Raw genomic sequence first — 72,089 nt, forward strand, 5'->3', positions numbered from 1 at the left:
CTTGATTTTGGCTGCCCATGACCTTGAAAGAAGCATTCCAAACTTAGGTGGGATGTCTGCAACAACAATGTCCATGACAGTGGTTTATACTGGAATTTGTGTAAGACCCACAACAACATCTTTTATCAAACCAATGCAATGAACTCTCTTGGAATCAAAGGAGAATAAATCCTTATAATGCCTAGTAATCTCCAACCCCAATCTTTCCATAATTACCTTAGGCATAAGATTATGTGATGCCCCTGAATCTAACATAGCATTATGTAGAGTCATGTCATGGATAGTAATGCTTATGTAGAAAGGAGGACTTCATTTTGTTCGTCCTCAAGCCTTGGACCCAAGCATATAATAGGACTATCTTCTTGTACATTTAGGATATCAGCCACTCCTGGTTGTGAATTCAGCATTTCAACAATTTTGCTTATGTACTTATCTACCTTGAGAATTTCATTAAAAGGGACTGATATTTTAATTTTTGCAATCTCATTCTCAATATTAAAAACAGAGGTAGACTTGTCGCTTTCTTTGGGAGGAGAAGAAATTTGAATGTCTTTTTTGTCAAGAGGAGGATCATCTTTACTTTCACCTACCTTTGCTTTTCCCTTTTTATCATCAGCTGTCCTTGAGGTATTCTTCTTGAACTGTGCTTTGTTTGCTGTAATAGGAACCTCTCTATTCCTGAGATTATACTGCTTTTGCATCTCAAAAATAGCATGCTGATAACCTTTTAAAAAATCTGAAGCTTCTTCTTTTGACTTTATCATGCTGGATTCATCATGTTCTTCTTTGGTCAAGAAGATTCCCGACCCTTCTTCATCAAAACAATGAATTGATTCCTCAGGAACTTCAGGTTCATCCTCTTCATCTACCAAATTTTGCTGGAAAGGAGGTCTCACTGGAGGATCTACCTGCTGGTCTCGGTTATCTCTTGGCCTTTGCTGATTTTGAGGTCTCCTGAACTGTGGGTTTCTAAACCGAGGTTCTTGCTATGCTTGAGGAGCGGAAGCATTCCCAAGGGCTAATCTGTCCATCAATTTCTCCATGGTTTTCATCATTGTTTCAAACTTGTCTTCTTGAGCAGATGTAGAAGGCTTCTCTTCCTCTTTTAATTTATATTTTGCCATTTTTGATTTCTTAGCAGCAAGCATATTCACCTCTACTTTAATTGCATCATTTTGCATGTCAGCAAGAGAGGCTGATTCCCTTTCTCTGAGTAAAAGGGAAAAATCTGAATCAAATGATTCAGCATATCTCAACTGTGCCAGAGCTCCAGGAGGCTTCAAATGAGCTGGAATAGAATTATAAACTTTGTTAAACCTATTAGAGAAACTTTGAACAGTTTCCTCTGGAGCTCTCCTAAGACTGTTATACTCAGTAAGGGCTTGGACAGGGTTAGTTCTGCTTCCCCATTTTCTTAGAAAGCTGTCTTCAAATTCTACCCAACTATGAATGCTTCCAGCTCCAAGGGCTTTAAACCATTTTCTGACTTCCCCAATGAAAGTCTGAGCAAACAATCTTAGTTTTACATCTTCATCATCCACTTCTTCTCTATCAAAAAAATCATTAAACCTATCCACATGTTCTTCTGCTGTAATATCTTCATCACCTCCCCATGTTGGAATCCTAGCAGCATATTTACTAGGCAAATCATGTAAAACAGCAGGGAGAGCCAGAGGAGCATACCTAGCAGGTATGGCCATAATGAATGGAGGAGCAGTGACAACAGGTATGGTATGACCAGAGGGAGCAACTTTAGTGTGAGACAATGCCTGAGGACTATTTGGACTAACAGAGGTAGAAGATAAAGTACTAGTACGAAAAGGGCTGTTTGGACTTTGCAAACCACTGACAAAAGAACTCCAATTGGGGAGAGGTAAACCAGTTTTAGATTTGAGCAAAACTTCAAAAGGATCAAGTTCTTTGAGCTGATTTAAGTCCTATTCCTCTAATAGCAATTCTGAAGTAACAACCTCCCAAAACTCTACCTTATCTTTTTGTGACACTAGAGATGAAGTATCAATGCCTCTCCTTTGTAAATCTAAAATAATTCCAATGAGCTCTTCTTCGTTTTCAGACCTCGACAATAACTCTTGAATTTTATCATCAACTATTTTATCTTCAGGACTTCTAGAAAATTCAGGAAACAAAGATTTTGAAATGTTTGATGTACCTGGTATATCAGAAAATCTTTGTCTACTCCTTGAAATAATGTTGGGATTATCCACAGGACTAGGTGGGTTTGGGTCGGGATTACTCCTTGTATATCTTCCTCTCGAAGCCACCTTTTTAACTTTAAGATTGAATGGAGTCACCAAGGTAGAATGCAGCCTCAAAAACCTTTCTGAGCTCCTGCTACCTTCAAAAGTTCAGTCTCATAATTTCGGGAATGAGTAATCTTCAGGCTCCCGGCAGACGCACCAAAATGTTATCTCAAAATCAGGCCCTGGAAGGCTGCAACCCAGGAAGACTTCAAGTAACTATTTCACACCAATCTTTTGACTAAGGCTTAGCCTCCTTAGCCTGAGAGGGCTCTCTCAAAGGGTTATTGATTTTAACTATAAAAAAGATGGCTAACTCTCTTGAAATAACATTAACAAATATGAAGGCTGGACAAACATTGCATAGATTTCCATTGGGCTCATGGAGTCAATCATACTTTCAGTAAACAATGACACTGCTTTTACATAGAAGTCAGAGCATGTGGCATTTAGATGCTCAAAACACAACTCATAGAAAGCCACAGTTTACAAATACACACAGGAAATCAGAGCAGCATAAGTGAATTCTGAGTGATTGTGTATTTATACAACTGTAAAAACATCAAGGACAAAGTAAAACCACACATCTTGAACATAGAAATATTGTATGAATCCTGAGAAGAAAAGCAACAAATTATATTACTGAAACTGAGTTTTTACACAAGACAAAACAATACTCTCTTTTTTCAAATATCCAACCCTCATTACATAGATGTTCCAACTATATATAGAAAACCCTTATTCTAACTACTTCGAGCTTCCTCCTCCAACATGAGGGGAACTCGATTTCTGCCTATGATGACACCTATCTGCTTTACAACAAACTATTAAATACAATTAATGCTAACTGGAGTTCTAAAGAGTTCTACTTTGATTATAACTCTAACACTATCTTCTTCGTAGAATGATTCCTTCTTGTTCTTTGACACCTGGACTCTTTGCAGTTTGGCTGAGATGGATGAGATGAGCATTTAAAGCTCCATATTGGCCTCGGATGCTGAATACTTTAATCTGCTCAGTGATGCTAGGTGATATCCCCTGTTTTTCGGTTCCAGTCCTCCATAACTTCGAATATACAGCAGCACGTTTTTAGCCCTTTTAATAACCCCAAAATATAGGAGACCACCATGTTTCTGATGTGTTGGAGACTTCATCGATGGCCAAGTGTGCAAGCCAAAATTCCTCGTATGCAACTTATTCCATACCTTATGACCGGTAATAAAGTGGCTTTATAACAAAAACTTCAAATTTGAGTTAAAGCATTCCACCTTTTAAAGGTACAACTGTCTTGATCTGAATGGTTGTGATGGCTTCATCTGGTCCCTTTGATGTCCTTTAGGTGTCTCCTTTAGAAAATTCCCGCACATATCACCAAACTGTCTTTTTGCGTTGAAAACACCACCTACAACAGTTTCGTAGCGCGCTACGAAATGTTGGCATTATGATTCAAGTGTTGTCCTTGATGGCAACTCACTCAGAGGATGGTACAAGTGCTCAGAGGTTGGTACAAGTGATGGCATCTTAATCAGAAGACAGATCTCAGTACAGCATGCCAAGGAAGCTCATACACGCCGTTTCGTTAAGCCCAAGTCGCGTGTACACGCTAGTTCGATTCATAAAAAGCGCGTGTATGTGGAAAGGTTCCTTTGGTCCATGGTGGTTAGTCCTTGGAAGTTGTGCTTATGATTTCGGACCATTGTGTCTCGACGGGCGTGTCGATCCCTAGTTTTGAAGTTGATGGTATTGTGTTACTATGGTTTTGGCTCTTGGTATTGAGCTAGGCCTAAGACTATATAAGGAGAAGAAGATCATTAGGCAAAATCATCTTTCGACAAGGGCTTGAATATCTAAGAGTGAAAGAGATCTGATTTGCAGGTGCTGGGTTGCTTGATCTAAGCCAAGGAGAGATCACATTGGTTGATGGAAGACTAGATCTAAGGATAGATCGGGATCTAATGGTTTGAAATGCACTATCATGATATGGTTGATTATGCTTATTTCTAGATCTGCATATTGTCGCAATGCTATGTTCTGGGTCTAACTAATGTCTGGTACAGCTGCAAATTGAGAAAGTTTATTTTTAGATCTGTACGCAGGTTGGCTTCGGTAAAAGAGCGTGTATACGCGGGTTTGGCTCCTTGAAGTAGCGTATATCTTTTGAAGCTTGTTTTTGGGTTTACAGTGGGGTCTGACAGTTATTGCAGAGTTCTGTAGTCTGCTCTGTGTTCTGATAACTGGTGATTGACAGGGTTCAGTGGTTCAGTGATTCAGAGTTTGGTTGTTTTATGCTTCAATGATCTGTTGTGGAAATTGAATGAATTGTGGTCTTCAGATTGTAATGTTGTGCTTCAGGAATATTCAAGTCTGAAAATGTATGAAAGGTGATACCTGAAGAAAAGAAGATTGTAGGTCAGCACCTACGTACTAGTATCTTGGCTAGTACAAGAACAAAGGGGGTTGGAGCTCCCTTCCAAGGAAGTTTGGAGAACGAGAGAAGGTTGTAGCCTTCTGCAGGTTGTAGCCTGCGTACTGGTATAAGGCTGCACCAGTACAAAAGATTGTAAACTGAAGTTTCTTAAAGAAAGATAGAGATAACTTGCAGCAGGTGGTTTTCACCCACATTGGGTTTCCACCTTATATCTTGGTGTTCATGTGTGTGACTTTTGATCCGTTCTGTTATACTGCATCTGCTTACTGTTAATGTGCTGAATAATGTCCTGATGAACTTAACTGAAGAATAAGCTAACTAAGTTATGAGTTTTCTGCTTATACGCTGTTTTATTTAGTCACAGTAGCGTGTACACGCTGTTTTACTTAACTGAAGTAGCGTATATGTTTCTGAGCATTGAAAAGGTTTGATTGATCTGATAATACTGATTCACCCCCCCTCTCAGTATTATTTCCAACAATTGGTATCAGAGCCGGTCCTTCAGGGAAGCTTGATCGCTTGAAGGTAGATCATTCATCATGAGCAACTACGAGAAAGAAGCATCAATCAGGCCACCGGTTTTTGATGGAACAAATTTCAATTATTGGAAGGTAAGAGTTACTGCATATCTTCAATCTCTTGGTACAGAAGTTTGGAACATTGTAGAAACAGGCTATGCTTTTCCTTCAGTTACTCCTACAGATCCAGCTGAGAAAAAGACATATGAAACAAATGCAAAAGCAGTCAGTACTCTATTAGGAAGTATATCCCAAACAGAATTCATGAAGGTCATGCACTTCAAATCAGCAAAAGAGATATGGGACAAAATGATCACTAGCTATGAAGGAGATGAACAGGTAAAGGAAGCTAAACTTCAAACTCTCAGGATTCAATATGAGACTCTCAAGATGTATAATGATGAAAGTGTGGCAAATTATTTTCTTCGGGTAGATGAGATTGTTAATTGTATGAAAAATTTGGGTGAAGAAATAAAAGAGACTATAGTAGTTTCAAAGATTCTAAGATCATTATCCCCCAAGTTTGAATCTAAAGTATCTGCAATAGAAGAAAAGGAAAATCTCAAAGTTCTCACTATGTCTCAGTTACATGGAATTCTAACTGCTTATGAAATGAGAAAGGGAGGTCCATCAGACAGAAGGGAAGCTGCTTTTAAGGCATCAGGAAAAGAAGATTACTATGAGCAAGCCATGTTCCAGAAGAAGAGGAAGAAGAATCAAATTTTGTCAGAAATCTTCAAAGGGGTGCTGGAAGGTTCAGAGGTAAGCTACCTTTCAAATGCTTTGCTTGTGGAAGAGTAGGTCATTATGCTGCAAAATGTCCTAATAAAGATAAAGGAAAAGAACCTGCTAGATGGAATAAGAAACAAAGTGCAAATAAGAAAAGCTACTACACCCATGAAGATAGTGATGGCTTATCAAACAGTGATGAAGATGAACAAGGTAATAAATATAAGCTATTAATGGCATTTGAAGATGATGATTATGAGGATGCTGTAGATGTGGATAATCTCTATAATGAAATTACTAGACTCAAGAGATGCATAGAAGAAAAGAGTGTGATCATTGATACTTTGCAATTTCAAATTGATGAAAAGGAAAAACATCTTGAAAAACTAGAAGGTGAAATTGTTGGTCTCAGAAAAGAAATTGAGAAAACAAAAGCTATTAATCTTAAGTTTGTCAAAGGATCTGAAACTTTGGATGAGATTATCAATGTGCAGCGGTCTCCTCTAAACAAGACAGGTTTGGGCTATAATGGAGAAACCTCTAAAGCATCCACCTCAAAGAATTATCTTGATGCAGCAAGAAGAAATGAGCAGAAGAACAATGAAGATAATCAGGTAAAGCAGGGACGAATTACAAACAGAAACTATCAGGGACAATCCTTCTTAAGGGTGAACAAAAGCTACAACCAACCACAGGTAAAATCTTCTCAGTTTGGCACAAGAATAGATGAAAATAGAAATTACAATCAGTTGGCTGGTAGATTCAATAACCGCAGAAGCTTCTTCAATGGACAATGCTTTTCTTGCCATAACTTTGGTCACAAAGCAGCTCAATGTGTTGCATATAAAACAATCATGACTAGGGAAGCTCAAAAACAAAGAAGTATGACAGGGATTACAAAGAGGACCTATAACAACTTTTCGGTTCTTGAAAATGAAGTTGAATGTTCTATTTGCAATAATTTTGGTCATAAAGAATCTGAATGCAGGAGCAGGTTTCAGGAGAAAAAGGAACAAGCCACGAGCACCAAAAAATGGAGAATAAAAGAACCTCAGACAGAAAGATGTGGGATAGCGTTTTATGCAGAAGGACAGGAAAATCTATGGTACATTGACAGTGGATGTTCGAAACATATGACAGGTGATAAAGAAAAACTTGAATCTTATTCTACTTTAGAAAAGGGAAAGAAAGTTTCTTTTGGAAATGATACTCCTGCAACTATAAAAGGAAAAGGTATTGCTCCTTTGAAAGAAAAGGTCAAGGCTGGAAATGTTTTGTATGTTGATGGATTGAAGCATAATCTTCTAAGTGTCAGTCAGATGTGTGATCAAAAAACCGAGGTTATTTTCAGATCGAATGGATGTCTTGTTCGTGATCTTGATACAGGTAAAACAGTTCTCAAAGGCAAAAGAACTCCAAATAATCTGTACATATTTGAAGAAGGACAACAACAATGCTATCTTAGCAAGGATGAAGAGCACTGGCTATGGCATCGAAGGTTGGGACATCTAAGCTTCTCACAAATAAGAAAAGCATGCAAATATCAGGCAGTTCGCGATCTTCCAGATATCAAAATTCCAGACAACACTATATGCAAATCTTGTCAGTTTGGAAAGCAAACCAGAACTAACTTTCCAGAAAAGGAAGGATCAGCTAGCTTGCCTCTTGAGCTAGTCCATACAGATGTATGTGGTCCATTTAGGAAAAGGACACCTCGAGGAGAAGAATATCTGATATTATTCATTGATGATTTCTCAAGGTTTGTTTGGTTAGGGCTTATGAAGCACAAAGATGAAGCATTCGAAAAATTCAAATCCTTCAAAGCATTGGCTGAAAATGAATCAGGACACAAAATTAAGTGCCTCAGATCTGACAGAGGTGGGGAGTTCACATCAAATGAATTTTTCGATTTCTGCGATGAACATGGGATAAGAAGAGAATTCTCTACAGCTAGAACTCCTCAGCAAAATGGGGTTGTGGAAAGAATGAACAGAACTATCCAACAAATGGCTCGTGCTATGCTCGATGAATCAGGTACTCCTGCAACCTTCTGGGGTGAAGCTGCACATGCTGCTGTTATCATTCTTAACAAAACAAATGTCCGAGTAAACAGCACTCAAACACCTCATGAGCTTTGGAGTGGTAAAACTCCTTCCGTGAAGCATTTCAAAATCTTTGGGAGCAAATGTTATATTAAGAATACTGATGAGCAACTTGGCAAACTTGAACCTAGAGCAGATGAGGGCATTCTTCTTGGTTATTCTCCACATAGCAAAGCATACAAGTGCTACAATAAAAGACTTGGCAGAATTGTTGACAGTATTGATATAGTGGTTGATGAGAAGGGATATATTCCTAGGCAAGTTCATCATGAAGACATTGAAGAAGATGAAGGTTACTCTCAAAGGCGAAATGATGAAGAAGAAGAATCTCAAGAAGAACCAGAGGAGCAGACAAGAATAGAAGAGAAGACTCCATCCAGATATGTCCAAAAGAATCATCCAGAAACTCAGATTGTGGGGCAGAAAGAAGCAGGAGTACAAACAAGAAGGACACTTGCAGAAGCTTCAAGCTACTTGGCTCTACTCTCCTCCATTGAACCACAAAATGTGAAAGAAGCATGCAAAGATGAATGTTGGGTCAAAGCAATGGATGAAGAACTTGAGCAAATCGAAAGGAACAACACTTGGGAATTAGTTCCTAGACCAAAAGATAAGAATGTAATAGGAACAAAATGGGTCTTCAAGAATAAGTTAAATGAAAATGGAGAAGTAATTAGAAACAAGGCCAGACTTGTTTGTAAAGGGTATGCACAGCAAGAAGGAATAGATTTTGAAGAGACCTTTGCTCCTGTGGCAAGACTAGAGGCCATCCGAATGTTCCTTGCTCTCTCAAGCTTTCAAAACTTCAAGGTATTTCAAATGGACGTGAAATCAGCCTTCCTAAATGGAGACTTAGAAGAAGAAGTATATATTGAGCAGCCAGATGGGTTCATTCTTGGAAATGATCCAAACCTTGTATGCAGATTGAAAAAGGCACTCTATGGGCTCAAACAAGCTCCAAGGGCTTGGTACTATCGGTTGGACAAATATCTTCACCAACAAGGCTTTTCAAAAGGATCAGCAGATAGCAATCTCTATATAAAAGTTGAAAATAACAAATTGCTAATTCTTGTTGTTTATGTAGATGATATTATTTTTGGCAGCAATGAAGAGACCATGAGTCAAAACTTTGCCTTGGTTATGCAGAAAGAATTCGAAATGTCACTTCTTGGAGAATTGACATATTTTCTTGGATTGCAAATCCAACAAAATGAAGGAGGTATCTTCTTGTCTCAAACCAAATACCTCAAGCAGATCTTGAAGAAGTATGGCATGGAAGAGTCAAAACCAGTATGTACACCCATGGTTACAGGATGCAGCCTCAGTGCAAATGATGAATCAGCAGCAGTTCACCAACCCACTTATAGATCCATGATTGGGAGTTTGCTTTATTTGACAGGTACTCGACCAGATATTACACATGCAGTAGGAATGGTTGGAAGATTTCAAGCCAACCCAAAGGAAACTCATCTTCAGGCAGTCAAAAGAATCTTCAAATATCTTCAAGGGACCCAAAACTATGGCTTATGGTATCCTAGAAATACTGATCTCACTCTTCATGCTTACACAGATGCAGATTGGGCTGGAAGTGTGGATGATAGGAAAAGCACAAGTGGAGGTGCTTTCTTCATGGGTTCCAGATTAGTATCTTGGTTCAGCAAGAAACAAAGTTCGATTGCCTTATCTACAGCTGAAGCAGAATATGTGGCTGCAGCATCTTGTTGCACACAACTTCTTTGGATGATGCAGACCTTGCAGGACTTTCAAATCACTTGCACTCCACCTGTCTCTATCTTATGTGATAATACAAGTGCAATCAGCATTTCAAAGAATCCTGTCATGCACTCAAAGACCAAGCACATACCAATCAAGTACCATTTTCTTCGGGAACAAGTGCTTGAGCAGAAGGTCAAGTTGGAGTATGTTCCTTCTAAGGAGCAAGTTGCTGATATTCTCACAAAACCACTGCCCAGGGAAACTTTTGAATATCTCAGACAAAAGCTGGGAGTAGTTGATGCTTCATCCTGTTGTTGAAGATTGTTTGTTCTACAGAAAAGTTGGTATACGCAGGTTACGGAAGGGATATGAGCGTATACACGCGGATTTATGGTGGGTAAGTCGCGTGTATGCTGGACGCTTGTTGCAGAAAGAATATCCGCGTACATACGCTTTTTTATACAGGATAAAACGCGTATATGAAGTTCTGAACAGCAAGGGAAAACTCTGAAGTTCTGAAAGCAATAGGAATGTCAGAATTCTTCAGGCACAGTTTCAGGGAGTGCAACAGGCACAGGTTCAGGGGGAGCAGCTCAAAAGTCTCATAAAGCATTGTTGGCATTCAGATGTTTTGGTTGTTGGTTTCAGGAGAAGGAGCTCAGAAAGAAATTCTGGTTGCTGATCTAACAAGATGTTTATCAGATGTTGCTGGTGTCTTTCCTAAGTCTTGGTCTAGATCTGTTGTCTCTATGTCATGTATCTCTCTTGTCATATCTCTTTTATGGTGTCAAGGTCATGTAACGGCCTATGTTGGTTTCCCCACTATGCCTGGGATGAATGCTGTAATATAATTGGTTGTTTCTGATATGTCCCCTCTTGGTAGGGAGTATGGATGTATGTATTGAGTCTTTTGGTGATAGGAAGGTCCCTTATGGTGTATAAATCTTGGCTCTTGTTGAAGAACATCTTTTTCAGATCTGGCCTACTGTCAGGGGGAGCACGAGTCAGCACAGCCAAGCAGAGGTATCAGCATGTCCTCAGGGGGAGCACAGCCCTTTGCTCTTGATGTCAAAGGGGGAGAGTGACTTGGTGTGGTGGTTGCCATCAAGTCCAAAGGGGGAGATTGTTGGCATTATGATTCAAGTGTTGTCCTTGATGGCAACTCACTCAGAGGATGGTACAAGTGCTCAGAGGTTGGTACAAGTGATGGCATCTTAATCAGAAGACAGATCTCAGTACAGCATGCCAAGGAAGCTCATACACGCCGTTTCGTTAAGCCCAAGTCGCGTGTACACGCTAGTTCGATTCATAAAAAGCGCGTGTATGTGGAAAGGTTCCTTTGGTCCATGGTGGTTAGTCCTTGGAAGTTGTGCTTATGATTTCGGACCATTGTGTCTCGACGGGCGTGTCGATCCCTAGTTTTGAAGTTGATGGTATTGTGTTACTATGGTTTTGGCTCTTGGTATTGAGCTAGGCCTAAGACTATATAAGGAGAAGAAGATCATTAGGCAAAATCATCTTTCGACAAGGGCTTGAATATCTAAGAGTGAAAGAGATCTGATTTGCAGGTGCTGGGTTGCTTGATCTAAGCCAAGGAGAGATCACATTGGTTGATGGAAGACTAGATCTAAGGATAGATCGGGATCTAATGGTTTGAAATGCACTATCATGATATGGTTGATTATGCTTATTTCTAGATCTGCATATTGTCGCAATGCTATGTTCTGGGTCTAACTAATGTCTGGTACAGCTGCAAATTGAGAAAGTTTATTTTTAGATCTGTACGCAGGTTGGCTTCGGTAAAAGAGCGTGTATACGCGGGTTTGGCTCCTTGAAGTAGCGTATATCTTTTGAAGCTTGTTTTTGGGTTTACAGTGGGGTCTGACAGTTATTGCAGAGTTCTGTAGTCTGCTCTGTGTTCTGATAACTGGTGATTGACAGGGTTCAGTGGTTCAGTGATTCAGAGTTTGGTTGTTTTATGCTTCAATGATCTGTTGTGGAAATTGAATGAATTGTGGTCTTCAGATTGTAATGTTGTGCTTCAGGAATATTCAAGTCTGAAAATGTATGAAAGGTGATACCTGAAGAAAAGAAGATTGTAGGTCAGCACCTACGTACTAGTATCTTGGCTAGTACAAGAACAAAGGGGGTTGGAGCTCCCTTCCAAGGAAGTTTGGAGAACGAGAGAAGGTTGTAGCCTTCTGCAGGTTGTAGCCTGCGTACTGGTATAAGGCTGCACCAGTACAAAAGATTGTAAACTGAAGTTTCTTAAAGAAAGATAGAGATAACTTGCAGCAGGTGGTTTTCACCCACATTGGGTTTCCACCTTATATCTTGGTGTTCATGTGTGTGACTTTTGATCCGTTCTGTTATACTGCATCTGCTTACTGTTAATGTGCTGAATAATGTCCTGATGAACTTAACTGAAGAATAAGCTAACTAAGTTATGAGTTTTCTGCTTATACGCTGTTTTATTTAGTCACAGTAGCGTGTACACGCTGTTTTACTTAACTGAAGTAGCGTATATGTTTCTGAGCATTGAAAAGGTTTGATTGATCTGATAATACTGATTCACCCCCCCTCTCAGTATTATTTCCAACACGAAACTGCTGAACTGTTTAAACCGCTTGTCTTTGCCCTGAGGTACTTACCGCCTAGACATTTGCTTGCCAAAACTCCTTTTGATCTTTGATACATATAGCAAGGATATACATGTCCTCAACACAACAAAATTAAGCAAAATTTGCCAAAATTTGGAACACAACCTTTCTTTGAACAACAACTTTATTTATTAGCTAATTGGTCTAGCTGGGCCTTTAAGTCTTCAACCTTCTTCCACTGGCCTAGCTGTGCTTCCAAGTCTTCAATCTTCTTCTTCATAGCTTTGTTTTCAGCTCTTAAACGTATATTTATCTTTCTGATGAATTTGGCCTCCTTAATTGCGGGAACTGTCCATGTATAAACATCAGCTACTGAATCCACCTGGTTTACTAGGTTTTCACTTCCTTTCAATACAGCTTTACGATAATTTGCATACCTGACTGCAGACTCCCTAGTGGTATTCTTCAGCTTAGCAATCTCATGTTTAGCTGTTTCTAACAGGTTCCTTACAGCTATAGTATTACCTCCTTGAGATATGATAACTGTTGTATTTGTGTCTTTTTGCTTAATTTTCTCTGCCTCCTCTGTTCTGGGCAATTCCTCGGCTTCCTTCACTTGTTTCCTTGTAATAGGTCTTCTTGGTTTGAAAATGAACTCTTCACCTGGTTCATCAAACTTCAGCCTTTTTGAGGCCTTAGGCTTCTTGGTACTTTCTAGTGATGACTGCGTCAAATCAATATGCACTGGTTCAATTTGCTCAAACTCAATGGCCTCCAATAAATCATTCAGGCTTGCTTTCGATGCTGGGCTTTCTTCAACAGCTAAGGCTTTACCTTTTTCTTTACTTATTTGGCTCCTTGTCCTTACCCTTGACACTGTTTCAGCTCTGCTTGTTTCAGCTACAACCTTCTCATCCTGAGTCTTTTCTTTTGTTGCTTGTTGAGGTTGTTCTTTAATGATCAGTGACTTCATTGGTTTTTTAAGCTGTGACTTGGTTTGTTTTTTAGCTCTGGCCTCCTTCTGAAGCTCAGCTATTGTGAGTTCTTTGGCTGGTTGTGGAGTAAGGCCAGTTTTACTTTGGAATCCGGCCATGAAGATGAATGAGTTCCAGTCTCTGCCTATCTTCTGGAGACCATATAAAACTAACAATTTGATTAAGCCATGGTGAAATAAAGAAGTCTCGCAATCTTCTTTTCTCAGCTGCACCTTATCACACATTTTACTTAGACTGCGAAATAAGTAAAAAGGAATATCTATGGAAGCCTTCCCAGTGAAATGTAAAAGCAACTTGAAATGATAAGAGTAGACCTTATTGTATCTCCCTTCACATGTTAAGTATTTCTGAATGCAGGTGAGAAGAAGGGCATAATGCTCCTTAACATAGTTTCTGGGCACTGCTTTTGTTAGGTCTTCATTCACATATGCCTCTTTTAAGAACTCTTTACATGGATTCATATCAAATTTAAAGTTCTTAAACCATTCTTGCTGCCCTCTAGGGATTTCTGTTACAACAGCTATTGCCTCTGGAGACACTTGAACTTCCAACATAGCTATTTTTGAATTTAAACCAGTGAAGTTCAAAGCAAACTCTTTGGTTACCTGCGCATGCCCTCCTTGCAGCTTCTTACAAAAGTTCCAGCACCCGGCATATTTGAATGCTTTCTTCACGCCTTCATCCCTCAATGCTATGTCTAAACCTTCAGGTTCTGTCCTCTGGCATTTTCCAGATTTGTGTTCTTTCCTCTCCATTTGCTTTTTGAAATCTTTACACTCACAATGACCAACAGCTTCAGTTGAAATGGCAGTTCAGTTCTTTTTAATTCGGGCTCGCTTGTAATCAGGCTCGCTTGAAAACAACCTTGCTTGAAAACTCAAATACATCATCCGATCAACTTGTCACTTATGTAACACTCATGATCATCATCAAGATCCATGCACGGTACAATCCAACGGAATGATATTTCTGTGCGTTTCATCAAATCTACTGGTGGAGTGACGACTGATGAGCACTTAGACATGCTACGGGAGGTACACAAAAACTGACATGAGAGGACAGAATTGGTGACTCATTAACATACTTGACACTTTAGGAAAGATTCGTTGCGAAATGCCCGAATCCGCGATTTCGCAGTGCGGTTAGTTTAAAATTCTAATAATGCATTGCGAAACAGCTTAATGACAACGCGCTGCGAAATGACTGAACAATGATTACGCTGCGAAACTGGCCAATAGGACATTACGCTGCGAAATCACGATAAGACTCGGTGAATGGGATAAGACAGGACATGGCTTATAACACAATGATGGTGGAGGAGAACCAATAGGATTAGAGTATAATTTAAAACAAACACATTTAGAACTCCAAATCCTAAGTATGAAACATAAAACAAAAACCATATGACACAGACCTTTGACATTGAACTAGGACCAAGGACTATATACATAAAATTTTTATTCTAAGTGATAACAGAATGGATAAAGGTTGTAATAGACATGGAGTCTTAATTGTTTCAACTTTATTTTGTTGGCAAACCGAACATTTTGCCAAAAAATTTTGAATATCCAATTTAAGGCCATCCCAAAAAAATTCCTTCTTAACCCTGTGGTAAGTTTTTAAAAATCCTGAGTGCCCTCCTAAGGGAGAAGTGTGCAATTCCATCAGAATCTTTTGTTTGAGTTTGGAATCCTTACAGAGGTATAAGCAATCTTTGTACCATAACAAATCATTTTTCTAGCTAAATGTATCAGATGTACTGGAATCTTGTTGTAACTTTCGAATAAGTGCCCACACTTCTTCGTCATTCTTCCATTCCTCCCTTGCTTTGTTTATCCAATCTAGTTGGATAATAGAAATGGCGCACAACAATGCTTCCACATCCTCATCCTTTCTTGAGAGTGCATCTGCCACAACATTTTTCTTCCCTTCCTTGTAGATGATTTCAAAGTCATAACCAAACATCTTTGTGACCCATTTCTGTTGCTCTTCAAAGGATAATCTTTGTTTTAAAAAGTATTTAAGGCTATCATGATCCGTTTTTACCTTGAAGTGTCTTCCCATTAGGTAGGGTCGCCATTTCTTAAGTGCATGTAGTATTTCCAACATTTCCTTCTCATAAATAGCTTTGTGTAAATAATTTCCCTTGATTGGATGACTTTCGAAAGCAATGGGTCTTTCATCTTGCATTAAAATAGCACCAATTCCATTTCCTGAAGCATCACATTCCACAATAAAGGCTTTTGTGAAGTCTGGTGTAGCTAAGACCGGTGCTTGGCACATTGCCTCTTTAAGATGTTCGAAGGCCTTTGTTGCTTCTAGAGTCCATGAAAATGCATCTTTCTTCAATAATGTTGTTAGAGGTGCTGCTATTTTCCCATAATTCTTAACAAAATTGTGATAATACCCTGTCAACCCGAGAAATCATCGCAAATTCTTTATGGATGTGGGGATTTTCCATTCCTTAATGGCTTTAATTTTCATAGGGTCTACCTTAACTCCTTCATGAGATACAATATGACCCAGATATTCCACCTCTTGTACTCCAACGAAACATTTGGATCTTTTTGCATATAATTGTTTCTCCTCCAATAGTTGTAGCACCCTGTCAACATGTTCAACATGATCCTTCCAAGACTTGCTGTAGATTAGTATATCATCAAAAAATACTAACACAAATTTTCTAAGGAAGGGTTTGAAAATGGAATTCATCAAACCTTGAAATGTAGAAGGTGCATTGGTAAGGCCAAAAGGCATGACCAAAAATTCATAATGACCCTAATGAGTTCTAAATGTTGTTTTCAGAATGTCTTCAATCTTGATTTTGATTTGATGATATCCTGAACGAAGATCCAACTTGGTGAAGTAAATTGATCCATGCAATTCATCGAATAATTCATCAATGACAGGAATGGGAAACTTATCTGTAATAGTGAGCTTTTTGAGCTCCCTATAATCCGGACACATGCACCATGATCCATCCTTCTTGTGCACCAATACTACTGGAGCAGATAAATAACTTTGACTAGGTTGAATTATACCATCCTCTAACATTTCTACAACCATACGTTCAATTTCACTCTTTTGGGCATAGGGATATCTGTACAGCCTGATGTTTGGAGGAACACTTCTTGGAATCAAATGAATAACATGATCATGATCAAGAATAGGTGGGAAACCTTTGGTAGTCTCAAATACCTTGGAATTATTGTCCAAGACTTTTTGGATATCTGGAGAAATAGATGATTTCGATGTGGAAACATCTAGCGAACATAATTGTGCAATTACACCTCGTTGTTCCTTTTTTAGAAGCTTTGTCATACTATTAGAGCTGATTATCTTTCTCGGTTTCCTGGCAATACCCCTTAATTCAACTTCCTTTCCTTCTGCAGAAAATTTCATGAAAATTTCTTGAAAATTAAAAGCTATTGTACCCAAGGATTGTAGCCATTGGACTCCTAGTACAACATCAACACCTCCCATTGGAATGGAAAGCATTGGGCTATTCAATACATATTCTCCCATGGATAGCTTGATATTATGGCACTTTCTAGAGAAATTTATGGTTCCTCCACTTGCAACCATCACTTGACACTCTGGTGCTGGATATAGGAAGCAATTCAATTCTTTTGCTATCTTACAATGAATAAAATTGTGGGTACTTCCTGAATCAATCGACACTATTACCTTTTTCATCTTGATATGTCCTTCTATATTGATAGTTTGAGGAGTGATAATTCCAGCCAATGCATTACAAGATATGGTTGGATTCGTTACTTCTTTATCTAGGGTTTGTTCCTAGAGTATATCCTCTTCTTTTGACATTTCTTGTTCCTTTTCTTCCTCCTCTTCACAATCTATGTAGAATAATTTCTTCTCAGCACACTTATGACCTTTAGTGTATTTGCTATCACAACTGTAACAAATCCCTTTTTCTCTTTTTTCTTCCGATTGTTGTGGTGTCAACCTTATAGGTTGTGGAAGGCTAGGGGCAACAACACTTCCATCTTTATAGTTGTGAGTGGTAGGCTTCCTGGTTTCCATAATTTTTCTTTCCATTTTTCTTGCTAACTTGAATGCCTTCTCTAATGAATTAGGTTCCCAAAGGCAAATTTCATGTTGGATATTATCCTTTAAAGTCCCCACGAGCACATCAATCCTATGCTCCTCTGGAATATCTTTTACCCTTATGTTCAATTTTTGGAAGTTCTCAATGTGCTCCATCGTTGAACCCTTTTGTTTGAGACTTATCAATTGGCTAAAAAAGGTGTTGCTTTTTGTATCCTCATAATGTGCTGATACCAAATGTTATGAAACTAGCTCACAAAAGGATAGAAAATATAGATCAACACCTTAGAATTCAGCCTCTTCGAGGAGGAAACCTCCTTTACATTACATAAATGAACAATTCTTAGATGATACAAATGACAAAACCTCCTTTCTATATATAGGAGACTATGGGGTCACAATATATACAAGCCGACCTAACAATAATAATATAAAGGAACAAAAATAACAATAGAGGGATTCTACGGGGCACAATAATAACAATATGGGGACAACAGGGGCACAACATTATTAATAAGGGATACAACTACAATAGTAATGGGGGAATCACTAGTATTATAGGGACCTAACAATCTAGCCTCTTTTTGCATCCAATTTGGATAAAAACTGAAGAGTTATGAATTCTCCTATTTCTCCCACTATTTGTTCCACAAATTTATCCAAAACCGACATAATCCCACAAATTCACTCCAAAACCACTAACTGAGCAAGAATTTGGCTACACCGTGGGCCATACCCTATCGGCCGTATCGCAAATCACAATCGGCGTAAAAACCCGATGGATGGTCTTGTAAACAAAGGGATGATTGTGTGATGCGATATCGACAGACCCGATGGGAACTTAAATTGTGGCTCATAAATGTATCGCTTCTGGGAACTTATATCTCATCGCAATCTACAAGTTTTGGCGAGCTGAAGGTCTTGTTAACACAATAGAATGTTGCGATAGCGATATTGCGGACCCGACCGGAGTATAAACCGTGGCGTATAAAATATCGCGTTTGGGGTCTTATCGCTCTCGGAACTCATCACATTTCGCTATTGGCATATAATCCCTGTATCATATATATCGGTGAGTACTAGGTGCGATATGAGATTGCAATATATCACATCGCAACCTTGACTATGTCGGGGGCCGATTTTATAACTCCTCCTTTCCTGCAATTGCGATATCCGATATCGCAAATCGAAAACGACACTACCTTAGGGCCCATTCTTAACTTGAGCCACCTGCATGCTGCGATATGTGATATGCAAGGGCCAGTGGAAGCCTGCAACTTGGCGCCTCCTCATTCACTGGGACCTTTACCACGTCATCCAATCTTGCCATGTAGATAAGTCAAACTTGAACTTTGACTTGCTCTAACTTTTGCATATGAGCTCGGATTTGAGTTCCATTCACACTTTTGGATTCAAAATGACAAGCTCTTAGATATGAAGTTGATTTTAACAATATTCTAACACTTTTATTTTTAAGCATATACTTGAGCACCTGATCACTCCTCCCCACGGGAAGCCTTTTGGACCCCAAAAGATTATATTCAAGTATTGAACAGATGAGGGTACCGTTCCCTCACCTTCCCCTCTTCAATCCATTTTGCCTTTGATGGATTTGTACCTTTGAGACCAACTCAAATATAATCAACATTTCCCCTTTTTGTTGTCCTCATTCTTCTGTCAAGTATAGTGTCTTGCTGAAGCACATTAAGGAATTCTGGAGAAAAGTATTCAATTGATGGAATCTATACACTTTCTCCTTGATATTCAATCAAAGGAGGCTCATATAATCTCAAATTTTAAACGTTAACATCAGAATAATTTTCATATATGAAGGCAAATCAAGCTTGAAAGCATTATTACCAATATTTCCAGAATTTTAATGGACCATAACAGATTGGTTTCAGCTTTTTACCTTCACCTTGAAGCCTTTCCTTGCTAATGTAAAGCCAAACTTCATCACCTACTTGAAACTGATGATCCACACGATGCTTATCATGCTTTGCCTTATACTTGCCTTGACTCTTTTCTAATTATTCTTGAACTGTTTAGTGAATCAATTGAATTTTCTCAATGAATTTATTTTCTCTATCTATGTCGTTATGTCCATGTATAGCTACATCTTTCTCAAAGATGAAATCAAAGGAAATTTAGGCAAATAACCAAGACATGCCTCAAAATGTGAAGTTAGAGTAGAAGAGTGTTTTGCTTGGTTGTAAGCATGTTGAATATAATGCAATTGTTCATCCCACAACTTAGGATGTTTGCTACAATATCCTCTTAGCAAATGAATAAATCTCATGTTAGCCACTTTAGTTTGACCATCTGTTTGTGGATGGAAGGTTGTACTTTTCTTCAACTTGGTGTGCATCAAGTTCCATAAAATTGACCAAAAAGTCCCAACAAATCGGGAATCACGATCACTTAAAATAGAAGTAGGTAATCCAAAATGAACCCATACATTTTGAAAGAAAAGTTGAGCTATTTGTTCAGCTGTAATTTGTTTTTTACAAGGCATTAATATGCACATATTGCTGAACCAATCCATAACTACATACAAATAATCATGACCTTTTCTTGATAAAGGAAGACTTCCTACAAAATCCATAGAAACACTTTCCCGTGGACGTGAAGGCACTGGAAGTTGTGTGTAGAATCCTAGTTTCCTATTACTAGGCTTACTATCTACACACAATGAACAACCTCTTATAAAATGTGACACACTTTCAAGCATACGAGGCTAGTAAAAACACCTCTTACGCTTTGCCATTGTTTTAATTACACCGAAATGTCTAGCAATAAGAGAAGTGTGCGCTTCCTGATGAGGCTCATCATTGGGTAATTATATGGGCCTTAATTCACCTCCTAGCTTAGTCAAACCAACTATTCTCACAACTTATTGCATACTTTTGGATATATATTTCTTATAAGATGAGTTAGAGTTGGATATTTTGCTTTGTGGTCTAATGTGCATGTAATGCAGGATTAAAGGATAAAAGCAAGGAATTTTAGCAAAGAACTTGGTCAAAACTCGAATGGGACAAGGGAGAGGAATTATAGGAGGGAAATCATCCTCATTTAGTACCCCTCCATTCGAATATTCCTCCATCAGCTCGGAGTGCAACCAGCCAAATCATGAGGACTAGAAGGCAGCTGAACAAGTGGAAGTCAAAGCACCATTTTATCTCTAGTTTGGGAGCCGAGCCTCCCTAATTTTAAGGAAGTTGTTGGAGACTTCAGATGCATAAGTAGAGAGGCCTAGGACCTCAGTAGGATTCAGACTTTTGATTGTAAAACTCTACTTTATTTTCGAGCTACAAGACTTGTGACAGTTGTTGATGTAATCCATTGTTTTGATAATAAGAATGAGTTTTTCTTGAGCCATCATTGAGTTAACTTAGAGGGTTGAAGCTCTTGGGTTAGGGCCCAACACTAGTAGCTAAGGCTCCTCTTTATTGTACATGTATGCTAGTGTAGATTCATGGTTTAATTGTTCATTTGCTTAAGTAGCTGCATTTCCATTACAACAGTATAGCACATAGATTCATGGTTTAATATTTCATTTGCTTAAGTAGCTGCGTTTCCATTACAGCAGTGTAGCGTAGATCGGTTATGTTTTAGTTTTCTACCGCTTGTGCCTTTTTATTCAGTTAGGAGGTAACAAGGATTATACCCATAAATCTCCTTACTGTCCGATCCACAATAAACCTGACCAATCACTGTCCGATTCATTTCAACACTTGACTTTATGTGCTCTAGATCTCCATCGTCGATTTGTCTAGCTTGATCCAATGGCTATCATGAATTCTTCCACCTACTTTATGTGCTCCAAATCTCCACTGTCGATCTGTCGTTCCCTCGATCCAATAGCTATCGTGTCGTCTCGATACTTTATGTGCTCCCAATCTCCACTTTTGATTAAACCCACATGATCTGATGGTTATTGCACAATCTCGCACAAATTCTTGCACAACCATTAGCCCGAGAGCACATGAGAAAATTGGTTTTCTCATGCTACATGTCACCTAGTTAGGCTAATCGTGTAAAATTTTGGAATTCCACTTACAGCCTTGAGGGTGCATGAGAAACTTCTTACCGCCTACAAAAAGCTGCTCCTTCATTCCGCACGTGTTTCTTGCGATAAGATCTCCACCGCTCATCCTCCGTCAATCCTTTTCATCCATCTATTCACTCAATCTCATGCGATAAGATCTTTGCCACTCATCTCTCGATTAGTCCTGTTCGTCCATCTATTCGCTTAACCTCCCATGATAAGATCTCCACCATTCATCTTCCGATTAGTCCTGTTTGTCCATATATTCACTTAACCTCCCACGATAAGATCTCCACCACTCATCGTTCGTTCATTTTGTTCGTTGATCTATTCACTTAATCTCCGCATTAAGATCTCTGCCGCTCATCTTTTGTTCACCCTGTTCGTCCATCTATTCACGTAATCTTCTGCGATAAGATCTCCGCCTCTCATCTCCCGTTAATACTGTTCCTAATCGATCCAACAGTTCCTATGAACTTCTGCTCCGTTACGTCCTCCTTTCATTGATTTCAATATTCCCTTACTCTTCTGCTTGAATCCTTACATGCTTGATTTTACCAAAACACCAAAAACATGAAAACAAACTTAGTTTAGTTTCCTTGCTTACACGTTAGTTTGTTTTGATGCTCTTTACTTTTGTAACTTAGATAGTAGCATTAGGTTAGTGTTGATTTAGAAATTTTGCTTAGTTTAACTGTTTAAATGGTTAATTAGGATATGGTGTGATTTAGCATTAAATGTTGTTTTCTTCATCACCGCAGTAGAGTAGTTCTCTTAGAATAGATTTGCCTTCTTCCATCAAAGAATCAAGCTTCTTCTGATTCTATAGAAGTCTGGCTTGGAACCCCTGGGGTCTCTTTCCAGATAAACAAGTGACAACAGACAAGACCTTCACTTCTACTTGTGCATATAACACTATCACCTCCAAGTTTGTATGAACCCCGGGTTGATAAGTAAAGCTGGTATCCCAGGAGTTGCAACATCCTTGCTGCAATACTGGTGCTTATCACTTCCCTTGTGACATTTACTCTGTCTTCGTGTGGAACACAAAGTTTTCCCAAATGATACAACAAATTATCATGTACATGGTAGTCTAATTCCTCAACTTGGTGGCCTTGACTCAAGTTTGAATATACCTCTTGAAAGTCAACATCATGTGCATATTGTTCAACATAACTTTAAGGAAAAACATAATTATTCTTGAGTAAAATGGCTACATTAACAACCGTCTAGAAAGCATATCAACAAATATGTTATAAATACCTTTCTTGTACCTGATTACCAAGTGGAATTGTTGTAAGAATCCCATCCAACGAAAGTTCCTTGATTGCTACAATTTTGTTTGAGATTGCAGATATTACAAAGGTTGATGATCAGTGTGAATAATGGTTTCTTTTCCCATTAAATAATGCTTCCATTTCTTCACACTTTGCACCAATGTGTAAATATTTATCATATGTAGAATAGTTAATAAAAACACCATTAAAAATCTCAGAATGAAATGAAATGGGCTTACCATAATGTAAAAGAACTTCACCCATTGTGTAGTCACTTGCATCTGTTTGTATTTCAAATGGTTGTTTCAAATCTGTCAATGCTAAAACTGGGGCTGAACTGATATTTTGTTTTAAAGCATCAAATGCTTTTTTTAGTTTGATTGCTCACTGGAAGACAATCTTCACGCTGGTCAAAGCATGTAGTGGAGATGTTATGGAAGAGAAATTGGCAATGAACTTCCTCCAATACGGTGCTGCTCCTAGAAAACTCCTTACTTCTGTGATTGATTTGGGTATTGACCAATTCACAATGACTGAAACTTTAGAGGGTTCAATCTTCAGCTCACCTCCTCCAACTATGTGGCCCAAATAAACTAAGTAAGTTTTCCTGAATTCACATTTAGACATCTCCATAAATAAGTGTTCTTTTTTCAAGACATCCAACTCTTTTCTCACATGTTTGACATTCTCTTCTTGTGATTTGCTGAATATCAAAATATCATTTAAATAGACAATTACAAACTCATCAAGAAAGGACCTTAAAACATCATTCACAACTCTCATGAATGTAGTTGGAGTGTTGCAAAGACTGAAAGGCATAACCAGCCATTCAAATGATCCATGTTGGTTTTAGAAGTAGTCTTCTAAATATCCTCCTCAGCGATTCTAACTTGATGATATCCACTTCTCAAGTCTAATTTAGTGAAATATTTTTCATTCTTCAACTGATCTAGCAAATAATCTATTTTGGACAGTAGGTTTCAATTCTTTACGGTAATTTTATTCAAAGCTCGATAATCTACACACATGCGTCAGGCTCCATATTTCTTGGATACCAAAACAATTGATGAACCACTTGGTGAAGTAGAGGGATGTATTACACCTTTATCTACCAATTCCTAGACTTGTTTCTTAATTTCTAAGCTTTCCATAATTTACATTCGATACATACTGATGCTTGGGAGTGGATAGTCTTTCTGTAGCTGAATTTCGTGCTGAATTCCCCTTTTTGGTGGAAATCCATTTGGTTCTTGAAACATGTCTCCATATTGATTGACCACATCAACCAATTCAGATTTCAGCTTCATGTCACAGCCTGCAAAGGATTCATTCTCCTTGTCATTCTTCTACTTGATCATAAGGAGCACGAGACTCTTGCTGGAATTGACAGTCACTTCATTTGCCCTATGCTTTCCAAAGACATATTAAGATTCCTACGATGAGCTCTTACAATATACTCCACTCCGCCTTTGAACAAATTATATTTTTTCTCAAATCTATGGAAAACAGCTTTTCTGTCATACATATACAAGCTTCCCAACACAATTCCAGAAATATCTAGTGGTACCACATCTAATTCAACTTCATCAAAGAAATTCACAGTAATTGCAAACCTGAAAACACATTTCTATGTGACTTGAAGATTTTCATCCTTATTTATCCAACCCAACAGATACGGTTTATGATGAGTCACATTTCCAGATTCAATTTCTTGACCAAGTCTGTAGAAATTAAATTTGCCTAGGATCCACTGTCAAACAATGTATCAATCTTGGTGTGTTTGGAAATAACTCTAATATGGAACAAATCAATTCTATTTTCCTCATTTGAAGCGTTATTGGAGTTATTTGTTGCGCTGGTGCTTGCCATGGCTTCCTCTTTGCTTGTTTTTGCCACGAATTTTTTTTAGTGACTGTGGCTGCAATCTTGGTTTCATCACCTGAGTTAGAACCCAAGTATTCTTGTACAACATCGTTAGTCTTTTGTTTCCCTTGATTGTTAAATTTCTTCAATTGTAATTTAGGATGAAGCTTCCGACAATGCGCTTCATCATGGCCCTCTTTGGAACAATTCTTGCACACGAGTTTCTCCCCTTATTTCTTAACATAAGCATTTTTCTTCTACTTTCCTTTAGATTTCTTTCCTTTTTCACCACTTTGGAATGGCTTCTTCTTGTACATTTTTCCCTCTTGCTTTGAGGTGTGTAGCTTGAACACATACCTCATCAAGATTCGTGGGATTAAACATAAGAATGGTGTGTCGAAGATAGCTATGCAAACCTCCTATGTATTTCAACAAAGTATCTTGTGACCGCAAGTCTACTCCTAGTGATCCAGGTCCGGGTGTGACAAAGGAACCTTCCAAGACCTTTTACTTTGGTGATGTGTTAAATTTCATTTTTAAAAGAACATAAATGAATACCTCTTCATGTTGTAAAGAAGAGGAACAAGATAGTAATCAACAACATAAAACTCAAAGACGTTGATAACGGAGTTCGTTTAGGAGGGACTACATCTCCGGGCCCCGGTGTTAAGATGGTGTAGGCCACTGCATTAAGTGATATTAATAATGATGATGTACATAAGAGGCGATGTTGATATCATACATGGAAAATTCCCTCACGCAGGAGTGGCTCCAAGAGATGTTCCACTACAGGAACTCTCAGTCAAAGACTCCTGTCAGTATGACATAAACTCATGCATGATGAGCATCCCTCCTAAAAGGGATCTCAATGCAAACATGCATGACGAAAACATTAGTATTCCATCAACATACAACAATGGGATCTCAAAACACAACATGACAAATCATGACAATAAGTACATCACATAAATGATTTTGCATCACATCAAGCAGGAATCATGAAATCGATTAAGAAACAAGATCCCACATCAAGAATCAAATAGGGAACTATGCAGTACAATGCATAGCAAAAGAAGTACATGAACACATTGCATATACTTCACATCCAAGGCCATCTAAAGAAGCAGATTTCAAACTGTTGAAGTTGTTTGGACCATCAATCTCACGACATCGAATCGCATGAAAATAGCTACCCGCACATGAATGCTGACACCTGCACTCCACTTAGAAAAGTGGTCGAAGAATAGAATGGGAAAAAGGAAAATTTAAACACACCATCAGATTTGTGGTGTCAAATAGTGCAAAATCGAGTATCAAATTTCTGAATTTTGAGAAAGTGGAATTTTGGGGCTTAAGGAATCTTTTAGATTCCTCCTAGATTCCACAAAGATTCCCTCTTCCAGGTCCTCTACAAATCAGCTGCTCAGATCTGGAAATTGACTGTGCCATCGGGTTCATGTCACTGAGAGGTGTAAGATCGACATAAAGTTTGTCCAATTTGGACATTGCAAAAATTTCACCCTCTTGGAAATTTCGCTCAGTCATGGTTCCCCCTGCATTAAAAAAATAATAAAAAATATTCTGCCTCGTTTTTTGTGCCCTCTCCTGGTTCCTCCATCTGCCCGGGCATACTGGTGAACCAAGTTTAAATAATAAAATGGTCACGAATTTCTCAATAATTCCGTTGGTTGAGTTGGTTCTAGGATCCGGTTATGATGGAGGAGGTCGGGCGATCAAACCCCGTCTCCTCCTTTTTTAATATAACAAATCCTTTTTTTCAATTATGGGTTGGGTTGGGCCCACCTTAGGCGGACCGCCCCCCGTACCTACCTCCACCAGCTTCACTGTAATATGGTTGGCGCATTTCTTGTTGGGCGTGGTTGGGTCTGTGCCCCAAGGGCCGATCCACTACGCAACGACTCCATTGAATGGTTGTTTTAACAGTTCCATGGGAGGGGCCAGGGGTCGTGGCCTGTCCCTCCACCAACATATATATTATGATTATGTGGATAGAGTTGGGGTGGTGGGGTTTGTGGCCCGCCACCCTTATATATATATATATATATATTGTTTAAATAAAACAAGATGTCGTTTGTTAAAAATCTCGATTTTAGGCTGAGGGAGTCATTTTAACCAGGAAACAATTTTGCCTAGAATCTAGCCAGAGTTCGCTAGATTTCATAGGCTGGAAAAGTTCAAATTGTGTCTTTGTTAATCCTACCCAGTCAGCAAAAAGTCAACCCAACTTTGGCTGCCTCTATCTTCCTCATCGGGACTCAGATTGACGAACCGTTCACACCACCGTGATCATGACGACGAGATATTTAACATGAACCTGGCTCGAGCATAATTCAAACACTTTGATTTTTGAGCATTCATAAGCCCTATTTGTCCCGCATGTCTCTGGAGCCACCTGGATGACCTAACATAAGAGCTCTTCTCCTAAACTCTTGGTTATACTCTTGAAAATTTTGACCTTTTAACTGTCTCAAATTTTTCCAATTCATGATAGATTTTTGCATATGAGCTAAAGGGTAGAATTGTCTTTTTATGGCAGCAATGAAATTAGACCAAGTAATAGAGATATTACCATGTTTTTTGTTCTCATCTTGAGTCCTTGCTTCCCACCAAATGAGTTCTGCACCCTCCATTCTCAATGAAGCCAACTGAATTTTGATATCATCCTCTTGAAGGCTCTGAATCCTACAATACACCTCCAATTAACGAATCTAGTTATCCAACTTTTCTGCATTAATTTTTGCATTGTACATAGGCAACTTGAATTTAACATCAAGCTTTAGAAAAGGTGATTTACCAGGTCCTTTTGCAGAATGATGATGAGTATGAGTAAGAGTTGTATTAGTAGAAAAGTGTGAAGATGCTTGTGAAGATGAAGATGAAGAAGCTAGTGGAGAGGGTGGAGGCTTGTCTCCATTCCCATTACCTCCATTTCCATTACCTCCTCCTGAATATCCTTCTCCTTTGGGAGGTTTGGAACTTTATCTTTGCAATCTATTATTCCTCTCTTCATAGAGGACCTTCACCATCTCTATCATATCAAAGAAAGCCTTTATGAAGGTTTTATCATCTTCTGTCATGTTTGTAGTTTCCCCTTCACGAGATATGATCTCTAGAGTCTCAACTGCAACTTGATGATGTACTGGTGTAGAAGACTTTGGCAACCTTGCTCTTCTTCCCCTTGACCCAACTTCAGGGCTTCCAACTAGCTTTCCTTCTCCTCTTTTGAGTTTTAACCTTGTTAGCAAGACATAAACTTGCAAAAAATTAAATATTTCTTTCACAAAGAAAATCTAGTAAGAAAAAACCAATGCTCTGATACCAACTTGATTTGAAATGGAGAAGATTAGTAATGCTGTGCTAATTCCCCATTCAAAATAAAACCCAAGATTCTTATCATTTGCTTATTAAGTGCTTAAGAATTCACCATGTTTGTTTAATTAACTGATTCCCATGATATTTTATTATGTAAATGTTATAAACAATTTAACATAAAACGTATGCCAAACAACAACAAAATAACAATAAATAACATCAAAATAAAACACACAACACAGAGATTTGATGAGGAGTTTACCCCTCCAGGGCTACGTCTCCTTGGTCCAGCTTCCAATGCTTGGGCCTCTCTATTATGGTCAAAATTACAACAAAAGTGTGTTGAAAATGCTCAAATGCCTCTGAAACTTGTCTCAATGAGTTAAAAATAATAAAAAATGGTTATCTAGCCTCTTTTTGCATCCAATCTGGATAAGAACTGAAGAAGTTATGACTTCTCCTAGTTCTCCAACTATTTATTCCACAAATTTCTCCAAAATTGACATAATCCCACAAATTCACTCCAAAATCCACTAACTGAGTGAACATTTGGCCGTGCTGTGGGCCATACTTTGTCGGCCATATCGCAAATCGCAATTGGGATAAAAACCCGACGGATGGTCTTGTAAACAAAGTGGTGATTGTGGGATGTGATATTAGCGGACCCGATGGGAACTTGAACTATGGCTCATAAATATATCGCGTCCAGGAACTTATTTCTCATCACAATCGGTGAGGTTTTGCGGGTTGAAGGTCTTGTTAACACGACAGAATGTTGCGATAGTGATATCGCAGACCCGATGGGAGTATAAACTATGGCATATAAAATATCGTTCTCGGGGTCTTATCGCTATAGGAACTCATCGCATTTCACTATTAGTGGATAATACCTGTATTATATATATATTGATGGGTACTGGGTGCGATATGCAATTGTGATATATCGCATCGCAACCTTGACTGTGCCAGGAGCCGATTTTATAACTCCTCCTTTCCTGTGATTACGATATGCGATATCGCAAATCACAATCGACACTACCTAGGGGCCGATTCTTAATCCAATCCACCTAAGACTTGCGATATTTGATATGTGAGGGCCAATGGAAGCCTACCACTTGGTGCCTCCTCATTCGCTGGGACCTTTGCCACGTCATCCAATCCTGCCATGTAGACAAGTCAAACTTGAACTTTGACTGGCTCTAACTTTTATATACGAGCTCATATTTGAGTTCTGTTCACACCGTTTGATTCAGAATGATGAGCTCTTCGATCTGAATCTAAGTTTAACAAGATTATGACATTTTGAAGTTTGAGCATAAACTTGAGCACCTTATTAAGGGATAAGGTTGTCAATTTGCAAAAGGAAATAAATGAAAGGCTTGAATTTTAGAAAAGACATAGGCAAGTGGCTTATAAGAGAGTAAGATGAAGCTAGCATAAGGGACAAAGTGCAAGTTTTTTAATGCAATGAAATAATATGACTTGACATGTGGGAGTGTTTGAGGTGTAAGTTATAATAAGAGTGAGGAAGGAGCATGTGACTTCAAAGTGAAGTCATTATGGGACTAAAGAGGATTCCCAATTTTATGCAACATATCATGAAATAGAAGAAAATATAGATCAACAACTTGAAAAATATCCTCTTGTTGATGAGCCAAAATTCTCCGTCAACAGTAAATGGGATCTCCCAGGTGTAGGACCCCAACTAGACCCTGCACCATTTGATTTAGGGATCCTGTTTGGTATGTAGTCTAAGCTGCCACTCAAGTGAGTTGAACTCACTTCAGAAAGAGGTGGGATATAGACTCAATTGAATGCATGAACTTCAATAAATACAAGGAAACAACTGACAAATGTTTATAGCATGAACACCATGAATGGAAAGATTATAAATAATATAAACCTTACATAAAGTAAACGTTAGAAGACTTCAGATAAGATTATGTCTATATCAATGAAGCAATTCACCAATAAAATCATAGAGTTAGCAAGTCATATACCATCCATGCATAGAAAAACAAAGTTTGTAGCACAATACAACACATGAATAGACTATGTATCAAATAAATCTTAGGAAAAGCTGATCCATCAAGCAAATAATACCCATGGAACCACGACATAAAATTTTTGTGTAATCCAATAGTGGAAAATAACAATTACTCGCATATATCAGAAGAGCATAAGTTCTGTCAAAATAATATTGTCCCAAAATAACTCCTCAACTAAAAAAAAAATCCTTTACAATGTGTCACGAGGGTTTATTTATAAAATTAGGGTGAGATTTGGTCTATCCTTAACCTTTGGCCTTCCTCATGACCTTTCAACTACCTGGTGTCCTTTAGACTTCCTTATGGCTCTTTACATTCCAAAATTTTCCTATCCTATCCTAATTTTCCAAAATCACAAAATGAGCCAACATCTACTCTATCAACTTAACAATAGAAAGTTTGGGAATGTCTAGGTGGAGTTGCTCCATTGGGTAAGTGCGCCACAACTTGTATTCGGCTGCAATGGGGGTGATCTGTGGTTACTCCTCACCATGTTTGTGCAAGATGTCAAGGGCATCCGGTATGATATTGGTCCTTTTGTCATTCACCTAATTGCCCAATGTTACCAACTTTGTATACATCCTTACTGGTTCAATCACGTAGCATGTGATATTCTCCTTTGTAATAGATAGGTCATATGCACGCTTGGTTTGTCTATATGTGTTGATGAATACTTGAACTTCTTGTGAGATGTCTTCTTGCTTTCTCACATGCCCAACTTCTCCGATGGACGAGACTCCATGGACCTCGATCATTGATTCTAGACTGCTAAAAAGGTGTCTATATGAAGCCAACACTCTATCTACATCCTTGGCTAGTTTTTCATTTGACTGGATCTTGAGGTGTAGTTGGACTTTGGAATCTTTCATGGTGTTCCAATCCTTCTTCGAGACTATCACCGATGATCGCAGATACTTGATAGACCACTCATGTATACTATCTAGAGCAGTAACAACTTCCTTTAGCATAACATCCCTCTCTTTTGTATGGGTTTGTATGGCCAAGATCGGTGCCACCGTGTGATGTAGTTTTGACATATCTTCATAGAACATTTCCATGGCTTCACTAATAGTCTCAGCCTCATCTTTGATTGCTACCTGAAGTTCCATTGTACTAGAATGTACTAAGCAGAGGGCTACATTTTCTTTCTTTGCTCTCTTCTATCTTGAGCTGCCCTAGTGCTTTCTGCTCCAATTCATAAAGCCTGTTTTGGAGCTCCGTGATTTGTTTTATCATCCTAGCCACATTATTCTCAGTTGCAGTCACAAATGCAGTTCCAAATGAGGTGATCATCTCATGATTAACTATAGTGTCAAGAATGATCTCTTTAGCTGTGGTGACCGACAAGGGTTTTGCAGGATCCCTAGCATAACATTTCCTCCTCTCCTGCATGATTTTAAGGCTAACTTGGTCAAAGGTGAGCTTGGTGAGATCTAATACCTCTTCTTGTTCTTCTTCTTCTTCAAGAAAGCCCAACTCTCACAAGGGAATATTTCCTTCGGAGAGGTGAGTAGAGGGAGGAACATATAGTGGAGCTAGTTCAACTTGTTCTATGTCTGGCTTAACTACCTTACTGGTTTCTCCCTGCTCCATCTTTCTCCTTTCCTCTTCTTATATTTTTATTTTGTTCTTCCTCTAACCACTTCTTCTCTTGCTCAACTTGCTCCTATTTCTTCTTGAGCTCCTCAGTCTACTTGAGATTTTCTTCTTGTTCCTTTAGCTCTTGTTCCCATTTCTTCTTCTCTTACTCTTCCCTGGCTCTCTATTCTTCTTGCTATTTTTCCTCTAGCTTCTTCTTCCTTTCTTCCTCTTCCTGTCACCTCTTCTTTTCAAGATGGCCCTGGTCACCTGACTCTTGTGATTTTTTGAGCTCTTCCTCCCTTTTCCTCTTGAGCTCTTGTTTCTTCTTTTCCAGGGTTGCATTCCTTTGTTCCAACATTTCATCATTTTCCCTTTTTCTGGGTCACTTGGGACATCTTCCACCTCTTTCTCCTTCTACTTCTTGAGTTTCCCAATGGCCTTCTGTTTCTCTTGTTGCTTCTTCTTCAAGGTGGATGACATTTATCACAAACTAACATTCTCTTGGGAGTGTTTGAGGAGCTCCTCATCTCTCATTTGTTTCTCACTAGGGTTGAGTTCCCTGGTGGCATTATACTAGTTCTTAACTCCATATTCATGATCATGTCTGGAAATATGACTAGTTAAAATTAGTTATCTTGCAGTGAGAAGCAACAACCTTCTCAGGGTCATATGTGCAATATTTCAAGGTTACAAAGTGACTCCCCTTTAAAGCCTTAGCTTCCGCCTCCACTTGCTTTAAGTTTTCTACCACATAGGCTTCAATGACAAGAGGGAAGGCTGGCCATGGTTTCTTCTTCCCTTTGCTCAATACTTTCAAGAAACCCTGCGTCATCTGGTAACACACTTCCTGCAAGAGCTATTTATCTATGGAGAACTTGGGAAGAGCATGTGGGCCTTATAGGAACCGAAAAATATAATAAATGTACCCTCCTGAATCGGGAACCAATGTGCCACCTTGACAATGGTTTCCATGGCCCTCTTTGACATACAAGGTGGTTCTTCTCCGAACAGTCACTGATATAGTGGGACAATAAATGACTCAGAAATGACATCAATCATACCCTTATAGCTGGTGTCCCAGAAGATCTTATAATGGTGGTGTACTGGGCTGGTTGTAGACATGTCCCAATTGTAGCTGCAAACATGTCCCAATTGTAGCTCTAGTTGTCGAATTGGAACCTTGCACAAACTGCATCTAGAAGGTATGAGGCCATATAGAATTCTGGTGGTTGATCTGGATCTGGTTGCTTTGCTGCAATTATGTTCGTCCTTAGGGTTGACACGAGAATGCTGGCCTAGTTAAAAATTATCCCACGGGTGGAGACAACGTGCATGATGGGGACCCATGTATTGTGGAACACATCACAGTCTGCTCACACATACATTTAGTTCATCATGGTGGTGATCAATTGATAGACCTTCCTCAACCTGTCTATCTTGTATATTTGGTCTGTCCTAACCCAGAACTTGGATGGGTCTTGCCACCATTCCTTAAGGATGTCTTTGGTAGGAGTCACAAAGCTGGAGAGCCACCGAGTGTTGAAAGTTTCTTATTTCTCAAGGACCCTATAGTAAGTAGAAATTTCTATGGAGGTGATTGTTGCTAGCGGTGCACCAGTATGGTCCCTTACTATCCATGAATCCATGTCTGTTCTTTGAATGATCCAACAATTGTTTCAACACACGAGAAGACTAGAGGGTGTGATGCTATCTTGTGAAGCTTGGACCTCAAAGTTTCGGTACACAGGGAAGTCCTCTTGGGTCTCTGGTATGTCAAGCTTGGAAAAATCCTCATAAATGTCATACCACGAAAGCCTCATGATTTTGTTAATGTTGTAGGCTATGTCCCCATAGATAGGGGGTTCCTCATATTGGTGGAGTTCCTGTAAACTTCTCCCAAAGCTCTTATGGGCAGAATTCATAGTGGGAGGTGCCATCTTGTTTTCAAAAGAGGAGATGGATATGAAATTGAGATCCACGTCACCTGGCATATTGAAAAAACAATCCCAGGATGAGAGAGATGGCATGAGAATAAAAGAGAGTGCTAAAAGACAAACTGAAACTTTCAGAGGGTTGGAGAGGGGTTTTTGGAAAGTCTCAAGGGGAAGGTGGTCGCAGGGGTTGCCTAGAGTAGGATGTGACCTAGTTATTGAGTAAGTCAAGCCTCAGGGCATAAGTCGCACAGGTCGCAGGTGGCACAAGTCACGTCTTAAGGTCACAAGGGTCGCGGGTCGCACAAGTCACATGGATTTGCCTATTGTGGCCTTAGGCCATGTGATCTGCGTTTTGGGTAATTTGAGGAGATGAATGCGGCTTTCAGAGGGATCTCTGGAACTCCCTAGGGGAATATGTCTTAGCTTGCATGGGAAGAAGGTTAGCTCAGGGCCAGAAATGGGCATGAGTAAAATTGAGGGAGGCTCCTAAAGATAAAGAAGCATTCAGTCAAGACCTACAATGGAAATGGGGTTAAATTATGGATAAAATCCCCCAGGTTAGGAATTTGCAGGGTCGGGACTAAGGAGGATGACACCTGGAAAGAAAAAATGATTGCTGGGGAAGCGTTACAAATGAGCGGTTCGAGGCCAATATATATAACTTTAGTCACACTTGTGGGGGGTTGCAAGGCCTGAGTTGGGGAAGTGTGTGACCTTTGTGACCCATGCGACTTTGTGACCTGAAGGTCGCTAGGTCACACAGGTCACATGGGTGGGTGATGAGGTGTTTGTGACCTCTGCGACCTAGCGACTTCCTAGTCACATGGTCGCATAGGTCGCGAAGGTTACACACCTCGCTAGCTAACTCATGTGACCTATGTGACTCTACTGTCTAGCAAGGTCGCATGGGTCACATGATTCACAGGAAAAGAAATGGTTGCATCATGGTGCTGCGACTGGATGAATTAGACTTGGTTAAGGACTTGGATCGGCTAATGAGGAAGAGACTTAGGTTCTTTTGTGACTTTTCTGGTTTTCCGAGCTTCTGAGTTGACTCTAAGGATGGGTGAAAACTCTTGAAAAGGTAAAGGGGTTCCAAAATTTTAAAGATTTGGAAATTTTAGAGGGGTTTTTGCAGCGACTACAACACCTCTTCAAGGGGGCAACATCATTTACATCAAATAAATGAATAATTCTTGGATTATACAAATGACAAGGCCTCCTTGGTATATATAGGAGTCTAATGGGTCACAATATAATCAAAGCCTACATAAAAATAATAATATAAGGACACAACAATAATAATAGTGGGCTTCTATGGGGCCAAAAATAACAATATGGGGGCTACACCAATAATAGCAATAAGGGGGCTACACCAATAATAACAATAAGGGGGCTATACTAGTATTGTAGGAACCTAACATGCCCCTCTCCTTCAAAAAAGTGTTTTCCTCAACACTTGAGTAGTTCTATATGATCAAGTATAAAATTCTCATCCTCCCATGTGGAATCTTCAATGGGTAAGTTCTCACACTTAATGAGATACTTTGAAATTGATCGATCCCATAGCTGTCGATTTCTTGTTTCCATGAATGCTTCAGGATCCAATATGCTTTTTCCTTCTTTGTCAAGTTCTGCCAATACTATTTGAATTGGGATCTTGTGATTGATAACCTTCTTTAAGAATGAAACATGGAAAAATAGGTGTACTCGGGAAGATGCAAGTAGCTCCAATTTGTATGCCATAGTACTAATCTTTTGCAACACTTTGTAATGACCATAATACTTGGGAAATAATTTATTATCCTTCTTAACTTTCTTGAGGGACGTTTGTTTGTATGGTTGTAGCCTTAAAAATACCCAGTCACTTACATCAAAACTTCTTTCACTACAATGTTGATATGTCTATTGCTTCATTCGATTTTGCGCCGGAGTGAGGTTATCGAGAACTTGTTGTTGATGCTCAATGTGATCTTCCACTGCTTGAACCTTAAAATTTTATCTTAAATATAATGTGATGGATGGTGGATGATATCTATAAAGTTCCATAAATGGGGTCAATTTTACTGCAGTATGGAAGGAAGTGTTATACCACCATTCCCCCAAAGGCAACTAATTGACCCATTGTGTTTTTTTATTAGATACAAAGCAACAAAGATATCCTTCCAAACATTTGTTCACTATCTTAGTTTTCCTATTAGATCGAGGATGATAAGATGAGATATGAGTTAATTGAGTACCAAGGCAAGAAAATAATTCCATCTAAAAATTTCGAGTGAAAATGGGATCTCTGTCACTTACAATAATCTTTGGGTTTCCATGTAGCTTTTGAATTGTTTCCATAAATGTAGTAGCAATTGTACTATATTTAAAAGGATGAGATAATGCACAAATGTGTGCATACTAGGTATGTCTATCAACTACCACCATGATGACACTCTTTCCTTCAAAAACGGGTAAACCTATGATAAAATCCATTAATACCTCCTCTAAAAGCTAACTTGGAATGGCTAAAGGTTATAACAGACCATAGGTCTTAATTTTCTCAACTTTATTTTGTTGGAAAACCAAGCATAATTTTGCCACAAAATTTTGAATATCAGATTAAGGCCATCCCAAAAAATTCCTTCTTGACCCTGTGGTAAGTTTTTAAAAATTCTGAGTTCCCTCTTGAGGGGGAGGTGTGCAATTATGAAAGAATCTTTTATTTGAGTTGGAAATTTTTACAAACATATAAGCGATCTTTGTACCATAATGAATCATTTTTCTAGATAAATGTATCAGATATACTAGTATCTTGCTGTAGCTTTTGAATGAGTGTCCACTCCTCTTACTCATTCTTTCATTCATCCCTTACTTTAGTTATCCAATTAGGTTGGGTAATAGAAATGACACAGAGAAATGCTTCCACATCCTCATCCTTTCTTGAGAGTGCATCTGCAACAACATTTTTCTTCCCTTTTTTTAGAAGATTTCAAAGTCATAACCCAACATCTTTGAGACCCATTTTTGTTGTTGTTTCGAAGATAATATTTTTTCCAAAAAGTATCTAAGGCTATCATGATGTGTTTGAAGCAGCAAAACCCTAGAATCCAAAGATCTAATACCAAATGCTATGCAACCATATCACAGAATAGAAGAAAAGATAGATTAACGACTTGAAAATTAGCCTCTTCAAAGGGAGAACCTCCTTTACATCACATAAATGAAAAATTCTTAGATTATACAAATGGAAATATATATTTGGTATATAGAGGAGTCTAAGGGGTCACAATATATTCAAAGCCTACATAAAAATAATAATGTAAGGAAACAACAATAAAAATAGTGGGCTTCTATGGGGCCAACAAAATATGGGGGATATGCTAATAACAAAAATAAAGGGGATACACTAGTATTATAGGAACCTAGCACCCAAGCCTAAAGATAACTATAACATGGACATCAAATGATTAGTGAGGAGATAGCTAAGAGTTCCATGTAAGGAAGAATCTACCACTAAGTTATGACACATGAGAATGAGTTGTTTGTGTTGAAAAATAATGAGGTTGATCATGTGGAAAAGTATTGTAAAAGGAAATATGCATAATGAAATATTCATATTTCTAACCTACATGACAGTAAAAGAAACAATACCTACCACAATAGATCAATTATTGTGGTATCATAGAGATGAGAATGTTCCAAAGTGAGAAAAAAATATTGCAAAAGCCTAAAAATTTAGGTAAGACACTATATTATATTAAAGTTTGACAAGAGTTTTATATCTCAGACATGTCATTTCGTCAGTATGGAGTAGCAAGTATGATGGCTTAGCAGAAGATATTTGATGGGGTACTAGTTTCATTCGACAAGAGTGTTATATCTCCGACGCTTTCTTCCGTAGGTCATGCGTCGAATATACGACAATTGTCCCATCAAATAAGAGTCGGATATGCGATGACTTCCATGTACCGCCGAATATCTGATGGGTGTCTGCACTTAAAAAAAAATAATTTGACAACTTTACATGAGGTTTTCTTTCTTTCTCTATGGCTCCATCATGTTCATTCCAAAGGTGAAATACCAAAACCTCTATTCAATAATTCAACCACTACAATCAATAATCCATAAATCAAAATTACTCACAATACATAGCAATGTAATTTTCATTTTACATCTATTGGAGTGAAAGAGAATGATATCTCATTATTTTTTAGATTTGCATCCCAAATCCAAATTTTGAATTGACAAACAATGACAAATCCCTTATGACTCATCCCTATATCATAATTGCTATATATCTAAAATTATACATAACATACTCACAAAAAGTAACAATATTAACATTAAAACTAACATTATCATTAAATTATAAGTTTAAAAATATATCTATATAATAAAACCATCGACAATGCTAATAAAACTATTGTAACTTTGAACAACCATATATATGAAGATTAATGGTTAGTAAAGATAGATTCATAAGCCTGGGAGGACTATGTTTCTAATAACGTAGGATTATAATAAGTAGATAACCACCCATAGATCAAAAGGGCTTATAACATATATTATTGCAATATTTATATTGTTAAATTTAAATTTTAATATAAATTTTAAACACATAGATTATATAGAATTTATTTCAATCCTATCAAATGATATTTTTAATAAAAAGTTGTTAGGCTACATTGTAAATAATCAAAGGATTAAATAGATTCTTTAACCAAATTGATTTACTAAGGATTCTATGGGGATGAATATAGTATCCAAAGGTGTGAAGAATGTTTTGTATTTCCTTTAAAATGAGTTTCATGACATGGATGTTAATGAGTGTTTCTAGCAATTTCTGTGCAGACAAGACACCCACAACTTTGAATTGGATTGAAGGGCATGGAAAATCAGTGGGGTGTGATGCTATCATCACCAAGGAAGTTGTTAGTAAGGTTTTGAAGACAATTTTTCCAGTTTTTTTTTGAAGCTGAATAATCTCAAGAACATAACTGGTTCTACACTAACTAGTGTAATGGGAGACTTCAATGCTCACACATCCAATATTTTTTACTATATTTTTTGCAACTAATCTATATATTGTTTGCATTTTCTAATCTATATTAGTCTAATAAAATTCTAACATATATTAGTTATCAATTCACAACAGTTTGTGATTATGATGACAATTTAAGTATATATGAGTGTAATGTCCATGATGGGATGCATGAATTGTCCTCCCCACATTTCCCTTCAATGATTATAACCTTGGATGACTAGTTGATCTATCATCATCATCTCAAAATGACCCGAAAGATGAAAATTTACCATGTATTTCATCATCACTTCGTATTGTCTCATAGATGACCCCTTCTACAAATTATATGCATGAATTTCTAGCAGACCAAACCCTCTACCTAGCCTATGATTGATTGTGACAACATGTGAATAAATGACAATTTATAAGTAGGGGATCTTATGAACAAAAATCCATCAATTGTCCTTTATTCACTTGTTTTCATAATGAATCATAGGATAGGTAGAGGGGATGTACTTACATAAATTCATGCATATAATCTATATAAAGGGTTATCTATGAGATAATGTGAAGTGATGATGATAAAAATTGTAAATTTTCATCTGTCGGGTCATTTTGAGATGATGAGATAGACCAGTGCTAACCCATTCAAGGTTATAATTATTGACGATCAATGTGGGGAGGATAATTCATATGTCCCATCATACACATTACACACATATGTGCTTAAATTGTTGTTATAATCACAATTTTTTGTGATTAGGAATTGAAGGAGGAGTAGCTAGCACCTAAATTAGGAGTGTGGTAGTGTATGGTGGAATGGTATAGGGATACAAAATAGTATAGGGATACAAAATAGTGTATGGTTGACTTATCATGGGCACAGATTATGTGAAAGCTTAGTTTAACACGAGAATCTGATTATAGGCTCTTGGTGTTTCTAACAGAGTTAATTGACTTATACCACGAATTTATCAAATATATGGTATTCTACACCCTCCTTGTATTTGAGGTTAGTGAACAGGGGTTATCAATCCTAGGTGGGATAGTACATCCCTAGAGTATGGCCTAACCATACCTGTTTCTCTATATGTATGGACCAAAGTGATTATCTACCAACCTATCTATGCTAACCGAGAAGGATCAACCTATGAATATGTGATGATTGTATTGGGATATAAATTTATGATTGACCCATCACATTGATCTATAACCGAATCCATGGAAGGATATAAATCTCAAGAAAGTGTCAAGTATTAAAGAGAAATCATGTTAATATTTAACCTAACTCTCTGCCCTAGATTTCTCAACATAGTAACAGAGCCAACTTTTAAAGTGAGGGTAGAAAAGAAGATCAACTTGGCAACATCTCATCTCAAGAAGAGCGAATTCACTAGTCCAAATTTGTGAAGGAAACGAGAACAAAAATCTAGGGATAATTACTAGCCCTAATTCTAGAGAGAATGTCGATAGTATACAAAGAAAGGAGAAAGGGATTTTGGAGGGATATAAGAACTTTTCTTGATAATCGAATATCTAGAAGACCTTATTTCCCTTGATCAAACCTATCAAAAAATAAAGCGAAGTTATGAGCTCATTCTACTAGCCCTCTTCTTTGTGAAATAACCTCACACATACTTAAGAAGAGCGAGAGCTTAAGGACTCTGGTCTTCATGGACCGAAATGCTATTTGAGGAGCTCAAGACATGCCAAGCATCTTGACAAAGTAAGCGAAGGTATGAGGTAATTTTACAAGATATGAAGTCTTCGAAATAATTGCATGCTACTGTAGTCAAGGCAAGAAGTCATAAGGTCTGCTTATTATCTATCATCTTGGAAAGATGTCAAATATTCTTCAAAATGTTATGAGTATTATTAAATTATTATGAGCATAAACCTTTATTGTAAATCCTATAAGAAAGTCAACCTTTCTGATTTCAAGTGGACCAACATCCTCTGTCCACACCTATGCATAGAAATTCAAGATCGAGAGTAGTAGTATTGTTACAAGAGGATCAAGACATATAAATTTCACCTACATATGAAAGGATCCTAAATTTTTCTATCAAGCCTTCGTTTTGGACAAGTTTTGAGTGATCATAGTCTCAAGTTGAAAGGCATGTGCATGAGTCTCTTTTGGAAGCCCTAAAAGGTTTGTCATTGTCACCTTTTCAAAGGGAGCCGAAAGAACTATTGAAAGAGGATACACCTATGCATAAAAGAGATCCAAGATCGAGGGTATTGATGACCACTTTCCCAGCTTAAGTCTTGTTGAAAGAATTCAAAAAACCATACTCTACACCTGTGCATCAAGGCATTGAAATTTTGAGCATGTTCCTCGTTTAGATTGTCATATTGTAAGTGTGGATCAATTCTCTCATTGGTCTCAAATCAAATATGGGATAATGGCCTAATTGGAAATCTAGAAGGAGTAATTTCAGTTTTATAAAGAAACAAGTCTAGATCTACTCTTGTTCTGGGTATAAGCACACTTTAAAAGGACATAATTTGAAGCATCAAACATCTTGAAAAGGGAGTCGAGCCTCCTATTCTAATTTTGAGAAAAATAGACCTAGATCGAATTTCTTAAAGGCACATTCGAATTATCTTCAAAGATATAGACACCATTGATCAAGATAGAATTTTATGACTTGTGTAAGTGGCATAAGAAGACAAGAACCTTTGTGTAGGTTTTGTGATGAGATTGGTATATAAAAATATACAATCCGATCCTGTGCAAATCAGTGAGACGAATTTCATTGAAATGTACATCTATTTGAATTCACATTGGCATTTATTTTGGAATCATTTTTGAGTGTAGATTTATAAAGTTGTCAACAAGAATAAGGGTCTATGTTTGAAAGCCCCAATTCAAGGGTATACTAATCTAATTGGTCACATTGGAAAGAAGCAAGTTGTAGGTAGTGGTAATGTCACAACATTCAATGCAATTTTTTTTTGTGTTTAGTCATTATAATACTCAGGTAAACATTTTGAGGAATTTTTTGGGTATAAGGAATATTGTTGAACCTGTAGCAGTCATTTCTATGGGACTTGTGCATCACAAAGTTGCAAGCAAAGAAGAAACAATTTATTGATTTGAAGAGATAACAGTCCAAAGGAAGTCTAGTTGGTTCGAATCATGTTGACGATATTTTTTCCTATGTAATTATCACCGAAATATTTCTTTTCAAAAAAATTATGGATCCTATTTCTTTTCAAAAAAATTATGGATCACAAAAAACTGAATTGAAAAAAACAATTAAAAAAAAATATAATACAAATAACCATATTATTATTATTATTATTTAAAAAAAAATTAAAATTGTAATAAAAAAAAGGGAAAAAAAAAGAGAGGGGTTGTCGAAATAAAAAAACAAAGAGAGGCTGAGCTACCATTCGACAATAGCCACAATAGCCACTATGCTCTCATTGCCGCATGCCCACACTCTCTACTGCGTCCGGTTCCTTCTCTTGTTCCTAACGACCCCTGTCCATATGCCGACCCAACTCCCTACTGCCGTCACCACTGTCGACCATCCCTGTTCATACTGCTCTATTCGAGCCAACCCACGTTGACCATCGTACACCAAGCAAGAAACACCCACGTAGACTGTCGTACCCCAATCAAGCAACATTGCTTGTTTTAAAACCTATTACATTTGATTAAAAATAAATTATACAGTTTAAACATTTTTTTTAATTAATATATTTTAGGAGTATAGAGTTAAAAAATAAAAAAATAATAACTATCAATTTTTTTAATAATAATTAAAAAAACTATATTATTAAAAAATGTGATTTAAGGAAGGAAAAGGGTATATAATGGAAAAAAGGAAAAATTAATATATATATATATATATATATATATATACATATACATACTCTAAGAAGGTTCAAGTTATAAAATTATACTTATAGTACTCTAATTTGTAATAAGGAAGAAAGATAAATAAAAAAAAGGAAGAAGAAGGTATTATTGTAAGGCTTAAAATATTATTAAACCCAAAGCTCATTGACTAACACAAAAGAAGTCTATTTCTTAAAAACAAAATTACCAGGGAATGTTATAAAGTCAAGAAAAATGGAGCCTAATTCGAAAATAATGAAGGAAGTAGTCAACATGAGTTTCACACAACAATCACTTTTTTGGACTAAATGTCCATTAAGTTTAAACAAAATTAGATATAGTTATATTAAAAAAATTGCAATTTAAGATGTCCAAGGTGTGGAAGATGATTTAGTACAGAACAACATCAAGACAATGAGAATATGCAAATAAAAAAATTAAAAGAAGAAATCACAAAACTTTAACAAAAGAATGAAGCATCAGAGAAGAAATATAAAGATCTTGAAGATCGGTTTCATGAGAAATAAACAGAAATTAATCAGGATATTTTGTGCCTACGAGACCATACTAAAAATTACTTGAACAGATCAAGAAGTCCAAGGTTAAGAAACAAAAATTAAAGCAAGAAAATGAAAGTTCTAAGAAGGAATTTAACGAGAATCTATCAAAGAAGGAAGACAAAAATTTGAGATTAAAAGACCTAAATCAAAGGCTATTAGAACAAATCAAATGTATAAAAGATAAAGAGAAGGATGCTAAGGACAAAGTCAACAATTGTGAAAATGAAGAGATTTTACGCTTAAGGAATCATAACCAAAGCCTACTTGTGCAAATAAAGAAGATTAGAAGTGACAAGAAGTCAGTAAATGAGAAGTTAGAACAACTTTAATAAGAAGTATTGAAGTCATTGATCATTTCAATCAAAGTTGAAGATAAAGGAATCAATACTAATTCGGTCGATTTCACAACTAAAGAAGAAGAGAAATATAGAGAGGTTAAAACTTATTTAGAAGTTGAAGTTCAAATGATGGAACTTCCAAATGGTGATTCAATAACCAACTCCACAACAAAAATACCTAAAGGAAATCATGAAACAACCACTAACATGATAAGGGAAAATACAACCAAAAGAAATATTTATCTACATCAGAACCGTAAGAGTAGACTTTTCAATTGATCTACATACTGGTATCACTCAGAGCATAAACAACAAATTTATGTTCCAAGGGAAACTGAAGTTTACGGAATCCAGTACTATGAAAAAAATTCATTACAAAATTGGAGTGATTGAAATATTCCACAAAAGGTTAATATAGGATGGTCCGATCCATTTTCAATTCGAAAATTTATTTATCTCTCTAAGCATCAGATCGTCTTGTATCAATGAAGATGAAAGTTTATAGATGAGAAGATATTCGAAAATGTTGACACCTAATCCTTGTGATTGGATGAATTATTGTAAATAGATAGATAGGAAATATGAACAGTCATCGAGAGACGAACTGAACATTCTCTCCCTCATGCATATAATGAGGACCTACTTGATGGAATAATACAGTCAAATTTTCTGCCCTATGGAGTTACTGCCTGGCCTGACATGGTATCAGAGGCAGCTCCTTTTTTAGGTTTTATGCACTTTGTAACTCCCTATTCTGCTCCTCTGCTTTCCATTCAAAAATGCTGTCTGTTCATAAATATGGTAGCCTACTCCACTCTGTCACCTGAACGTTACTGCTTGCGCCCTCTTCTCTGACCAGAACGTTACTGCCTGCGCCCTCTTCTCTGACCATTTTTTTCATATTCACTGTAAGCTGCGCTGCTCATCCTCTGAAATACATTTTGGATGTTGTCAGAGGCATTAGAGGATTTGAAAATCGTAGGCGTTGGAGGCAGGAAGAAGCAAGCGAGCATTGAAATGAGGTGAGGTTAAGATTTCCCTCTGCTATATCTATGAATCTTATTGTTATGCTTTGTAGTGTTCTCCAACCAGTCAGCTTTTCATTAAATAGAAAGACACAGCTGTGGTCTTAGCTGTGGTATTCGCTGCCCATACATACAGTTACGCTGCAGTCTTAGTTGTGGTATTCGCTGCCCATACATACAGTTACGTTGTGATATTAGCTGTGGTATTCGTTGCCCATACATACAGTTACGCTGCTCATGTTTTACCTCTCACAACGTTGTCATGCTATTTTGAAAAGCTTGAACGATTGGCTCCAAAAATGCTGTCACATATATACGTTGTGTTAAACACTGCTTTACATAAACGCTGATGTTTATATATTTATTAAGTATAGGTAACATGGATTTGGTTGCACCCTATGAACATGATTCATGCAAATTCCAAGATTGAATTTGTAATCACGTGAAAGGTAAACTAAGCAGGAATCTGTGGACAATGAAGAATCGATGCAATCATCTATTAACTGATTACATTTCTGAGCATTTCACAGAGCCAAAATTTATGGTGAGAGCTGGTTATTTATTCATCTTCATCGTCGTACGGGCTAAATATAAGTCGTATGGTCTTTTTTTTGTGGTTGTCACATGGTAATTGAGTTTTAAAAGGAGATGTATGCCATATAATAGTGGATTTATATGGATTTATATAAAAATTATATGAAGTTTATATGAGATTTATATGGTGGATTTATATAAAATTTATATGAGATTTATATAAAGTGGATGGATTTATGTGGGTAATGCCCTTTTGAGTAAAATTTCACTGTATATTGGCAGAAATATTTTTCTATCAGCAGAAATATTTTTTTTTACATAATGCATTCAATCATATCCATGGTGGGAATAGTTCTCACTGGCAAGGAGAATTATCCTGAATGGTCCCGGATGATAAAACACACCCTCATCTTCAATGAGTTGTAGAAAGGAGTGTGTGTCGGAGAAGGAGACAATGACCCAGTACAGCCTACCTCAGACAAAGAGCTCGTCATTTGGGAAAACAAGAACAACAAAGCTTATGCATTAATCACAACATCTGTAAATGAAGAGGTGAGTCGCCATATTTCGTCATATTCAACTGCCTTTGAAGCCTTACAAAAGCTGAAAGAACTCTATGACTCACATTCTGCACTTGAAGTTGTCCAACTCATGGTTAAATTCTTCACTCTTGAACTGCAAAATAATGATCCTCTTGCTCTTTCATCTGAAGTAAAGTCTATAATGCATGATATCAAATCTACTAAGGTTGAATTGGATATTCCTCTTATCACTTTTTTCAAGGCACTTTATCCTACTTACTCCAATTATCTTGAGTCATTGCAAGCAAATGGAAATCTCAAAGATATAACCTTTGACTCTCTTGTGAAAAAGTTTGCTGAAAGAGAGAAATATTTTGGAAAGAAGACAACCCCTGAATCTTCTGAAGAGACTGTGTGCCTTGCTCATAAAGAAAAGCAGTCTACTCAAGATTCTACAAGAGGAAGAGGTGGACGAAGAGGAAAAGGAAGATATTTCAGAGGCAGGGGGGGCAGACATTCTCAAGGAGAAAAGGCAGATTTGCACTGTATTCACTGCAAAAGAAATGGATCACATGATGCCTCTACATGCAAGCTATCATGGGACAAAATTGAGCAGAAAAGAAACCAACAAAAAGGTAAAACTGATGATACAGACAAAGGTAAAGCACCTGAATCCGCTCACTATGTTGAGGCACAATGTAACATTGGAGTAAATGAAGATTTGTTTAATGCTTCACTTGCTTCTTGGAAAAATGATTGGTTGCTTGATTCAGGAGTAACCTGTCACATGACTCATAGAAAATATTTTTTTGAAGATTTCACTGACAATGTTGATGGAGCAGTGTACTTTGCAGATCAATCAAAAATCAAGCCATCAGGGCTTGGCACAATCAGGCTTAAACTGCCTGGTCTTCTAGACTTTCTTCTGCATCATGTTCTATATCTCCCACAACTGAAGAGAAACTTGTTGTCCATGGTCCACATCCGCCAGCAAGGTCACTCCATTGATATGTTTGATGGAAAGCTTGAGGTAAGAAAAGCATTTGACCACTCACTTGTCATGAGGGGAATAGAAGAAGAAAGGCTTCTCAAACTGCAAGGAACCTCTGCTCATGCACAACATTTCTCATACAATTGTCATCATGAAGAAGGTATACTTCCATCAAGTTTATTATGGCATGCTAGATTTGGACATTTGAACTATGACAGTCTCCGCTTATTGAAGAAAAATGGTGTTGCTGGTTTGCCTACAATTCCTAGGAAACTTAAGCAATGTGATGCTTGCATTCTAGGAAAGCATAACAAACAGTCTTTTCATGATTCACATTCAAGAGCACATAGGAAGCTTGAACTCATTCATTCAGATTTATGTGGTCCAATGCCTGTTCCTTCTGCAAATGGAAATAAATATATCATGACATTTATTGATGACTACACCAGAATGTGTTGGGTTTATTTATTGAAGAAAAAATCTGATGCTTTTCAAACATTCAAGAATTTTCATAAATGGATTGAAAATGATGCACAATCTCATATTGGGTCTATTCACACTGATAATAGAAAAGAATACACATCAAATGAATTTGAAAACTATCTTCGCCAACATGGGATCAAACATCAAACAACTGTGCCTTATAATCCCCAACAGAATGGTGTAGCTGAAAGAATGAATAGGACAATCTTAAATATCATACGATCCATGCTTTTCTTCAAAAATGTAAAGATAATGTTTTGGGTTGATGCTGTTCTATGTGCTGCATATATAAAGAATAGATGTCCATATAATGCTATAAGAAACAAGACTCGTTATTAAATGTGGTATGGACATGTTCCTTCGGTAAAACATCTCAGGGTCTTTGGTTACAACTGTTATGCTTTGATACCAAAGGTACATAGAAATAAACTTGGAGCTAGAAGTCGTAAGTGTATCTTCCTGGGGTATTCAAACACCTCCAAAGCATACCGCCTCTATGATGAAGTAAATAAGAAGTTTGTTGTATCTAGAGATGTAATTTTTCTTGAATCATCCAAAACTGACAATGTTGTTGAGCGGCAACTTGATCGCTTGGATAGATTCGCAAAAGCAAAATCATTTCAAGAATTTGATAATCAGATTCCACATCTTGAAGGGGGGATTCCTATACTAGATCAACATGTGGAATCTTCTTTTGAAGAACACTCTCCCCCGCATGAAACTCCAACAATGGATGATGCTTTAAGTGATGTAATTGATAGAATTGGGAGACTCAATCTTGATTCAGTCCCAACTCAATCAACGGAGCAACCTGGTCCATCTCAGAAAGGTCCCCCAAAGTGGCTTGTTAGCACCTAAATCTACCTTAGGCTGAAAGAAGGCAAAATTCAGAGTAACCAAAAACCACGCTCAGTTTAGTAGCTAGCCCAACCAGAACAGGAGAGGGCTCTCTCCGAGTCATGCTCAGCGAATAAGTAAACGGAATGGCCTGAGATGACTAACAATGAAATATTGATCTTAGGCTAGTAAGTAAATATGGATACAAGAAGCAATTTTTTATGAATGACTGAGTTTCTGGGATGGTATGGGACCAACGGATAGCAATGAGCAGATAATTTAATACAAAGGCACAAATTATTTCGTGAGGTAAGATAGGCGGAAAGTCTAGCAATTTAGTTTGAAATAACGCGGAATGGAGGAATTGCTTAGGAGGGTGAAAAGGGAATAAGTACATGAATCCTTTTCAACAGAAGAAGAACACTGAACATGAAATTTTCCCACAGGCAGAGCAATATAAATGAATTCTACCTTATCTAACTTAGAAAATTTCACTGGAAATGAATATGAAATGAACTGTGAAACATTACGAAATACATATGAAACATAAGAGACACATTTGCTACACTCACAACCACATGAATCTAATGAAACAGAGCCGCTGCCTTTCATTAATCCTCTGTCAAAATATACAATGAAGAACTAAGTTTCTCTCCCACAGTCTCCCATAAATTACAAGCCAACCAACCCTTTGTAAATAGTTTGCATACAATATATAAAATGTGCCATGAAGAGATAGAACGCCCAAGGGTTGGGGAGTTACTTGAATCATTACAAAATGGAGGTGGAAAGCTAACCATTAGCTACATGTGCAACGTTACAAACATGAAAAATGGCTTGGGTGACTATTTGGCTTCCTTTGCCACTTGGATAGAAGCCAATATGGAGTGAAAATAATTTAAATTCTACCTTAGGTACTGAAAAGGTGAAACGTAGATGAGCGGGCCCACTTGTGAAAAGTCGTGAATCGAAATTTCGCGAAACAGAGGTGAAATTGGCCTTATTTCCTATATGCACCGCGCCACTTTGGAGCCTGTTTTGAGGCACTTGCAAGAGTCCAAAATGTTCTCAAGTGTGCTTGTTGGAAAGCCTGGCTTGTCTACTTTCCAACCCAAGTGGAATTTCTAAATTTGGTGCTCATTTTCCCCTCCAAATATTCATTCTCCCAAGACTTCTTCGTGTGTCAAAATAGGGGCAGAAAGGTCATTGTTTGAGTGTTTTTGACCTCCTGGAGACTCAAATCATGCCCAAATTTCTTGTCCAAGCACCAGTAGTCATGATTTTGTATGCTAAATCCAAAAATGCAAACCATTCGTGATTTGGAGCTCCCAATCCTAAGCGCCGCGCCACACAGGGAGAAAAAGCCTGTGTTTTGACCAAAAAATTACCATGTGACCAAAATTGCCCCAAATTTCTTGAAATTTGGGCTGGAGGTTCTCTATGAAGTGCTATGCTATGCCAAAGAAGCTTCAGCCAAGATTCGAAGTGATCTTGCTCTTTTGCCTCTTTTGCCTCTTTTGTTGCTTTGCTCAATTTTGCCTTCAAGCTCTTTATCTGGGCCTTTGCACTCATATTTCGTGCCCTGTAATGGAAAGCCATGTGTTTCAGTAAGGCATGGTCCTTTTCGGCCTTGTCTAGCAACCTCTCCAAGTGCATGTTAACTCTCTCGAGATTGGCCTCCCGGTCTTCATTGATCTCTTGCTCCAATGACGTGAGCTCAACTCTTCTCCTTTGTGCAGCTTGGCGAAGCTCACGAATGTTTTGTAGCTCCATGATCGCTTGCTGATCCTCAAGCTATGTTCCTCTGCTCTAGATATTTCATGTTCCATTTGGCTCTTTCTAGATCAAGGGACACGGATTCAATCTCTGATTGCTGCTCCTGGATGATTTCTCTAAGCTCTGGATTTATCGGTTCTGTATCTATCTCATCATCATGAAGGAGAATGAATTCGGTCTCTCGTTCACCCGATGGCTCACCTGAAGGCCCCTCATCATGCATTGGCTCCTTACCTCTACCCTGTTCCTGTGTCGTCGATGTAGGAAGCGAGGCCCCTTCCACCCCGGGTGGAGATAACACTCGCTTTGCTGCTGCAAACAAATGTCTAGCACCCCTCTGATATGTGATGAATACTGGCATAGTAGTGGTCTCATGGTGCTCATACTGATGAGAAGGACCACCTATCTCATGTTCAACCTTTGACTCTACCTGTGAAGTGCTGAAGAGGTCACGGGAGATGAAGTCATCCCAAGTAATGCCCTGCAATCCCAACTGATGATCCACCAAAATCTTAATAAGAGCAAAGTGATAAACACTGTTAAGTTGCTGCTGAGGGGTCTTGTGCTGCATGAAGGTGTTCATCCTCTCTATGTTCCTGCAAATGAAAAATGGGATGTTCATCATCCGTACCCTGGTAAAGTGCATGAGAAACCTGATGTGATAGGCATATAGACGAGAGAACCTCCCCTCACAGCTGAAGTACTTCATGATCAACTTCATGAGTGGAGCATATTCATCTTTCAAATATATGAATGGAAAGACTCTTGTGAGGTGCCTCAAGCAACTGGCCTTAATAGTGATAAACACTGTTAAGTTGCTGCTGAGGGGTCTTATGCTGCATGAAATTGTTCATCCTCTCTATGTTCCTGCAAATGAAAAATGGGAGGTTCATCATCCGTACCCTGGTAAAGTGCATGAGCAACCTGATGTGATAGGCATATAGGCGAGAGAACCTCCCCTCACAACTGAAGTACTTCATGATCAACCTCATCAGTGGAGCATACTCATCTTTCAAATATCTGAATGGGAAGACTCTTGTGAGGTGCCTCAAACAACTGGCCTTAATGTAAGGCTCATAGTATTGCCTATCCACCTTCTTCTTCTTATGCCACTATTCTCCAACATTTGGTATGCCTGTTGCCACTGAGATAGTTTCGGGTGTCAATGTGAAGGTGACCCCGACCAAGATAGACTGACCTCCATGTAGGTGAAGCACAAAAAGACGGGCCAACTCATGATGAACTCTAACATTAGCCACCCTTTGACAAAATTCAAAACATGCTAGGTGCTGGAAACATGACATAGCAAGAGGGCATGCCTGCAATTCAGTTAGGGTGTTTGGCTCATCCCTAACATGTTTTCCACTCTTGTGATGTCTACTGGGAGCCTGTTCTTCCGAGGATGTATCACTTTGAGTCTCCACCTCATACTCTGATGAACCCTCAGATGTCATGACTGATGTTTATGTACTATGCTTGGACTGCCCTTTGATGATGGTGAAACTAGGTGTTGTTTTTGTGATATCTGCCACCAAGGGGAACAATGAAACAAAGGGAGTATTAGGAGGGGAGTAATGTGATGGGAATAGGGGTTATGGGGAGAAATTTGTTTAGGGATATGTAGGGGGTTTGGGTATTTGATAGGGTAGGTTTTTTGGGGTTTTAATGAGGTAGGGTTTGGTGTTTGTATTGACCAAATAGTGGAGGGATAAGGAATATGAGTTTGGTAGTATTTTAGGGTAGTGGGAATAGGAAACAATAGCATAGGGGGATAAGGAAAAATGGTAAGGAAGGAAAATGGAACCTTGGCATCAACACCACACTTATACAACCCTAGCAACAATGACTTTTTGGTATTTTCTTGTGGTTGGTTTTATGAGTTTTTGTTGCATTCAATCATAGGCATAAAACCACCATATCATTTATGAACTTTGATAAACAAGTGATGTTATAGAGCCTACCTTGAAATTTGGTGGGCTTCACAAAAGATTTGAGGAAGTTTGGCAAGGTTCTGAGCACTTTGTCTGTGTGCGCTGCGCCCTGGGTGTGCGCCGCGCCAGTTAAAAAAATACAATGCGGGCTGGCTCTGTGTGCGTCACGCCCTCTGTGTGCGCCGCACCCCTGTTTATATGCGCCGTGCCCTGAAATCGCCTCCAATCTTGCTCCAAACCACGCACGATGCACACTCAAACCTTTGCAATGTTTCCTTAAGCACTTGATTTGAAAAATGACTTTGATTTTGGTGGGAACTTGTATATAAAGTCTTAGAAGTCATGGGTTAAATTTTTCTTTTTTTTAAAAAAAACCCATTTTTCTAATGTTATGTTTTGACACTTTTTCACTGACTTAAAACAACCCTGATTTTCACTTTTTCTCTGAAATTTTAGCTCAAATGATGAAATTTTCGGCACTCTTTGCAGGGATTGCATGACAGGGCATTTGGCCATGGAAAGCATGACTGCGCCTGCAGAAATCAACTGTCGATCTCTTTGAAAATTTTATCACCAATGACACTGTTTGACTTTTCTTCAAAACAGAGTTTTGAGGAACAGTCTAAGTTTATCAATATGACGATGAAACTCTATGAATCATTACTTTGTAAGGGCCTCTCTCTGGCCTGCATGGCTTTACTAGACATATTTAAAGACCAAACTGATAAATCCCTAGACCTAATGATCGAAAATGACTTTTGTCCATTAAAGGACCAGACCTTGACTGTCATGGACTTTGGTGATCATTGAAAAAAGACCTAAGCCAGCAGGAGCCAGACATGGGGGGAAATGACTAGCATGACCTTTTTCGTCAGATTATGGCATGCCCCTAGCGGAATGCAGCTGAGTGAATGGAGCGGGACTCCTAAAAATGAAATGCATAAAGAGTTTTGATCTCTGACGGAGGACTGACCAGACCGACTCTAACATTGGCTCCAATGGGGGATGGTAGCTCCTTGGAGGTGCCAAGAACTGCAGATCTTTGGGTGAGCAGACAGTGCCTTCGTCCATTGGGCTATGGAGTCCATTATTCCGAAAAACCAACATGACTCAATTTATTGACTGAAACTTGACTGAAACTGACTCAATGCAAACTGACATGACTGAAAAAACTTGACTCTAACAAACTAACTCAAAATACTAAGAACTGAACTTAAAACTTAAAGCTTGGTGGTAGTACATGACCACCTGCATTTCTTACAAGACTATATATCATCAAACTATATCAAACTGCCAATGTAACCAATCAAGAAGATGGCTTCTTGACTGATTCTTCCGATCAGATCTTCTGGTCAACAATTGATACTGGTAACTGGGCCTCCAAAAACATAATTGACCATGATCTCCTTCATCACTGAATACTACAATAATGACCTTAACTACTGACTGTAACAGATTTTCCATTGGATCATGAAAAACATGAAGATTTACCTCCTGCTGCGGAAACATGATGTCTTTTTCTTTTGATTCTGATTTTCCTTCATAATGTACTTCAGAAAAAGTATGTTCCTGGTCCTCAAAAAATTCTAAACAAGCAGATGAGCGGATTTCCTCTTCAAAGAACACTTCAAAACATGAAACATATGAGGAAGAGTCTGAAAGACAATCCTGAATGTTCTGCTCTTCGGTAGCCTGAATGTATTGTAGGTCACCTTCATATGATATGACAGCCAGATTGTCTTTGCATTCATCAATCATGAGAAAAGAAACTTCGAATTATTCTTGAAACCCTAGCATGACATTTCTATCATCTACCAACGATTCATCCAAGGAACCTTTTTCACTTACTTGAACAAAATTCTCATCTTGCTTTTCATGAGTTGACTGGATTACCTCTTCATGAAGACTGTGTTCTGATGACATGAGAACATTTGGATCGAAAACTCTGTCTTCTTCATCCCAGATGATTTCAGCAGCAGAGTTCTCTTTCATGGGACTTAGTACAAGGTTTTCTTGGTCACCATAATCCGAATTTGGATCTGAAAGGCTTGACTTAATGTTATCACATTCTGAAAGTAGAACTGGACTTCCCTGCATGCTGTCTTCTTCTATGGACAGATTCGTAACAACACTTTTTCTTTCATCACTTTCAGCCATATGGAATTCTTCAACCTGCTGATCTATAAAATTGTTCATCGGACTATCATCCTTTTCAAAAGAGGAAGAAGTTTCACCAACACTTTCTTGACCATGTGTGCATTGCAAATCCGCTTTAGCTTGAGCTGGAACATAACCGTGCAAGAGTTGATCTATCTCGTCTTCAGACAAAGGAGATAAGACCTTTTGTTTCCTTTCGCTCAAACAATGATTGTCTTCATTAATTTCAAGTGAAGGTGTATATAAATATTCCTCATATTACTGATCCATTTCATGTAATTCCTGTTGACTGTCAAGATGCAAAATTCTTTCCTCTTCCACCGTACTACAATCTTGATCATGCTGCAAATTTTCATGATCGTCTTTACGCTGCTGAAAGGGATTTTCATCCAGGGCTTCCATGATCTCATCATCCATAAAATTATCATCCTCATAGTATTTTTCAAGGCTTTCAATAAAAGTAGAAGCATGTTTGCAACAGTCATGAACTAGATTTAATGATGGATAAGAGTCTTTATATCTTTCAATGAACATGGCATGAAAATCCTTTAAACAGTAAATACAAGCAGGCGGCAAACTTTCATACCAAGATTGGGCTTCACCTTCTAGAGTGGCCATGAATATCTTCATTAAGCAATCTTCAGGAAAATCAACCTTCAACTTGCGAATATGCATGTGAAATCGAACTAGATGTAAAGCAACGTCCTTCTTACCATCATCTTTAAACGTAGGCAAATTCCTTGACCAATCTACTTTCAGAATCTTATTTGGAAAGCTTGGAATGTGATCTCGGCTCATGGGAGCGTATCTTCTTGCAACCCGATCCATCTTGAAAATCTCAAAGCTACTGACCTCTCTGCAGTGGAGTCACCATGAAGCACCGATTGCTGGATTCTTCAGTGAATGGAGTCGCCAGGTGAATGATTTCAACCGTCTTCTTATGTCTGATCATTGTTCACCATCAACCATCAGATCTGAGCTTGATATATGTACTGGGGCAAAACAATCTTCAAGAAAACCATTTTCTTCCCCAGTATGAGTCGCCACTATGTTAGCACCTAAATCTGCCTTAGGCTAAAATAAGGAAAACTTCAGGGTAACCAAAAACCACGCTCAGTCTGGTAGCTAGCCCTACCAGAACAAGAGAGGGCTATCTTCGAGTCACGCTCAGCGAATAAGTAAATGGAATGGTCTGAGATGTGTTGGCATTATGATTCTGGTTTGGCTCTCTGGTACAGGTGTTGTACTTGATGGCAACTCACTCAACTGGCAAAACCCTGTTTCAGGCTCTCAAAATGATGGAAAATAAGAGGTTCGCAGGTGCATCTTTCAAAAGGTGCGGACCCGCAGGTTCGCCGTCCAGGAAGTGCGGACATACCCATAGGTTATCCGTTCATAAGGTGTTGTCCCCCAGTTCACTCACTCCAATGCAGAGAAGCACGCTCACGTGGGGTTTCTTATGTTTGGCCCTTGGTATTTAGCCCGTCATTCATGATCCTATGGTTTAGGCCCGTGGTATAGGATCTAAATTATTTGAACCCCTGTTTGGATCCCTTGTATTGGTTTTCGATGGTTTTGTCCCATGGTTTGAATAAGGGCTTGCCTATAAAAAGGAAAAGAGATCACTTGGCTAGACATTAGTGAAAATTGAATATCTTAAGATCTGAAATTTTGGGTGATTGGTTTTAAAAGCTAGATCTAAATCAAGGAGAAAACTTAAGGTGAATCTATTGATAAGTCATGATCTCTCGGGCGCATGATCAGATCTGTGGATCTGACTGTCTGTGGGACATTGGAGGACTGTTAATTTGGCCCTAATCAGAGGTTCGCAGGCGATCCATGGCATGAGTGCGGGGGTATGCAGCGCAGAATAAGGCGTAGTGCGGGGGTACGCAGCGCAGCAGAAGGCACAGTGTGAGGTAGGCAGCGCAGAAGAAGGCACAGTGCAGAGGTAGGCAGGGAAACAGAAGAACCAATTGCGGAGGTACGTTGTTAGACGGACAATGCAGGTGCGGATCTGAGCAAAGGTACGCATGGCAGCAGAACGAGTGGTGCGGAGATACGCAGAGAAGAAGACCGACCCGGTGTAGATCTGTGCAGTTTAGACACAGAAGTGTTGCGGGTATTTGCAGGCCTCTATTGGTGAAGTTGCAGACCTATCTTGAAACATTTGTTGGCTGTCTTTTATCTATTGTTGCAGAGTTCTGGGTTTAGATTTCTGGTATTACTTTTCTGTTTACAGCATTCTGAGAAGTTGGGTGATTCATTGGTTGATTGTATAAGGAGATTGGGTGATTTGCATGTAATTGATGATTATTTGATCTTCTTGGATCCAGTTTGAAAATTAATGAAACGTGGTCCTTAAAGAAGTAAAAGAGAAAAGGGGGTTATAGCTCCCTTCCAAGAGAGACTGGAAAACGAGAGAGAGTTGTAGCTCTCTGCAGGTTGCAACCTGCGTACTGGTAAAGGACTGCACCAGTACAAATCCTTGTAAAAGAAGTTTCTAATTGAAAGAAGATAGAGACATATTGTAGCAGGTGGTTTTCACCTTATATCTGGTGTTCTTTGGTGTGCCTATCTATTTTTCTTGTTCTTGTTCATTATTATATGGCATTGACATACAAATTAATGATCAATATCTGAACAATAAATTAAAGTATAAATCTGGAAGGTATATTGAAAAGAATTTGATAATACTGATTCACCCCCCCTCTCAGTATTATTTCCAACAATTGGTATCAGAGCAGGTCGTTCTGAAGAAGCTTGATGGCTTGAAGGAAGATCTATCATCATGAGCAACTACGAGAGGGAAGCATCAATCAGGCTACCGATTTTTGATGGGACAAACTTCGTATATTGGAAGGTAAGAGATACTGCCTATCTTCAATTTCTGGGTACAGAAGTCTGGGACATCATAGAAACATGGTATACTTTTCCATCAGCTACTCCTACAGATCTAGCTGAGAAGAAGAATTATGAAACAAATGCAAAGGTGGTCAATACTCTTCTAGTATGTCTATCTCAATCAGAATTCGTGAAAGTTATGCATTATAAATCCGCAAAAGAAATATGGGACAAGATTGTTCTGAGCTATGAAGGAGATGATCAGGTAAAACGAGAAAAACTTCAAACCCTCAGGATTCAGTATGAAAATCTCAAGATGTATAATGATGAAAGTGTGGCTAATTATTTTCTTCATGTAGATGAGATTGTTAATTGTATGAAAAATTTGGGTGAAGAAATAAAAGAGGCTGTTGTGGTTGAAAAAGTTCTAAGATCTTTGTCACCTAGGTTTGAATCTAAAGTTTCTGCTATAGAAGAAAAGGAGAATCTACAAAATCTTAAAATGTCACAACTGCATGGAATCCTAACTGCTTATGAAATGAGGAAAGGAGGTCCATCAGACAGGAGAGAAGCTTCCTTCAAGGCTTAAGGCAAAGGAGAGTACTATGAATCAGGACATGTGTGAGAAGAAGAAGAAGAATCAAATTTTGTCACAAATCTTCAACGGGGTACTGGAAGATTTAGAGGTAAGTTACCTTTCAAATGCTTTGCTTGTGGAAGAGTAGGTCACTATGCTGCCAAATGTCCTCATAAGGATAAGATCGACAAGGGAAAGGAACCTGTTAGATGGAACAAGAAACATAATGCAAATAAGAAAAGCTATTACACTCATGAAGATAGTGATGGACTATCAAATAGTGATGACGATGAACGAGGTAATGACTATAAACATTTAATGGCTTTTGAAGATGATGATTACATGGATGCTATAGATGTGGATAGATTTTATGAAGAGATTTCTAGACTCAAGACATCTTTAGAAGAAAAGAATGTGATCATTGATACTCTGCAATTTCAACTTGATGAAAAAGAAAAATTTCTTGAGAAGTTAGAATGTGAGATTGTTGGCCTTAGAAAAGAAATTGAGAAAACAAAGGCTCTTAATCTTAAATTTGTTAAAGGATCTGAAACTCTGGATGAGATTATCAATGTACAACGTTCTCCACTAATCAAGACAGGTCTGGGTTATAATGGAGAAACATCTCAAGCATCCACCTCAAAGAGTTATCTTGATGCAACAAGGAGGAATGAGCAAAATCCCAATGGAGATCACCACGTAAAGCAGGGACGAATTACATCAAGAACAAACAAAGACTACCAGGTAAACTAGGGGCAATCCATCTTAAGGGTGAACAAAAGCTACAACCAGCCACAGGTAAAAACTTCTCAATTTGCTTCAAGAATGGATGATAATAGAAATTACAATCATTTGGCTGGTAGATTTGATAATCGCAGAAGTTTCTTCAATGGCCAATGTTTCTCTTGCCATAACTTTGGTCACAAAGCAGCCCAATGTGTTGCCTATAAGACAATCATGACTAGAGAAGCTCAAAGACAAAGAAGTATGACTGGGATTACGAAAAGGACCTATAACAACTTCTCGGTACTTGAAAATGAAATTGAATGTTCTATTTGTAATAGCTTCGGTCATGAAGATTTTGAATGCAGGAGCAGGTTTCGGCAGACAAAGGAACAATCCTCAAGCACCAGAACATGGAGAATAAAGGAACCACAACCAGAAAGATGTGGGATAGATTTTTATGTAGAAGGACAGGAAAATCTATGGTACATCGACAGTGGATGTTCGAAGCATATGACAGGTGATAAAGAAAAAATTGAATCATATACTGCTTTAGAAAAGGGAAAGAAAGTTTCTTTTGGAAATGATACCCCTTTAGCCATAAAAGGAAAAGGCACTGCTTAGTTGAAAGAAAAGGTCAAAGCTGGAAATGTTTTGTATGTTGATGGCTTGAAGCATAATCTACTGAGTGTCAATCAGATGTGCGATCAAGGAACCGAGGTAATATTTCGATCAAATGGATGTAGTGTTCGTGATCTTGATACAGGAAAAATAGTGATCAAAGGTAGAAGAACTCCAAATAATTTATACATATTTGAAGAAGGACAACAACAATGCTATTTGAGCAAGGATGATGAACACTGGTTATGGCACCGGAGGTTAGGGCATCTAAGCTTTTCACAAATAAGGAAAGCTTGCAAATACCAGGAATTTTGTGGTCTTCCAGATATCAAAATTCCAGACAACACAATATGCAAATCATGTCAGTTTGGTAAGCAAACCAGAACTAACTTCCCTGAGAAGGAAGGATTAACTAGCAGGCCTCTTGAGCTAGTCCATACAAATGTATGTGGTCCATTTAGGACAAGGTCACCTCGAGGAGAAGAATACTTTATATTATTCATTGATGACTTCTCCAGGATGGTTTGGTTAGGACTTATGAAGCACAAAGACGAAGCATTCGAAAAATTCAAATCCTTCAAAGCCTTGGCCGAAAATAAATCAGATCACAAAATTAAATGCCTCAGGTCCGATAGAGGAGGGGAGTTTACCTCAAATGAATTTTTCGATTTCCGTGAAGAACATGGAATAAGAAGGGAATTCTCTACAACTAGGACTCCTCAGCAAAATGGAGTGGTGGAAAGGATGAAAAGAACGGTTCAACAAATGGCTAGTGCTATGCTTGATGAGTCTGGAACTCCCGCAACCTTCTGGGGTGAAGCTTCATTTGCTGCGGTTGTTATACTCAACAAAACAAATGTTTGAGTGAATAGCACTCAAACTCCGCATGAGCTCTGGTATGGTGAGACTCCTTCGGTAAAGCATTTCAAAATTTTTGGGAGCAAATGCTATATTAAGAATACTGATGAACAACTTGGCAAAATTGAACCTAGAGAAAATGAAGGCATTCTCCTTGGTTATTCTCCCCACAGAAAAGCATATAAGTGTTACAATAAAAGGCTTGGAAGAATTGTTGACAACATTGATGTAGTGGTTGATGAAAAAGGATACATCCCTAGGCAAGTAAATCATGAAAATATCGAAGAGAATGTAGACTACTCTCCAAATCAGATTGATGATGAAGAAGCACCTCAAGAGGCACCAGAGGAACATATAAGGATAGAAGAGAAGACTCCATCCAGGTACGTTCAGAAGAATCATCCATAATCTCAGATTTTCGGGCAGAAAGAGGCAGGTGTACAAACAATAAGAACAATTGCAGAAGCCTCAAGCTATTTGGCATTACTCTCCTCCATTGAACCACAAAATTTAAGAGAGGCATGCAAAGATGAATGCTGGGTCAAGGAAATGGATGAAGAACTTGAGCAGATCGAAAAGAACAACACTTGGGAGTTGGTTCCTAGACCAAAAGATAAGAATGTCATAGGGACAAAATGGATCTTCAAAAATAAGTTGAATGAAAATGGGGAAGTAATTAGAAACAAGGCCAGACTTGTTTGTAAAGGGTATGCTCAACAAGAAGGAATAGAATTTGAAGAAACTTTTGCTCCTGTTGCTAGACTTGAGGCCATTGGAATGTTCCTTGCTCTCTCAAGCTTTCAGAAGTTCAAAGTATTTCAAATGGACGTAAAATCAGCCTTTCTGAATGGAGACTTAGAAGAAGAAGTGTACATTGAGCAACCAGATGGGTTCATCCTTGGGAATGATCCAAATCTTGTATGCAGACTAAAAAAGGCTCTCTATGGTCTTAAACAGGCTCCAAGGGCTTGGTACTACCGTTTGGACAAATATCTTCATCAACAAGGTTTTTCAAAGGGAACAACAGATAGCAATCTTTATATAAAAATTGAAAATGACAAATTGCTAATACCTGTTGTGTATGTAGATGATATTATCTTTGGCAGCAATGAAGAAGTTATGAGTCAAAGCTTTGCCTTGGTGATGCAGAAAGAATTCGAAATGTCTTTGCTTGGAGAACTGACATATTTTCTTGGATTACAAATCCAACAAAATGAAGGTGAGATCTTCTTGTCTCAAACCAAGTATCTCAAGCAGATTTTGAAGAAATATGGCATGGAAGAAGCAAAACCAGTATGTACCCCCATGATCACAGGATGTATCCTCAGTGAAAATGATGAATCAACAGCAGTGCATCAACCAACCTACAGATCTATGATTGGAAGTCTACTTTATTTGACAAGTACCCAACCAGACATCATGCATGCAGTGGGAATAGTTGGAAGATTTCAGACAAATCCAAAGGAAACTCATCTTCAGGCAGTGAAGAGAATTTTCAAGTACCTTCAAGGTACTCAAAACTATGGCTTATGGTATCCTAGAGATACAGATCTCACACTTCATGCTTATACAGATGCAGATTGGGCCGGAAGCGTGGATAACAGGAAGAGCACAAATGGTGGTGCATTCTTTATGGGTTCCAGATTAGTATCTTGGTTCAGCAAGAAACAAAGTTCGAATGCTTTATCTACAGCTGAAGTAGAATATGTGGCTGCTACAGCTTGCTGCACTCAACTCCTTTGGATGATGCAGACCTGCAGGATTTTTAGATCACTTGTACTCCACCTATCTCCATCTTATGTGATAATACAAGTGCAATCAGCATTTCAAAGAACCCAGTCATGCATTCAAAGACCAAGCACATATCGATCAAGTATCACTTTCTCAGGGAACAAGTGCTTGAACAAAAGGTCAAGTTGGAGTATGTTCCTTCTAAGAAACAAGTTGCTGATATACTCACCAAGCCATTGCCCAGGGAGACCTTTGAATACCTCAGGCAAAAGCTGGGGGTTGTTGATGCATCATCCTGTTGTTGAATCTCATCTGTTTCAAAGATTGTTGGTTGTACGCAAGTTTCATATGGGGTATACGTGTACATTTTCTGGGTTGCGGATTGGTCGAAGATCAAATGGCACAGGTTCAGGGGTAGCATATAATGAATTGTTGGCATTATGGTAGAAGATCTTGGAGGAAGTACAGAAGGAGATCATGGATGTTGATCTGAATAGTGCTGCAATATGTCTCTATCTCTTTCACGGTCATGTATGGTGTATGGTGGATTATGGTTCCTCTTGAAGAAATTTTTCGTTTGCAGATCTGATCTTTAGTCAAGGGGAGCATGATAAGCAAAGCAAAGGCATAAACATGTTCTCAGGGGTAGCATAACCCTTTTCCCTTGATGTCAAAGGGGGATAATGACGTTATGAGGATCTTGAGGTTGCCATCAAGTCCAAAGGGGGAGATTATTGGCATTATGATTCTGGTTTGGCTCTCTGGTACATGTGTTGTACTTGATGGCAACTCACTCAAGTGGAAAAACTCTATTTCAGGCTCTCAAAATGATGGAAAATAAGAGATTCGCAGGTGCATCGTTCAAAAGGTGTGGACCCACAGGTTTGCTGTCCAGGAAGTGCGGACATACCCGCAGGTTATCTGTTCATAAGGTGCGGTCCCCTAGTTCACTCACTCCAATGCAGAGAAGCACACTCACGTGGGGTTTCTTATGTTTGGCCCTTGGTATTTAGCCCGTCGTTCATGATCCTATGGTTTTGGCCCGTGGTATAGGATCTAAATTATTTGAACCCCTGTTTGGATCCCTTGTATTGGTTTTCGATGGTTTTGTCCCATGGTTTGAATAAGGGCTTGTGTTACACAGTAATTTATCACTGCCTTCCTGTCAGTCACCCTGCTGTGTCCAGAAGTCACAATCACTAAGTGTTTGATCCCTGAACTGGCTTAAAAACCCATTTTTCGAAAGTTTTGTGCATCAGCGCGTCTGTTCCTAAAATAACCGCGATGACCAGCGCCTCACAGTGTATTTCGTGCGCTGCCATCGCGGAAGAACATCACTTTTCCGCGATGACGCACAGCGCGGCTTTCCCATGTTCTTCCGCGCTGACATGACTTGTTCAGTTATTGTTATGTGCTGACAGCGCGGCAGTCTCCATATAATCCGCGCTGATCCAGTTTGGGCGAATTTGTTCAAACAACCAGCCTTCCAGATCTCTCCAGGCTTGGTTGTTAGCTTTGTGAATATCGACTCCCTTCTATGGCATGTCTGTTCGACCCTTTGCAACTACTCCCCTTGAAGATAAGCTCATCCTTCCACCTTTTTAGGAGACTCCTTCTCCTATATAAACTTCCACCATTACCATGAGCAGCTAGTTAGAACTAGTTAGAGTTAGTTAGAAACTAGTGGGAACTAGCTAGACTTAGCTTGGATCGTACAGAGCTTGTAGTGCTCAGATTGCTGCTATAGGTTTGGTGTGTTAGGAGTGGAAGTGATTGATTGCTTGGGGAAGTTTGTTTGTGACATTTGTGTGAGAGAGAGAGAGTTGTTTGTCTTGGGAGAACCATCCTCAAAGGTGAATGCTTGAGATACATGCTGACTGATCCCTCCTGAGAAGTTTATCGACGTCAGAACATTTGGTTGTACTCTTCTCTATTCTGATTAATAATAGATGACTGCTATTATTGTTCCATTCTCGTTTGTTTATGCAATGGATAAATGTGAATTATGTCTTTTCTGACTGACATATAGTTACTTTTACTAGATTCCACGCTTGCGTTTGCCTTCTCTTCGTGTGTGCAGGTGTCCGTTCGCGGGAATCGCGGAGGACTGTGACCAGCTGAAGCGAAGGAGCGAAGGAGACATCTCTTCGTCCAACGACAGCGCAGGAATCCAAGTAGGTGCTCTTTACTTCTTGTTTAATTGTAACTAGGAACATGCGTGGCAGCATTGTGTGATTGTTGCTAGACCCCTATTGGGCTAGTAGGGATCGCCTCTATCCGTAGAGGGGATTTACCTCTCCAACAATTTGGCGACTCCGCTGGGGATGAGCCTTATTGTCTCTTGAGTCCACTTTTGTGTTGGTTTTGATTGACCTCTTTTCGAGTTTTTGGGATTGTCGTTGTTGCTTATGAACTTTCTGGGTGTTTCTGGAAAGCATCTTTATTATTGAAAAGCTCCTGCCTTTGGTTTGGGAAGTTTTTATTTTGGCTTTCCTTGTTTTTTGCTCTCAGCGCGTTTTATTTCGGAACAGTCGCGCTGACATCGCGACCTCGTTCTTTGGTTTTCTCTTCATCGCGCCTGTACGACTAACAGCCGCGCTGACCACGTTTTCCAGGGCAGCGCGCTTTATTCGTGTTCTTCCGCGCTGACATCGCGCCCCCTCTTCTTTGTGATTTCGGTCATCACGTCTGTCTGCCATATATCCGCGCTGACCTCATTTGCTCTAGGGCAGCGCGCTTTTTCCCTGACTTTCCGCGCTGACGTCGCAAAGTTGCTGAAGGCCTCCCCCTGTCAGCGCCAAGTTGCTGAAGGCTACCCGCGCTGAGCCTGAAAAACTCATTTTTGTCCAAATTGACCTCCTGAACCTCTTGCTGTGACTTTCCCTTTTTCTCCCCACTTGTCTGATGACTTGTTTTTCACTCTCTGAACTTTGAACTATTTGATTACGGAGCTCAGCTCCATAGGGTTTCGTTTTGCTTGGTTTTGAGTTTGCAAACAACTTCCCTTCTCGCTGCTTGGTTCGTGTTTTCATCCTTACTTTTGCGATTGCTGGATTGTGTTGAGTCTCAAATTGACTGGTTGCGACTCTGGTCCATCGGATGTTTGCTTTTCTCTATTGATTTCGCACTCTGAACCCTAGGACATCTAGTGGTCGTGTGTGTGTCAAGCCTCCCGTGAGGATCCCTGTTTGCTTGATTGACCAGCTCGTTCTAGACTCGTTTTCGCATTTTTTCAGTGATTGACAGAGTGTGTTGGATTGTGCTTCCAAGTGGTCTTTTTCTCTTCCTCCTTGCTTGCGATCCTTGTTTGTTTTGCAGAGCTTAGATCACATAGCTCGTGCATCGCCTTGTTTCCTTTTGATTTCGAGACTTTGGTTGAGTGTTTTCAGGAACTTTGTGTGCTCTCATTAAGTAGTTTACTTGGTGTTCAGGTTCCTCCAAATTCCTTTAGGTGTTTTATGTCACTGAAAAGAAAACAAATTAGTAGCTTGCTTTAAAATTTGAAAAGGAAAAAACATTTCATTGACTTGCATTTTCAAAAGAAAAGTTTCCTTTCCTCGCTTTAGTTGCATTTAGCTGCTTGTTTGTTTGCATTCGTTTTGTTTAAAAAATTCTTTGCTCTCTCGTAGCTAGAATTCATCGAACGAAACGAAATTCTTTTGCATATAGATTGCATCTAAGTAATTGTGAGCGAACATACGATAGAGCTTGAAATCGAAACTTAATCTCAAGATCAACTATAAAATGAACCAAATGAATCTAAAAACGCATTGGAACTAAACGCAAATATTAAGAGGTCTAGGTTAGAGACGTGTTCCGGCGTCTTAAAACATAGTCACTGTTGTTTCACATTAGGTTGGGTGATTCCTCCTTCTGTGACTCGATAGTGGTCTAATACGGACTGCGCTCCCACGTACCGTCGAGTATATAGGGAGACCCCACTAGGCTTTTATCCTTTATCCATAGGAAGCCGAGTCGGCCGCCCTACAATTCGCAATGCAGTGAACACAGCATTCACGAAGATTGACCACCCGTACCCTAAAAAGTATTCTGTGGTTTTGCGAAGAGTTTGGCACACCCTCTACCTAGAGTTCCAGAGCAGTCGCTTTTGATCCTTTTCGGACTCCCTAAACGAAAAGGTGCCTGTGAGCGTCTTGTCACTTCGTGCTCATTAAACATTCGAAGGAGACTGGAGTCATCTTTGTCCTTTTCTCGACTCCTGAAACATGAAAAGGTCAAGTTTGGTTCTTGCGTCTTAAAAGTTTATTCGGCCACGATAACATCACCTGGTTAGATCTTGTGTGCGTTAGCTTGAGTAGGTTTCGTTTTCGTTTGCTATGGCAACTTTTCCAGGATTCACTAACGCAGGTTCCCCCTCTGATGGGAACCCAGGACAATTCCCTCCTCTTGGGAATGTTGGTGCTCCGTATATGGCGACGTTGTCCCTACCAGGGTTAACTGTCGGGTTGCCTGTGTGGTTGTTTTCAACCTCTTTGGTCCCTACCGTATCGGCTGTTAGTCCATCAGTCCCTCCACCTGAACAACGTCATGTTGATCCTAAGGTGGATCTCTCCCCTTCGACGCCTACTTCTATGTCTTCCTCTTGTACTTCCCCTGGTGAAACTCTCGATGTGGGTAACCAGGTGGCTAAGAAGAAGAAGAAGAAGACCAAGAGGAAGAAGTCTCATCAGGGAGAGCCTACACACACAGTCCCCCTCTCAAGTCCAGCTATCCACTCCAGTACACCTGAAGTCGGGTCACCTTCCGCACCTCCGCGGAAGGTTAAGTTTCCTTGTCGATTATGCAAGGAGGACCATCTGCTTCGCGATTGCCCTGGCATTCCCAGGGTATTAGAAGTTTGGTCCCATGACCCGGCTCGCCCTTCATCGTCCACTAATGATCATGGCGATGCTACCTCATCAGTTGGGAATGGTAAGGAGAAAGGGAAGCTTCGAATCCCCTGCCGACTTTGTGAAGGCAAACATCCCCTTCACCTTTGTCCACTCATGGATAAAGCCTCTGCTGTGTTGGAAAGTCTTGCTGCTCCTCCGAATCCATTCCCCGCTGGTTATCAACGTCTTTCTACAACTCTAGATCGCGCCCTTGTTGACAAAGAGATCGCTTCAGTTTCCTCTCTTGTCCAGGCCCCTCTTCCCGAACCTGGCTGTCCCCAGCCTGTTCCAGACCCGCCGTTGGTCGGAAAGGGTGTTGATTCGAGTTCACCTCCTCTCAACCACTCTGTTTCGGAAGAGCAAAATTCTCATGTTCTTCTCGTCTCCTCAGATTCTCCTGAGCTTGATAAAGGTTCTCCTGAAACCTCTCCGGAGAATTTAGATTCGGTTCTTTCCGAGCAGGGGGGCAACCATATGGTTCCCCCACCAAGTAGTTCGGTCATTTCCTTTGATTGGAGTCGTTTGACCACCCCTCCCCTTCCATCCCACGTGCCTTTCTGGGTCACCGCCTATGCTTGCAATAAGGCGCTGCCCGGCACTGTGTTAGACGAAGGAGCATCGGTTAGTCTCATGCCCGTTACTACTTGGCGAGCTTTGGGTTCCCCATCGCTTGTACCTGTCGCACCGCATCTCACCGCGTTTGATGGAGGAACGAGTCAGCCATTAGGGATCCTCCCGAAGTTTCCTATTACTTTGGGGGATAAGACTGTCTATATAGACGTCTCAGTTACCCAAGGTTTTTTAGACTTCAGTCGTCTCCTTGGTCGTGATTATGTGTATGCCATGGGAGCCCTTGTTTCTTCACTTTTCCATGTGGTTTGTTTTCCACACGATGGAAGAATCGTGACGTTCGATCAATTATCGTTCGTTCGTCCACAAGCCCCTCCGGCGCACTCGTCCTTCCCTCATGGCTTTCATCCACAAGTTGCATCTGCCTCGCCGCAAATCAACTACGTGGCCACCTACCCCGTGCCCGTACCCAATGATGACACCATCGTGCATAGTGTCCTGGGGGCATTAGGTCCTGATTTCCAAGATGTCGACCTTCCCTCCGGAGCCACTTTCTTGGGGGCCTCCACTTCCCGTTCATTATGATGAAGTCTGGATGGAGCATAGTTCTTTTCTGGTGTCAAGCTCCTTAAAAAATGAAACTGGGTCTGGATGGAGCATAGTTCTTTTCCGGTGTCAAGCTCCTTAAAAAATGAAACTGGGTCTGGTCGGAGCATAGTTCGCTTTCCTGTGTCAAGGTCCTTAAAAAATGCAACTAGGTGTTCGAGCATAGTTCCTGATCTTGTGTCAAGCTCGTTAAAAAATGAAACACAGGTTATGAGGATAGTTCTTTTACTGTGTCAACCTCATTAAAAAATGAAACACCTCCCTTTCTAGATCGAGTCTTTGATTGAGATCTCGTAAAATACAAGTCGAGTCTTTCCAAGATCTCGAAAGTGAACCTTCATTCCATCCACTTTGTTGAATGCAATGAAGCTTGGGGGGCATATACCTCGATTTTCATTATTATGCTGGGGGCATGCGAACTTATAACAAGCATAGTTTTTCGTTTCGAGCTTGTGTAAACATGAAACCGAATCCAAGCAGAGTTCTCCATGGTTCAAGCTTGTGTAAAAATGAACCCATACCCGATTTACATCTCGTGATTGCCATTTTTATCCGCTGAATTCCGCTAGATGAGCCTTGGTTGTTTTCATTCCATCACCACCATCTCTTTGTCCGATCATATGCTTTCACTTGGTTGTTTTACCTTTCCTGAGGGACCGCAGTTATGAGTGGTTTTGATAGCCAGCCTCTTGACCATTACATGTTTTTAGCAGTTCCACCATTACCGGAACCAGTTGCTACCCTTTTATACCACTCGTTCCTCTAGGACGAGTCACCTTTAAGCTCTTTTCTGACTCGTAAAAAATGAAAAGATTGCCGAGTATTTTTCCCTTTTTGACTCGTTAAAGAGAATAAAAATGGAGGTCTACTTTCAGCTCTTTTCTGACCATTTAAAGATGGAAAGATTGCCGAGTCCCCCTCTCGACTCGTTAACGGAACGAGAGGCGGTCACTTTTAAAGCTCTTTTTTCGACCGTTTAACTTAAAAAGATTGCCGGGTGTTTGTCGTTTCGCACTCGTTATTGGTTCCAAAACGACGTACTTCTGACCGCTTTTTTACTTTTTCGGGTCGAAGTCACTATTCACGAAAAGTACTCCTCGATCATACTGGTCGGGCGGTTCTTTCGAGCATTGTTTTATACTTTTTCGGGCTCGAGAGACACAACTTTACGAAAAAGGACCCCCCTGGAGTCTTCTTTTCTGTTGTCTTTTCAGGCTCTCTAAACAAGAAAAGACGCCGAGTTTTTCCTTTGTCAGGCTCGTTAAACACTTGATGACATCGGGTATTGTCGAAATGACACTCTTCGAGCATATGCTATCCCCGTCAAGCTTGTCATCCAAAAATAATCGGGGTACCTGCCTGCAAAGGTGGGGAAAATGGAACTTTGATTACAGTCGTCTCGGCAGTACGTCACTCTTGAACATGGCACTCCGCTGTTTCGTGTCTGGGTGGGGTCATCTCATCTCGTTTTCACTGGCCTCCGTGGGTTTGGGTTATCTTATTCGACCTCTCATCTGCCCATTGCCATTATTACTATACTCTCTGCTCATTTGATGTCAAATACTGCCAAACCCGCTACAGTGCCACCGATATGTTCTAGAGAAGTTGACCTCTGCAACAATGCAACCTCGTTCGCTATCTCATCACAAACTATTATACCTCTGTCTCGTGTCGATGATGTGGGAATCATCATGGCCCACCTTCGATCGAGGTCCTTTCTCGTCGACTTCAGCTCATTATCCGAGAAAGTGGCTTAGAGACTCCTTCCAGGTGCCTTGGAGCCTGCATACCTCAATGGCAGGTTCTTCGTGTTCGACGCGAGGTTTTACATCATTGACCTTCGATCGAATGATTCCGTGGGTGTTCGACACCAGCTCATTGATTCACACGCCACGGATTGTACCTATAGTACCTTGAGGGCCATTGTCATTATTGGTGGTACCTCTCGCGTCTGTTAACGGTTTTCATCATTGGCCGGTAATCAGACGATGTTCATGCATGTTCGACTCCAACCCATGTATTCACATGTTTGGACTTGTACTTTGTTCGGGTCGAGATGGAGCGCAAGACCCTGGATCCTTGCTCACTGTGGTCCAGGTTGCGATTTTGTGGATAATCATCACATGACTCATTGATGGATGGCTGCACCCATACCTGAGTCTTCATGGATGGCTGCGACCATACCTTGTCATTATTATGGTCTTTTTAGCTGGGTGGCTGCGTCCATACCATAGACCAGTCTCGCATGTCTGTTGGATGGCTGCGCCCATGCCTAGACTGCATGTATATGATTGTCGGAGATTTTTCGGTACTTCCTGGTGGTGTTCCAGTTCGGCGTATGTTGTAAAGCATTTCACCCCTCCCACTCTCTCGGTCTTCATGCTTTAGGGGGCATCTGTTACACAGTAATTTATCACTGCCTTCCTGTCAGTCACCCTGCTGTGTCCAGAAGTCACAATCACTAAGTGTTTGATCCCTGAACTGGCTTAAAAACCCATTTTTCCAAAGTTTTGTGCATCAGCGCGTCTGTTCCTAAAATAATCGCGATGACCAGCGCCTCACAGTGTATTTCGTGCGCTGCCATCGCGGAAGAACATCACTTTTCCGCGATGACGCACAGCGCGGCTTTCCCGTGTTCTTCCGCGCTGACATGACTTGTTCAGTTATTGTTATGTGCTGACAGCGCGGCAGTCTCCATATAATCCGCGCTGATCCAGTTTGGGCGAATTTGTTCAAACAACCAGCCTTCCAGATCTCTCCAGGCTTGGTTGTTAGCTTTGTGAATATCGACTCCCTTCTATGGCATGTCTGTTCGACCCTTTGCAACTACTCCCCTTGAAGATAAGCTCATCCTTCCACATTTTTAGGAGACTCCTTCTCCTATATAAACTTCCACCATTACCATGAGCAGCTAGTTAGAACTAGTTAGAGTTAGTTAGAAACTAGTGGGAACTAGCTAGACTTAGCTTGGATCGTACAGAGCTTGTAGTGCTCAGATTGCTGCTATAGGTTTGGTGTGTTAGGAGTGGAAGTGATTGATTGCTTGGGGAAGTTTGTTTGTGACATTTGTGTGAGAGAGAGAGAGTTGTTTGTCTTGGGAGAACCATCCTCAAAGGTGAATGCTTGAGATACATGCTGACTGATCCCTCCTGAGAAGTTTATCGATGTCAGAACATTTGGTTGTACTCTTCTCTATTCTGATTAATAATAGATGACTGCTATTATTGTTCCATTCTCGTTTGTTTATGCAATGGATAAATGTGAATTATGTCTTTTCTGACTGACATATAGTTACTTTTACTAGATTCCACGCTTGCGTTTGCCTTCTCTTCGTGTGTGCAGGTGTCCGTTCGCGGGAATCGCGGAGGACTGTGACCAGCTGAAGCGAAGGAGCGAAGGAGACATCTCTTCGTCCAACGACAGCGCAGGAATCCAAGTAGGTGCTCTTTACTTCTTGTTTAATTGTAACTAGGAACATGCGTGGCAGCATTGTGTGATTGTTGCTAGACCCCTATTGGGCTAGTAGGGATCGCCTCTATCCGTAGAGGGGATTTACCTCTCCAACAGCTTGCCTATGAAAAGGAAAAGTGATCACTTGGCTAGACACTAGTGAAATTTGAATATCTTAAGATCTGAAATTTTGGGTGATTGGTTTTAAAAGTTAGATCTAAATCAAGGAGAAAACTTAAGGCGAATCTATTGATAAGTCGTGATCTCTCGGGCGCATGATCAGATCTGTGGATCTGACTGTTTGTGGCACATTGGAGGACTGTTAATTTGGCCCTAATCAAAGGTTTGCAGGCGATCCACGACGTGAGTGCGGGGGTACGCAGCGCAGAAGAAGGTGCAATGTGGGGGTACACAGTGTAGTAGAAGGCACAGTGCGAGGTAGGCAACGCAGAAGAAGGCACAGTGCAGAGGTACGTAGGGAAACAAAAGAACTAGTTGTGAAGGTACGATGTTAGACAGATAGTGCAGGTGCGGATCTGAGCAGAGGTACGCATGGCAGCAGAACGAGTGATGCGGAGAAACGCAGAGAAGAAGACCGACCTGGTGCGGATCTGCGTAGTTTAGACACAGAAGATCTGCGGGTATTCACAGGCCTTTATTGGTGAAGTTTCAGACCTATCTTGAAACATTTTTTGACTGTCTTTTATCTATTGCTGCAAAGTTCTGGGTTTAGATTTCTGGTATTACTTTTCTGTTTACAGCATTCTGAGAAGTTGGGTGATTCATTGGTTGATTGTATAAGGAGATTGGGTGATTTTCATGTACTTGATGATTATTTGATATTCTTGGATCCAGTTTGAAAATTAATGAAACGTGGTCCTTAAAGAAGTAAAAGAGCAAAGGGGGTTATAGCTCCCTTCCAAGAGAGACTGGAAAACGAGAGTGTCAGGCGGAAAGAGTCGATAGTGCGGACACAACCAACCTCCCTAGGAGCCTAAGATTCTCTAGTGACAAACAAGACAAACAAGAGAAATCCTTCTCTAAACATGCATTTACTATACGAGAAATCAAGTGTTTAGATCCTACCTGTAGTCCAACGCTGTTGTAGCAGTCCAGCCTCGCTGATCTGGATGAGCTCCTCCTTCACTTCGAAACCTGCATTCACTAACAATCAAACGATTAAATAGCACTTGATAATCTCATAACATATTTAACACATAGACCAAGGAGTACATGAAACAACTCATAAATAACAAGTTATTGAGAAGAATGGACTCATTTGCATTAATAGGAAACAAGAGGAACAATTACAACCTGAGCCTTGGTGTTGTGCAAGTCCCTCCTAGGGTCCATCAAGAGTTCTCCTTTACTTTGACAAAGCTCACCCACTTCCAAATAGAACAAGCAAAGATGACAATCTCTCCTCACAAGCTTCTAAATGGGAGTCCTAATTCCAGCAGCATCTACCCTTAGAAATGTTTAGCTTTCAACCTCCTCTCCTTCTGGCCCAATGCCTGTATTTATAGTGCTCAAGAGGAAGTTAATCAGGTCTACCATCAATGGGATAATCCCCTCTTTGGATGGGATAGCTCCCTTATTGATGGGATAAGTTCCTCTTTGGTAGGGATACATGAACCATCTGGAGGTGCTTCATACACGTCAAACATACTTCTAGAAGCCACTAGAAATGACCAAAAGTAACTTT

Source organism: Pinus tabuliformis, chromosome 6 (genome assembly GCF_031772625.1).
Source record: "Pinus tabuliformis cultivar Carrire ecotype Pingquan chromosome 6, CPIR1, whole genome shotgun sequence".
In the NCBI taxonomy this organism is placed as follows: domain Eukaryota; kingdom Viridiplantae; phylum Streptophyta; class Pinopsida; order Pinales; family Pinaceae; genus Pinus; species Pinus tabuliformis.